The sequence below is a fragment of the Rhododendron vialii genome, chromosome 13a (assembly GCF_030253575.1).
Source record: "Rhododendron vialii isolate Sample 1 chromosome 13a, ASM3025357v1".
NCBI classification, from domain to species: Eukaryota; Viridiplantae; Streptophyta; class Magnoliopsida; order Ericales; family Ericaceae; genus Rhododendron; species Rhododendron vialii.
The window spans coordinates 1175968-1246880 of NC_080569.1; the positions used below are offsets into that span (position 1 = coordinate 1175968).

The 70913-nt window shown below is 37.7% G+C and overlaps 6 protein-coding genes across 8 annotated transcripts; 1 reads left to right on the top strand and 5 right to left on the bottom strand.

Annotated features, from left to right (window-relative positions):
• Window positions 1-17648: 17648 nt before the first annotated feature.
• Window positions 17649-23636, bottom strand: LOC131315076 (E3 ubiquitin-protein ligase RFI2-like). The gene is made up of 6 exons (XM_058344135.1): window positions 23169-23636; window positions 20565-20731; window positions 19550-19608; window positions 19195-19220; window positions 18734-19112; window positions 17649-18249 (listed from the first exon to the last, which is right to left on the bottom strand). Exons 1-6 carry the CDS (start codon window positions 23299-23301, stop codon window positions 17871-17873), a joined length of 1143 nt encoding a protein of 380 aa, XP_058200118.1. The 5' UTR covers window positions 23302-23636; the 3' UTR covers window positions 17649-17870.
• Window positions 23637-24868: 1232 nt separating this feature from the next.
• Window positions 24869-28028, bottom strand: LOC131315078 (universal stress protein PHOS34-like). Its single transcript, XM_058344136.1, has 4 exons — window positions 27579-28028; window positions 27214-27308; window positions 25403-25524; window positions 24869-25243 (listed from the first exon to the last, which is right to left on the bottom strand). The coding sequence occupies exons 1-4, from the start codon at window positions 27757-27759 to the stop codon at window positions 25156-25158; spliced, it is 486 nt and encodes a 161-aa protein (XP_058200119.1). The 5' UTR covers window positions 27760-28028; the 3' UTR covers window positions 24869-25155.
• A 2956-nt stretch (window positions 28029-30984) lies between these two features.
• Window positions 30985-36226, bottom strand: LOC131315079 (protein TIC 20-I, chloroplastic-like). 3 transcript variants are annotated; one of them, XR_009196596.1, is made up of 4 exons: window positions 35920-36161; window positions 33266-33446; window positions 31538-32343; window positions 30985-31344 (listed from the first exon to the last, which is right to left on the bottom strand). XR_009196596.1 is itself a non-coding variant. In XM_058344137.1 (3 exons), exons 2-3 carry the CDS (start codon window positions 33441-33443, stop codon window positions 31691-31693), a joined length of 831 nt encoding a protein of 276 aa, XP_058200120.1. In that variant the 5' UTR covers window positions 33444-33446; window positions 35920-36226; the 3' UTR covers window positions 31389-31690. The 3 variants fall into 3 exon arrangements, 2 of the variants coding, with proteins under 2 accessions (XP_058200120.1, XP_058200121.1); XM_058344137.1 differs by lacking the exon at window positions 30985-31344 and having other exon boundaries at window positions 31389-32343; window positions 35920-36226; XM_058344138.1 differs by lacking the exon at window positions 30985-31344 and having other exon boundaries at window positions 31389-32343; window positions 33266-33443; window positions 35920-36183.
• Window positions 36227-42286: 6060 nt separating this feature from the next.
• On the top strand, window positions 42287-47162 carry LOC131315081 (probable E3 ubiquitin-protein ligase BAH1-like 1). The gene is made up of 6 exons (XM_058344141.1): window positions 42287-42804; window positions 43762-44006; window positions 44316-44570; window positions 45930-46067; window positions 46682-46740; window positions 46826-47162. Exons 1-6 carry the CDS (start codon window positions 42606-42608, stop codon window positions 46929-46931), a joined length of 1002 nt encoding a protein of 333 aa, XP_058200124.1. The 5' UTR covers window positions 42287-42605; the 3' UTR covers window positions 46932-47162.
• Window positions 47163-47585: 423 nt separating this feature from the next.
• LOC131315082 (uncharacterized) lies at window positions 47586-50125 on the bottom strand. Its single transcript, XM_058344142.1, has 3 exons — window positions 49595-50125; window positions 48107-48228; window positions 47586-48021 (listed from the first exon to the last, which is right to left on the bottom strand). Exons 1-3 carry the CDS (start codon window positions 49926-49928, stop codon window positions 47905-47907), a joined length of 573 nt encoding a protein of 190 aa, XP_058200125.1. The 5' UTR covers window positions 49929-50125; the 3' UTR covers window positions 47586-47904.
• A 981-nt stretch (window positions 50126-51106) lies between these two features.
• On the bottom strand, window positions 51107-60661 carry LOC131315080 (ABC transporter C family member 14). The gene is made up of 12 exons (XM_058344140.1): window positions 60395-60661; window positions 57227-59401; window positions 56436-56756; window positions 55869-55955; window positions 55144-55773; window positions 54876-55040; window positions 54242-54536; window positions 53250-53464; window positions 52560-52865; window positions 52333-52396; window positions 51861-52100; window positions 51107-51487 (listed from the first exon to the last, which is right to left on the bottom strand). Exons 2-12 carry the CDS (start codon window positions 59327-59329, stop codon window positions 51387-51389), a joined length of 4527 nt encoding a protein of 1508 aa, XP_058200123.1. The 5' UTR covers window positions 59330-59401; window positions 60395-60661; the 3' UTR covers window positions 51107-51386.
• Window positions 60662-70913: the final 10252 nt, after the last annotated feature.

Sequence of the window (70913 nt, forward strand, 5' to 3'; positions counted from 1 at the left end):
CTTTTCAATGGTTCAAATCATGTGCAAATCGAAGCTCGAGAGTGTCCGTGGCAAGACTCCAAAGTTAGCTTAATTTTTGAAATCTCAAGATGCGCCTAGGCGCAATATGAGGCACGCATTCACCAGCGCCTGAGGCGCATTCAAATTGTCAAAATTCGCGGGTTAGCCTCGGGCGTTCCGGAACTCCGTTTTTCTCAAGATTTGTACCGTTAAAAAGCTTGTTGAGTCTAGATTTTAACCCAAGTAGTTTGGATCAAATATTATTTTTGCATCAAAAGATATGATGGATTTACCCTCATTGTGCCAAAGAATAATTAATTCAGTAAAACGCACGCATCTCTTTCATTTTAAATCTAATAAAGACGTATTATATATGGACAAAAAGTATTTTCAAAGATCTAAAAGGTTGTTTAATCACACCTTATATGTAGTAGTAATGTTTAGTTAATGAAAAGCCGGTAGTAAGAAGCTCCGTTTCGAGATCGAGAATTTTACACCTAGAATTTGAAGTGAATCATTCAAGGGTTTCTTTCGTAAACTTTAATCAGTAACATCTCCTATAATTGGTTGTAATGGTCAAGGGCTATTCATGGGGTATGGAAAAAAAAATTTGGTTTTGTAAATGTTGAATGCCTTGTCTTGGGCAAAAGTTTTGGGTGAATCCCGATCATTAAGCAGTTTTTTTGTGCTTTGATGAATTGCGAAAAGCCCAATGAACTCACTAGAACTCTTAAAAATTAATTAAATACCTTAAAACTAGGAATGGAAGTAACTTATGGAAATTAGGATGAGTTGGACGGCAGGAAAACGGTTTTTTAGCCTTAGTGGCTCCGACGATCCTTGAATTGGTCTAATTTTGACCAACTTTTCCTAAACCAAAATATATTAATTTTATGATTCGATCCCACTATCTTTTAGGACTTTGAATACCATTTATATCGATATACGATAGGTTTGGATCCGGTTTAAATTTTCCCGTAATAATTTGTTTTTCGACCTGTTGAGGGTAAATTTGTCATATTTTTTGATGCATAAAAAGTTTGGATCGAAACTAAATTAGTTAGAAAGTATGCTACACGAGCTTTTCAACGGTTCAAACCATGTGCAAATCGGAGCTCGAGAGTGTCCGTGGCAAGACCCCAAAGTTCGCTAAATTTTTGAAACCTCAAGATGCGCCTAGGCGCAATGTTGTGCGCCAGGGGCGCATTCACCTGCGCCTGGGCCGCATTCAATTTGTCAAAATTCGCTGGTTTGCCTCGGGCGCTCCGGAACTCCATTTTTTGCTAGATTTGTACCGTTAAAATGCTTGTTGAGTCTAGATTCTAACCCAAGTAGTTTGGATCAAATATTATTTTTGCATCAAAAGATATGACGAATTTACCATCAATGTGCAAAAAAATAATTAATTCGGTAAAACGCTCGCATCTCATTCATTTTAAATCTAATAAAGACCTTTTATACATGGACAAAAAGGATTTTCAAAGATCAAAAAGGTTGTGTAATAACACCTGATATATAGTAGTAATGTTTAGTTAATGAAAAGCGGGTAGTAAGAAGCTCCGTTTTGAGATCGAGAATTTACACCTAGAATTTGAAGTGAATCATTTCAGAGTTTCTTTCGTAAACCTTGATCAGTAACATGTCCTATAATTGGTTGTCATGGTCAAGGGCTATTCATGGGGTATGGAAACAAAAATTTCACTTTGTAAATGTTGAATGCCTTGTCTTGGGCATACGTTTTGGGTGAATACCGATCATTAAGCAATTTTTTTGTGCTTTGTGAATTGCGAAAAGCCCACTGAACTCACTAGAACTCTCAAAAAATAAACGAATACCATAGAACTAGGAATGGGAGTACCAAATGAAAATTCGGATGAGTGGGAGGGCGGGAAAATGGGTTTTTAGACTTGGTGGCTCCGACGATCCTCGAATTGGTCTACTTTCGACCAACTTTTCATAAACAAAAATATATAAATTTTATGTTTCGATCCCACTATCTTTTAGGACTTTGAATACCCTTTTTTTCGATATACAATAGGTTTTTATCCGGTTTCAATTTGGTGTAATATACAGATTTTCTCATAATAATTTGTTTTTCGTCATATTGATTGTAAATATGTAATTTTTTTTTATGTATAAAAAGTTTGGATGCAAACTAAATTGGTTAGAAAGTATGCTATATGAGCTTTTAAACGGTTCAAATCATATGCAAATCAGAGCTCGAGTGTGTCCGTGCCAAGACGCCAAAGTTTGCTCTATTTTTGAAATCTCAAGATGCGCCTGGGCGCAATGCAATGCGCCAGGGGTGCATTCACCTGCGCCTGGGCCGCATTCAATTTGTCAAAATTCGCGGGTTTGCCTCGGGCGCTCTGGAACTCTGTTTTTCCCAAGATTTGTTCCGTTAAAAAGCTTGTTGAGTCTAGATTCTAACCCAAGTAGTTTGGATCAAATATTATTTTTGCATCAAAAGATATGACGAATTTACCCTCAATGTGCAAAAAAATACTTAATTCGGTAAAACGCTCGCATCTCATTCATTTTAAATCTAATAAAGACCTTTTATACATGGACAAAAAGGATTTTCAAAGATCTAAAAGGTTGTGTAATCACACCTTATATATAGTAGTAATGTTTAGTTAATGAAAAGCGGGTAGTAAGATCCTCTGTTTTGAGATCGAGAATTTCACACCTATAATTTGAAGTGAATCATTTCAGAGTGTCTTTCGTAAACCTTAATCAGTAACATGTCCTATAATTGGGTTTCATGGTCAAGGGCTATTCATGGGGTATGGAAACAAAAATTTGGCTTTCTAAATGTTGAATGCCTTGTCTTGGGCATACGTTTTGGGTGAATCCCGATCATTAAGCAGTTTTTTTGTGCTTTGATGAAGTGCAAAAAGCCCAATTAACTCACTAGAACTCTTAAAAAATAAACGAATTCCTTAGAACTAGGAATGGGATTACCAAATGGAAATTCGGATGAGTGGGAGGGGGGGAAAACGGGTTTTTAGCCTTGGTGGCTCCGACGATCCTTGAATTGGTCTACTTTCGACCAACTTTTTATAAACCAAAATATATTAATTTTATGTTTCGATCCCACTATCTTTTAGGACTTTGAATACCCTTTTCTCGATATACGATAGGTTTTGATCCGGTTTCAATTTGGTGTAATCTACAGATTTTCCCGTAATAATTTGTTTTTCGACCTGTTGATGGTAAATTTGTCATTTTTTTTGATTTATAAAAAGTTTGGATCCGAACTAATTTGGTTAGAAAGTATGCTACATGATCTTTTCAACGGTTCAAACCATATGCAAATCGGAGCTCGAGAGTATCCGTGGCAAGACCCCAAAGTTTGCTCAATTTTTGAAATCTTAAGATGCGTCTGGGCACAATGTTATGCGCTAGGGGCGCATTCACCTGCGCCTGGGACGCATTCAATTTGTCAAAATTTGCGGGTTTGCCTCGGGCGCTCTGGAACTCCGTTTTTCGCAAGAATTTTTCTGTTAAAAAGCTTGTTGAGTCTAGATTCTAACCCAAGTAGTTTGGATCAAATATTATTTTTGCATCAAAAGATATGACGAATTTAACCTTAATGTGCAAAAAAATAATTAATTCGGTAAAACGCTCGCATCTCATTCATTTTAAATCTAATAAAGACCTATTATATATGGACAAAATGGATTTTCAAAGATCTAAAAGGTTTTGTAATCACACCTTACATATAGTAGTAATGTTTAGTTAATGAAAAGCGGGTAGTAAGAAGCTCCGTTTTGAGATCGAGATATTTACACCTTGAATTTAAAGTGAATCATTTCAGAGTGTCTTTCCTAAACCTTGATCAGTAACATGTCCTATCATTGGTTGTCATGGTCAAGGGCTATTCATGGCGTATGGAAACAAAAATTTGGCTTTGTAAATGTTGAATGCCTTGTCTTGGGCAAACATTTTGGGTGAATCCCGATCATTAAGCGGTTTTTTTGTGCTTTGATGAAGTGCGAAAAGCCCAATGAACTCACTAGAACTCTTAAAAAATAAAGAATACCTTAGAACTAGGAATGGGAGTACCAAATGGAAATTCAGAGTAGTGGGAGGGCGGGAAAACGGGTTTTTAGCCTTGGTGGCTCCGACGATCATTGAATTGGTCTACTTTCGACCAACTTTTCATAACCAAAATATATTAATTTTATGTTTTGATCCCACTAATTTTTAGGACTTTGAATACCCTTTTTGTCGATATACAATAGGTTTTGATCCGGTTTCAATTTGGTGTAATTTACATATTTTCCATAATAATTTGTTTTTCGACTTGTTGATGGTAATTTGTCATTTTTTTTTTAAGTATAAAAAGTTTGGATCCAAACTAAATTGGTTAGAAAGTATGCTACATGAGCTTTTCAACGATTCAAACCATGTGCAAATCGGAGCTCAAGAGTGTCCGAGACAAGACCCCAAAGTTTGCTCAATTTTTGAAATCTCAAGATTCCCCTGGGCACAATGTTTTGCGCCAGGGGAGCATTCACCTACGCCTGGGCCGCATTCAATTTTTCAAAATTCGCGGGCTCACCTCGGGCGCTCCGAAACTCCGTTTTTCGCATGATTTGTACCGTTAAAAAGCTTGTTGAGTCTAGATTCTAAACCAAGTAGTTTGGATCAAATATTATTTTTGCATCAAAAGATAAGACGAATTTACCCACAATGTGCAAAAAAATAATTAATTCAGTAAAACGCTCGCATTTCTTTCATTTTAAATCTGATAAAGACCTATTATATACGTAAAAAATGTCTTTTCAAAGAACAAATAGGTTGTGTAATCACCAATTATATATAGTAGTATGGTTTAGTTTATGAAAAGTGGGTAGTAAGAAGCTCCGTTTTGAGATCGAGAATTTTACACCTAGAATTTGAAGTGAATCATTTCAGAGTTTCTTTCGTAAACCTTGATCAGTAACCTTGATGGTAAATTTGTCATTTTTTTTGATGTATAAAAAGTTTGGATCCAAACAAAATTGGTTAGAAAGTATGCTACACTATCTTTTCAACGGTTCAAACCATGTGCAAATCGGAGCTCGAGAGTGTCCGCGGCAAGACCCCAAAGTTTGCTCAATTTTTGACATCTCAAGAAGCGCCAGGGGCGCATTCACCTACGCCTGGGCCGCATTCAATTTGTCAAAATTCGTGGGTTTGCCTCAGGCGCTCCGGAACTCCGTTTTTCGCAAGATTTGTTCCGTTAGAAAGCTTATTGAGTCTAGATTCTAACCCAAGAAGTTTGGATCAAATATTATTTTTGCATCGAAAGACATGACGAATTTAACCTTAATGTGCAAAAAAATAATTAATTCGGTAAAACGCTCGCATCTCATTCATTTTAAATCTAATAAAGACCTATTATATATGGACAAAAAGGATTTTCAAAGATCTAAAAGTTTGTGTAATCACACCATATATATAGTAGTAATGTTTAGTTAATGAAAAGAGGGTAGTAAGAAGCTCCGTTTTGAGATCGAGATTTTTAAACCTAGAATTTGAAGTGAATCATTTCAGAGTGTCTTTCGTAAACCTTGATTAGTAACATGTCCTATAATTGGTTGTCATGGTCAAGGGCTATTCATGGGGTATGGAAACAAAAATTTCGCTTTGTAAATGTTGAATGCCTTGTCTTGGGCATACGTTTTGGGAAAATCCCGATCATTAAGCAGTTTTTTTGTGCTTTGATGAAGTGCAAAAAGCCCAATGAACTCACTACAACTCTTAAAAAATAAACGAATACCTTAGAACTAGGAATGGAAGTACCAAATGGAAATTAGGATGAGTGGGAGGGCGGGAAAACGGGCTTTTAGCCTTGGTGGCTCTGACGATCCTTGAATTTGTCTAATTTCGACCAACTTTTCATAAACCAAAATATGTTCATTTTATGTTTCGATCCCACTATCGTTTAGGACTTTGAATACCCTTTTTCTCGATATACAATAGGTTTTGATCCGGTTTCAATTTGGTGTAATCTACAGATTTTCCCATAATAATTTGTTTTTCGACCTGTAGATGATAAATTTGTCATTTTTTTTATGTATAAAAAGTTTGGATCCAAACTAAATGGGTTTGAAAGTATGCTATACGATCTTTTCAACGGTTCAAACCATGTGCAAATCGGAGCTCGAGTGTGTCCATCGGAAGACCCCAAAGTTTGCTCAATTTTTGAAATCTCAAGATGTGCCTCGGGGCAATGTTATGCGCCAAGGGCGCATTCACCTGCGCCTGGCCCGCATTCAATTTGTAAAAATTCGCGAGTTTGCCTCGGGCGCTCCGGAACTCCTCTTTTCGCAAGATTTGTTCCGTTAAAAAGCTTGTTGAGTCTAGATTCTAACCCAAGTAGTTTTGATCAAATATTATTTTTGCATCAAAAGATATGACGAATTTAACCTTAATGTTCAAAAAAATAATTAATTCGGTAAAACGCTCGCATCTCATTCATTTTAAATCAAATAAAGACCTATTATATATGGACAAAAAGGATTTTCAAAGATCTAAAAGTTTGTGTAATCACACCTTATATCTAGTAGTAATGTTTAGTTAATGAAAAGCGGGTAGTAAGAAGCTCCGTTTTGAGATCGAGATTTTTAAACCTAGAATTTGAAGTGAATCATTTCAGAGTGTCTTTCGTAAACCTTGATTAGTAACATGTCCTATAATTAGTTGTCATGGTCAAGGGCTATTCATGGGGTATGGAAACAAAAATTTCACTTTGTAAATGTTGAATGCCTTGTCTTGGGCATACGTTTTGGGAAAATCCCGATCATTAAGCAGTTTTTTTGTGCTTTGATGAAGTGCAAAAAGCCCAATGAACTCACTACAACTCTTAAAAAATAAACGAATACCTTAGAACTAGGAATGGAAGTACCAAATGGAAATTAGGATGAGTGGGAGGGCGGGAAAACGGGCTTTTAGCCTCGGTGGCTCTGACGATCCTTGAATTTGTCTAATTTCGACCAACTTTTCATAAACCAAAATATGTTCATTTTATGTTTCGATCCCACTATCTTTTAGGACTTTGAATACCCTTTTTCTCGATATACAATAGGTTTTGATCCGGTTTCAATTTGGTGTAATCTACAGATTTTCCCATAATAATTTGTTTTTCGACCTGTAGATGATAAATTTGTCATATTTTTTTATGTATAAAAAGTTTGGATCCAAACTAAATGGGTTAGAAAGTATGCTAAACGATCTTTTCAACTGTTCAAACCATGTGCAAATAGGAGCTCGAGTGTGTCCGTGGGAAGACCCCAATGTTTGCTCAATTTTTGAAATCTCAAGATGCCCCTCGGGGCAATGTTATGCGCCAGGGGCGCATTCACCTGCGCCTGGCCCGCATTCAATTTGTAAAAATTCGCGAGTTTGCCTCGGGCGCTCCGGAACTCCTTTTTTCGCAAGATTTGTTCCGTTAAAAAGCTTGTTGAGTCTAGATTCTAACCCAAGTAGTTTCGATCAAATGTTATTTTTGCATCAAAAGATATGACGAATTTAACCTTAATGTGCAAAAAAATAATTAATTCGGTAAAACGCTCGCATCTCATTCATTTTAAATCAAATAAAGACCTATTATATATGGACAAAAAGGATTTTCAAAGATCTAAAAGTTTGTGTAATCACACCTTATATATAGTAGTAATGTTTAGTTAATGAAAAGCGGGTAGTAAGAAGCTCCGTTTTGAGATCGAGATTTTTAAACCTAGAATTTGAAGTGAATCATTTCAGAGTGTCTTTCGTAAACCTTGATTAGTAACATGTCCTATAATTGGTTGTCATGGTCAAGGGCTATTCATGGGGTATGGAAACAAAAATTTCACTTTGTAAATGTTGAATGCCTTGTCTTGGGCATACGTTTTGGGAAAATCCCGATCATTAAGCAGTTTTTTTGTGCTTTGATGAAGTGCAAAAAGCCCAATGAACTCACTACAACTCTTAAAAAATAAACGAATACCTTAGAACTAGGAATGGAAGTACCAAATGGAAATTAGGATGAGTGGGAGGGCAGGAAAACGGGCTTTTAGCCTTGGTGGCTCTGACGATCCTTGAATTTGTCTAATTTCGACCAACTTTTCATAAACCAAAATATGTTCATTTTATGTTTCGATCCCACTATCTTTTAAGACTTTGAATACCCTTTTTCTCGATATACAATAGGTTTTGATCCGGTTTCAATTTGGTGTAATCTACAGATTTTCCCATAATAATTTGTTTTTCGACCTGTAGATGATAAATTTGTCATATTTTTTTATGTATAAAAAGTTTGGATCCAAACTAAATGGGTTAGAAAGTATGCTAAACGATCTTTTCAACGGTTCAAACCATGTGCAAATCGGAGCTCGAGTGTGTCCATCGGAAGACCCCAAAGTTTGCTCAATTTTTGAAATCTCAAGATGCGCCTCGGGGCAATGTTATGCGCCAGGGGCGCATTCACCTGCGCCTGGCCCGCATTCAATTTGTAAAAATTCGCGAGTTTGCCTCGGGCGCTCCGGAACTCCTTTTTTCGCAAGATTTGTTCCGTTAAAAAGCTTGTTGAGTCTAGATTCTAACCCAAGTAGTTTGGATCAAATATTATTTTTGCATCAAAAGATATGACGAATTTAACCTTAATGTGCAAAAAAATAATTAATTCGGTAAAACGCTCGCATCTCATTCATTTTAAATCAAATAAAGACCTATTATATATGGACAAAAAGGATTTTCAAAGATCTAAAAGGTTGTGTAATCACACCTTATATATAGTAGTAATGTTTAGTTAATGAAAAGCGGTAGTAAGAAGCTCCGTTTTGAGATCGAGATTTTTATTTTTTACACCTTGAATTTGAAGTGAATCATTTCAGAGTGTCTTTCGTAAACCTTGATCAGTAAAATGTCCTATAATTGGTTGTCATGGTCAAGGGCTATTCATGGCGTATGGCAACAAAAATTTGGCTTTGTAATTGTTGAATGCCTTGTCTTGGGAATACGTTTTCGGTGAATCCCGATCATTAAGAAGTTTTTTTGTTTTTTGATGAAGTACAAAAAGCCCAATTAACTCACTAGAACTCTTAAAAAATAAATGAATACCTTAGAACTAGGAATGGGAGTACCAAATGGAAATTCGGATGAGTGGGATGGCGGGAAAACGGGTTTTTAGCCTTGGTGGCTCCGACGATCATTGAATTGGTCTACTTTCGACCAACTTTTCATAACCAAAATATATTAAATTTATGTTTTGATCCCACTATCTTTTAGGACTTTGAATACCTTTTTTATCGATATACAATAGGTTTTGATCCGGTTTCAATTTGGTGTAATTTACATATTTTCCATAATAATTTGTTTTTCGACCTGTTGATGGTAAATTTGTCATTTTTTTTTAAGTAAAAAAAGTTTGGATCCAAACTAAATTAATTAAAAAGTATGCTACATGAGCTTTTCAACGATTCAAACCATGTGCAAATCGGAGCTTGAGAGTGTCCGTGGCAAGACCCCAAAGTTTGCTCAATTTTTGAAATCTCAAGATTCCCCTGGGCACAATGTTATGCGCCAGGGGCGCATTCACCTGCGCCTGGGCCGCATTCAATTTGTCAAAATTCGCGGGTTTGCCTCGGGCGCTCCGGAACTCCATTTTTCGCATGATTTGTACCGTTAAAAAGCTTGTTGAGTCTAGATTCTAAACCAAGTTGTTTGTATCAAATATTATTTTTGCATCAAAAGATAAGACGAATTTACCCACAATGTGCAAAAAAATAATTAATTCAGTAAAACGCTCGCATCTCTTTCATTTTAAATCTGATAAAGACCTATATATACGTAAAAAATGGCTTTTCAAAGAACTAAAAGGTTGTGTAATCACACCTTATATATAGTAGTACGGTTTAGTTTATGAAAAGTGGGTAGTAAGAAGCTCCGTTTTGAGATCAAGAATTTTACACCTAGAATTTGAAGTGAATCATTTCAGAGTTTCTTTCGTAAACCTTGATCAGTAACATGTCCTATAATTGGTTGTCATGGTCAAGGGCTATTGATGGGGTATGGAAACAAAAATTTGGCCTTGTAAATGTAGAATGCCTTGTCTTGGGCATACGTTTTAGGTGAATCCCAATCAATAAGCAGTTTTTTTGTGCTTTGTTGAAGTGCAAAAAGCCCAATGAACTCACTAGAACTCTTAAAAAATAAACGAATACCGTAGAACTAGGAATGAGAGTACCAAATTGAAATTCGGATGAGTGGGAGGGCAAGAAAACAGGTTTTTAGCCATAGTGGCTCCGACGATCCTTGAATTGTTCTACTTTCGATCAACTTTTCATAAACCAAAATATATTAATTTTATGTCTCGATCCCACTATCTTTGAGGACTTTGAATGCCCTTTTTCTCGATATACAATAGGTATTTGATCCGGTTTAAATTTGGTGTAACTTACAGATTTTCCCATAATAATTTTTTTTTCCGACCTGTTGAGGTTTAATTTGTCATTTTTTTGATGTATAAAAGTTTGGATCCTAACTAAATTGGTTAGAAAGTATGCTGCACGAGCTTTTCAACGGTTCATGCCATGTGCAAATCGGAGCTCGAGAGTGTCCGTGGCAAGACTCCAAAGTTTGCTCAATTTTTGAAATCTCAAGATGCGCCTGGGCGAAATGTTATGCGCCTGGGGTGCATTCAAATTGTCAAACTTCGCGGGTTTGCCTCGGGCGCTCCAGAACTCCGTTTTTCGCAAGAGTTGTTCCGTTAAGAAGCTTGTTGAGTCTAGATTCTTACCCAAGTAGTTTGGATCAAATGTTATTTTTGCGTAAAAAGATAGGACAAATTTACCCTCAAATTGCAAAAAAATAATTAATTCGGTAAAACGCTAGCATGTCTTTCATTTTAAATCTGATAAAGACCTATTATATATTGACAAAATGGATTTTCAAAGAACTAAAAGGTTGTGTAATCACACCTTATATATAGTAGTAAGGTTTAGTTTATGAAAAGCGGGTATAAAGAAGCTCCGTTTTGAGATCGAGAATTTTACACCTAGAATTTGAAGTGAATCATTTCAGAGTTTCTATCGTAAACCTTGATCAGTAACATATCCTATAATTGGTTGTCATGGTCAAGGGCTATTGATGGGGTATGGAAACCAAAATTTGGCTTTGTAAATGAAGACAGCCTTGTCTTGGGCCTACATTTTAGGTGAATCCCGATCATTAAGCAATTTTTTTGTGCTTTGATAAAGTGCGAAAAGCCCAATGAACTCGCTAGAACTCTTAAAAATTAAACAAATACCTTAGAACTAGGAATGGTAGTACAAAATGGAAATTAGGATGAGTGGGAGGGCGGGAAAACGGCTTTTTAGCCTTAGTGGCTCCGACGATCCTTGAATTAGTCCATTTTCGACCAACTTTTCATTAACCGAAATATATTAATTTCATTTTTCGATCCCACCATCTTTTAGGACTTTGAATACCCTTTTTCTCGATATAAAATAAGTTTCCATCCGGTTTATATTTGGTGTAATTTACAGATTTTTCCATAATAATTTGTTTTTCAACATGTTGAGGGTAAATTGGTCATATTTTTTGATGTATAATAAGTTTGGATTCAAACTAAATTCATTAGAAAGTATGCTACACGACCTTTTCAATGGTTCAAACCATGTGCAAATCGGAGTTCGAGTTTGTCCGTGGCAAGACCCCAAAGTTTGCTCAATTTTTGAATGTTAAGATGCGCCTGGGCGCAATGTTATGCGCCTGGGGCGTATACACCTGCTCCTGGGGCGCATTCAATTTGTCAAACTTCGCGGGTTTGCCTCGGGCGCTCCGGAACTCCGTTTTTCGCAAGATTTGTACCGTTAAAAAGCTTGTTGAGTCTAGATTCTAACCCAAGTAGTTTGGATCAAATATTATTTTTGCATCAAATGTATGATTTACCCTCAATGTGTAAAAAAATAATTAATTCGGTAAAACACTCGCATTTTCTTCATTTTAAATCTTATAAAGACCTATTATATTCGGATAAAAAAAGATTTTCAAAGATCTAATAGGTTGTGTAGTCACACCTTATATATAGTAGAAAGGTTAAGTTTATGAAAAGCAGGTAGTAAGAAGCTCCGTGAGATCGAGAACTTTACACCTAGAATTTGAAGATAATCATTTCAGAGTTTCTTTCGTAAACCTTGATCAGTAACATGTCCTATAATTGGTTGTCATGGTCAAGGGCTATTAATGGGGTATGGAAACAAAAATTTGGCTTTGTAAATGTAGAAGAGAATAAATTCTTTACACCGCCGGTGTAAATATTTATTTCCTCCAAATCAATTGCATTGCGTCACTTTGCCATGTTTTATTAATTGGGACAACTGTTTTGACACGTGTCGCGATGCAATTGATTTGGAGGAAACAAATGTTTACATCGGCGGTGTAAAAAATTTATTCTCAATGTAGAATGCCTTGTCTTGGGCATACATTTTAGGTGAATCCCAATTATTAAGTAGTTTTTTTGTGCTTTGATGAAGTGCGAAAAGCCCAATGAACTCACTAGAACTCTTAAAAAATAAACGAATACCTTAGAACTAGGAATGGGAGTACCAAATGAAAATTAGGATGAGTGGGAGGGCGTGAAAACGGGTTTTTAGCGTTAGTGGCTCTGACGATCCTTGAATTGGTCTACTTTCGACCAATTTTTCATAAATCAAAATATATTATTTTTATGCTTCGATCCAACAATCGTTTAGGACTTTGAATTCCTTCTTTCTCAATATACAATAGATTTCGATCCGGTTTAAAGTTGGTGGGATCACAGATTTTCCCATAATAATTTGTTTTTCGACCTGTTGAGGGTAAAATCGTCATATCTTTTGATGTATAAATAAGTTTTGAGCCAAACTAAATTTGTTAGAAAGTATGCAAGACAAGTTTTTCAACTGTTCAAACCACGTGCAAATCGGAGTTCGAGAGTGTCTGTGGCAAGACCCCAAAATTTGATCAATTTTTGAAATTCTGAAGATGCGCCTGGGACTCATTCACATGCACCTGTGGCGCATTCAAACTGTTCAAATATTCAAACTTCACGGCTTTGTCTCTGGCGTACCCAAACTCCGTTTCTCGCAAGGTTTGTACCGTTAAAAAGTTTGTTGAGTCTAGATTCTAACCCAAGTAGTTTGGATCAAATATTATTTTTGCATCAAAAGATATGATGAAGTTACCCTCGATGTGTAAAAAAATAAATAAATTTGGTAAAACGCTCACATCTCTTTTATTTTAAATCTGATAAAGACCTATTATATACGGATAACAAGGATTTTCAAAGAACTAAAAGATTGTGTAATCACACCTTATAAAGTTTAGTTTATGAAAAGCGGGTAGTAAGAAGCTCCGTTTTGAGATCAAGAATTTTACACCTAGAATTTGAATTGAATCATTTCAGAGTTTCTTTCCTTAACCTTGATCAGTAACATGTCCTATAATTGGTTGTCGTGGTCAAGGGCTATTGTTGGGGTATGGAAACGAAAAATTTGGCTTTGTAAATGTAAAAGCCTTGTCTTGGGCATACATTTTAGGTGAATCTCGATCATTAAGCAGTTTTTGTGTGCTTTGATGAAGTGCGAAAAGCCCAATGAACTCACTAGAACTCTTAAGAAAAAAGCGAAAACCTTAGAACTAGGAATGAGAGTATCAAATAGAAATTAGAATGAGTGGGAGGGCGCGATAATGTGTTTTAGCCTTAGTGGCTCTGACGATCCTTGAATTGGTCTACTTTCGACCAACTTTTCATAAACCAAAAAATATTATTTTTATGTTTCGATCCCACCATCTTTTAGGACTTTGAATACCCTCTTTCTCGATATACAATAGGTTTCGATCCGGTTTAAAGTTTGTTTAATTTACAAATTTTCTCATAGTAATTTGTTTTTTTGACCTGTTGAGAGTAAAATTGTCATATCTTTTTATGTATAAATAAGTTTGGAGCCAATTATTGCTTCTGGCCGCAACTTATTGATCCTGGCCGCGGACTCTTGTCTATATAGAAGCGCGCCTACCCTGATGGCTTCTCCCTTTTTTTGTCACGCCTCCCTTCTCGCGCTTTCATCGTCGCCTTTATTGAAAACGTGTACTCAATCCAGGTTTATTCACAACGGGGTTGTTTTGTTCAGCAGAGGAGGAAATCGGTGATCTTCCCATGTTTTACCCTTGTCATCCTTGCTGTTATAGGTAACCACTTCAATTAGGCTTTTTCTTATCGAGATCTTGTTCAAAAAAATGTTCCTGACCCCTGCTGAACCATGCATGTGAGTTTTGATTTAGCATTCTTCATGAATTTAGTTTGTCGTATAACAAGAGTTGCTAATGATCACTAGCAAAAACAGTTTGCAAATGACGTGCTTTTGTTTTTGTGGATAATCCCCTGAATTTTGATTCTGAGAATTGATTCTGGCCTCACATTTCAAGTATGCAAAAGCTCACTTTTTATCCGAATTGTACGTGATTCAAATTAGGCTATCGATTTCATCATTTCGTGTTACCTGATTTTAAATTGTTTTTTCATGCGAAAGCAAGAAAACGGACAATGACCTTGTCAAGTCAAATGACAACCTAATGATATCTCCCCTTCTCTCTGCTATTGATACGGCTTTCTTAAGCAGGAATCCAAGCACATGTTACATTGATGCACATTGACTTCCCTCTAATTCTTGAAGATGAATATGGTGGATGGCTCAGTAGACAAATTGTGTATGATTCTCAACTTCCGCCACCTTTAACTTCACTCACTTCTAGAGCTTAGGGTACCCTGATTGAAGTAGAAAATGTACGATGTATAAGTAACGAAGCTCACCAGTTATGTGGCAATGCAGGGAAAGACTTCACAGCATATGCCTATGTGTGCTTTAGAGAATTTGGTGATAGGGTGTTGCATTGGACCACCTTTAATGAGGCCAATGTATTTACCATAAGTGGTCACGATATATGAGAAACACCACCTCAGCGATGCTCTTCCCCATTTGGGGTAGGCAATTGTTCTAAGGGTGACTCCTCAACTGAGCCATACGTTGTTGGTCATCATATCTTGCTTGCACACGCATCGGCTGCAAAACTGTATAGGAAAACATACCAGGTATCAAGTATGGTTTTTCTCGAAGGATTACTAAGTCGGTGTTTGATGTGGGCCGTGGCTTTTCTGCCACAGCTTATAACTTAAGCTAAAAGCTTTCTTTACAATTGAAAAAAAAAAAAAAAAAAACCTTTAGAAGGCTTTAAAAGCTTTTTTTTAATTTTTCAGAAGCTATATTTCAATATTTTTTAACTTCTGCCTTTGAATAGAGCTTTTAGCTTAAGTTCAGTTGCAAGAAGATTTCTGCTATCTTCAGTCTCTTTGAAATTTCCATATGATTTCTGCTTCAATTCTTACTTTGCCACATGCCCACATCCATAAGCTTCAAAGAAATTTGAAAGTTTCATGTGTACCTGTTTCATTCAATCAATTAACTACGAACATAATCAACGAAATATCAGAGAAAATGTTTATGTTAACACGGGAAGCAACATTGATTCGTGGGAATAAATGTCTTTTCTTATTGACTTGTCCCTTGTACAAATGTAACAAAAGATGTGATTGCAATATAGAGCCACTGATTTTATTCTTGGTTGGTGAGTCTCACACGTTCATAAAGATGAGTATAAACTTATCATTTCATTGGTTCAGATTGGAAGCATTTCGCGCATGTGTGCATGTGACAACCATCCTTGTGTTACTATTTTGTCTAAGTTTCTATTGCAGGTTTGTGGAGCCCCTGGTATTTGGAGACTATCCTGACATAACGAAGAAGAATGCAGGCAAAAGGCTTCTAGCTTTCACCAAACTTGAATCGGAGCTAGTGTAATTGATTTCATAGGACTGAACCACTACAACACATTTTCTAACATGGCAGTGAAGAATGCAGCTTGAAAATGAATCATAGGGATTTCAATGCTGACATGGCAGTGGAGTTGATTGGTGTGCGACTATTTATACGAACTTGACAAAGACTGCTATTTTTTTTTTTCCTTCTGCTTTGATGAGCCAAGCATGATGTTTTATTGAGTCAACTGAACTATTTCCCAACTTCTATAAGAGTTTGGTGGATCTGATATAGCTCATTGGGTTTTTGGGTGGTTGTAGATGATCAAGGTGGTGGTACACCGCTAACACCAACAATGTAGGTGAGGACTTTAAACAAATGATAAGAAGTTGGTTTAACTTTGGATAGACTTAATTTCTTTCAACTAATCAGTTTGTTTGATTCTGTTTCCTGTTGCACCATCGGGTTTGGTGCAACAAGTGGAATATTTCAAGCAATTTTATGGAAACCCTCCCATTTATATTCCTGAAAATGCTCTCTCTCTCTCTCTCTCTCTCTCTCTCTCTCTCTCTCTCTCTCTCTCTCTCTCTCTCTCTCTCTCTCTCTGTGTGGGTGGGTGGGTGGGTGGGTGGGTGGGTGTTCAATAGCTACAGATGCACCTCCTCTGAAATTTGCATTTTGCCTCCTTTCAAGGGTATCTGATATAGTAATTTTGGTTCTTTCTTTACTGTTTTCAACTTGACAATGTGGAAGGTAAGGATCGAATGCAAGAGGGTTTTTCTACTGGTCTTTCATGGATTTGTTCGAGTTATTGGATGCTATGAAACTTCGTGTGGCCTGTATGCTGTTGATTTGAACAATTTGAGAAGATACCCCAAGCTCTCTGCACATTGGTACTCAAATTTCTTAAAAGCAAAGGCATGAGTCCGGATGGTGCCATTGAAGTTGAGAAGTCAATTTCCTGTCTTTCTCAATCTCATTTTTCTGAGTAGGTTTTGCTTTGCCAAATTGTGGGATGTCTGTAATGTGTATTGGCACGCTAAATTGTATGATGTGTATAATGTGTATTGGCATTTGGCACGCACCATTAACATTAATAATGGTGTACCTAATAAATTGGTGATACATGAAGTGGCTAAAAAAGTCTTAATTTATTTGCAGAGAAAAATCTTATCTTGGTTTTCTTTTTGATCTGTTTGGTCAACTTAGAGATGTCTAATGTACTATTAGTAAACACGTACAAGATTGCATACTTTGACTTTGAAAACCTCAACGAATCGGGGACCCTGTAGTGAACATTGCACTACAGGATCTTCATGTCCCACTTTAACTAGGAAATTCAGTGCTATAAATCACTAAGTCTCATATGACACCTTACATGACCCGATCAAGGAAAATACTATACCCGACGTATTTTGTGCAACTGCAATAATCTTGTCCTTTTGCAAGAAGTGGAAAGAGATGGAGGGCGAACAACGACGATAGCGGCAAGTCAGATGTATTGAATGAAATACATAATACCACATAGAAATATATGCTCAAAAACCTTGTTAGCGGAGGGCTACACCAAAACCTAACAACTAAGCTTACAAATTAATCATCTTCCAACAGAGTTGAACTTTACCGCAAGACCATTGAGTTCTAATATCCTATGTTTTATCAGTTTGACATTTCGATAATCTTCTCTATTAGGTCGAAAAACACATTGAACACAACATAGAAGAATCTTTATTCAAGCTCAGCTGAGCCCCTCTTTGTATCTCCCAAAAATGAAGCAAAGCTTATCGGAACTACACGGATCAGATTACCCATTTCAAATTCTCCCCAAAAAATAGTATATTCAAAAAAAGCCCAGTTGTCAACAGGCCACGTGATTGCAAGAACAGTTTTTCAGTTTCTCAGGCCATATGCCGGGACAAACCAAATGTACAGAAACAAATTTCCCGGTTCCAGTTTGTAAATATTCAGACAGCTTATATGCAATCTTCAGAGACCAGGATTAATAGGCTGACATAAAACCTTCAAGCATAAACATGTCTTTTAAGACCGGTGTCTACCCCAAAAGTTACCAGACCTGTTGGTGGAAGAGCCTCCATGAGCATGATGAAACGGACCCCAAACAGAGTCCCAGTCAAATGAGACAACTGGTTGAGGCAAATGGTTTCTCTCACGCGGATGGATATGGTTCACGAATGAATTTTCTGTTTCATGTGGGTTTCGGCTTGATGGGCCTGGAGGAGGGAAGTTGAAGAAGCCTCCACTTTGATCAGGTTGAGATGTTGCTATGCCCCTTGGACCGTTGGATCTCCTGACAAGGGGAATGATAGGTGGCAGCATGCCAGGTGGATTGCTCAGTTGTCGCTGGTGATGAATTCCGTTGGCATGAGAAGCTGATGTTCTTTCATGAGAACGACTGTTGCTGCAAAGATGAACGATTGATCAGAAGAACGAGCTAGCAACTCCAGAGACAGGCCTAAGAAAAGAACATGGGCCTCCCTATTTAGCAACAGATTTGACAAATATCACGACAGGAATTCACATAGAGCCAAGTTTTCAGCCTGTCATCATTCTTATGCTTCAATTACAAGGTACCTTGAACACCTTAGTGTGTTCTCATAAAACACCAAAAAGCAATTTTGAGGGGGGAAGAGACTGTATTCAATGAAGTGAAGAAAGAAAATATAACCAACTCCCATCTCTAACTCAATCTTTAAACTCGTCCCAAAAGTCAAAACAATTCAAGTTGGCGTCTATTTTAAATCCACCATGATTTAAGTCATAGGAGGAGGAGGGGTTGTAGCATCATCACATGAGAAAGCACAGTAGGCGCCACAAGACATAATGCAATGAAGAAACCAACTGATAACGTTGCCCTCCTTTGGTATTTACAAAAAGCAACTTACCCACGACCATGAAAAGATGCATGCACAACAGATCCAAATCTTGTCAAATCGTCATATTCAACCCCGGTAGGTCTCACAGTGGCAGGAGCAACTGAAGCATGATCAGTCCTGTCAATGTGACCACTGTTTGAGAAAGGATGGGAATGATGACCCCAACTTTGATATTGGACATCAATGACTGGAAAACCATGGGCAGTAAAGATCTCATTTTGCCCAGTTATGCCATTCCAGTGATGGTTGAAGTTGGGATCTTCGACACTCTCATTGGCGTTTGAGGAAGCCGGGGGAATGGGTCCCAAGTATGCAACATATGAATGAGCCATAGATGATGCAGACGTATGTTCAGCAAATATGGCCTGGTGTCTCTGTAAATTATGATCTGCACCGAGAACATCATTCTATTACATTTGGTTCAAGGGATCACTGCAAAGTTGATCCAGAATCAAAACAAATGCACTTACATGTTGTCGATGCCGATTCCACTTCCCTGAAAACAATGCAAAAATGGTAACTTGTAAAAGACAGCAATGGAAGATGGCACTTTGGCAAAGACTATTTTATGTGATTGAGCAAATCCTGTCTTGAAATGTTAAGATACGGAACTTAAAGCAACACCTCGTTTGGATTATTTACTGAGAAAAGTCTTTGTACTCTGTAATGTAGAGTCCCTTGCTACTTGCTAGTCAATTAATCAATGTGAAATTCAGCTATACCAACAACTTTCGAGAACATAACTACATAAGCACTTCACCCAATGCATCACTGACCACCCAAGGAAAAAGGGAACTCAAAAATGAACAAGGAAAGTTTTCTTACTCAAAAGATGAGTGAACCTGAGCTAATCCACCGAATGGACACCAATGAACTCCGAGCGGCTGCCAATATAAAACAAAGAAAAAATAAAGTTTTTTTTCTTCTTAAAAGGCGGTTGAAAACATAACCAGGACACTTCTCATGAACACATTTGCAATGGAGTATTCAATATCTGCAACTTGCTACTATGACACAACATGCTGCAGTTTTAAGATACAAGGTCGGAAATGGAAATATTGCATAGTGGTAAAAATGAGACAATAATGAGGAAAAAGGACAGAAGTACCTTCCTTCTCAAGGTCAACTACTGACCCCCACTAACTTTTCTGATGTTCGACATGAAACTAGAAACCATTGTTTATGGTTGAGCAAGGACAGAAGTATGTATGTTCCTACAAATGTACATCACTCAGCGTGTACTAATCGTTTGAAATTTTCGTAGCGTTGCTCTAGCGACATCCCACCTTAAAAGAGCACACTTCCAAGGTTTTGAACATCAAGACACTTCTGAACCAATATAACTGAATAACAACAAAAATACTGCTCCTCGCAGACATTCATATTTGGGTAGGGACCGTCTATTGAAAAGGATCAGTCCCCAAATTAATTGGTTAAATTGCATGACTCGGTTTGGAATTAAATGGTTTTCTCTTGCCACAGTCCTCCTTAATAGCTCTTTTCGAGGTTTCACTAAACCAGACATATTTCTTGCCAAAATAGGAAACTAAATACTCCTCCCATCCCATATTTTCCTTTTCTCGATGTCCAAGAACATTGTCTATTCTGCAAAATCAAAGCAAAAAGTGTATAATTTCCCGAAGTTATCTGTTTTATATAGCAACAAACATATTCAACAGCAAAAAATGTAGGGCCAAATCAGGAAACGCTGCCATTGAATTTCAATTCAAACTTTCCATGTCCTCCTATGTTTAAATCCCTGTAAAGGACCACGAACCAGGAATATTGAACGGAGGGTGCACAAACAAAATGGGGAGGTAAACATAGGCATTGTGCTTACCATTTCAGTGTAGTTCAACGCATAATCATCAGGAGTCCAGTCATCCATGACAAACTCAGGAAATGAATTTGTAGAGCCACTTGCAAATAACCATTGACCACTCTCGACCTTACGGCAATTTGGGCATTGCATTGCTCCCTTAACGTTGAATGCCGAACCAATACAATCTGTGTAGAATAACAGCAACATAGACTAGAAAATTACAGATTCATCCTCAGAAAAACATGATTAAACTAATATCAATGATTTTCCAAATTCACGTGGTAGTAACACATGTAAATGCAGACCTAGGTGGAAAAGTTAAAGATGCAATAAGCCTAAAATCTTAGGAAAGTGAATGGGACATGAAAAATAGAAACCAGGACAGAAATCATGCTTAATATAGAAGATTTTACCATACAATCTGACAATATAAATGCAAAGCAGCAAAAGGCAATCTAAATTTAACCGTTGTTGAATGGATGGCATGTACATTATCCATCTGAAGGAGTTCACTGTTCTAACTTAAAATCTTGTGGGTCGCAACAAGGATGTAAAGACACAGTCAAGTACAAGTTACTAAAATAGGAAAAACAATGTCTCTCATTGCTGGGAGTCTTGTCGACCCGAATTGAAGGTTAACCAGCCACATCAAATCTAGATTCCTAGGAAAAAGTTTCTCTACCTCAGCTAAGAATCTTTGATGGCAATTATCAATCTGAAAATAACATCTCCTCCTAATGGCAAACAGGAAGGCACAAGATTCAATTCCAAATAGGGACATTGGTGCATGTCTTTCAGAAAAAATAGCCTTTTAGAAAAACTCACTGGTGCAAGGATTCAAACATGGCTTAGGTGTGTGTAACGAACCCCCAATTCAATCTTGTCCGCTTCGCCAGTTTCTCATGAGTTTCCCCAAGAAAATGCATTGTACAATGGGAGGGTTCTTGGCCATATATATAGCACATAACTCACAATCTCCTCCACCTATATTTGGACATCCACTTGGACCACATGTACTCATCCAGGGCCGACACCAGACATCTGTCCCACGTTTGGGATAGAGGATTCCCTTTTTAATGTCAGAGTTATGTCATATATCCATTTATGATTATACAAAGGACAATTTGTCATCCACGAGTAACCAATAATCGTACAACCCCGCTAAGTGTAACTAAGTGCTGGTAGGCCACATAGTTTATAAACAAGTACGGTGATTTAGAATGAGCATGAGGAAGGACCAAGAATTCAAGAGCCAAGAACTACAAGGAGAAGCTTCTAAATAGATGTTCTCTAAATCCATCTGAAGGTACAAAATTCTCATTGTATAATCTGGTATCCAACTTCTCACTGGGAATTACTAGGTGGATGGAGAGATGAAGGAAGATAGACGATTCCCCTCTAATGTCCCAGTTACGTCATATATCCGTCTATGATTATACAAAGGACAATTTGTCGTCCACAAGTAACAAATAATCTTACAACCCTACTTAAGTGTAACTAAGTGCTGGTAGGCCACATAGTTTATAAACAAGTAAGATGATTTAGATTGAGTACGAGGTTGACCAGGCCAAGGACTTAAGAGTTCAAGAGCCCTATTATTATTATTATTATTATAACTCGGTGTCCGGCCGAGAATGCGTCAAGCGGTACAAAGTTCCATACCATTCGTGATCTGTCTGTGTTGTCCGTCATAGTTAATATATGCACATTAACACCGCATATTCTCTGTTTTATTTCTAACCAGATAATTAATAAAACCATGAATAGTAGCCACTGAACAAATCTCATGAAAATAAGAGTAAAGTTACAGGAGTGCCAGCATCTAAGGTAGACTCGATGAAGGTGACACGTTGTTAGTGCCTGTTTTACTAGATTCTTGTAATAAATCAGCTCAAATGGTTAAGTTGCCTCACGGCTCGACCCAGGGTGTCCTAACCATCCAACCACTACTCCATCCCCACTATCTATTGAACCCTACCTATTGAGATTGCTGACCCTACACTAAACCAGATAGCTTCACATGAAATGCAGTCAGAAGTAAGTAATGCTTTGTATCAATGACTACTTACGGTTTAGTCGTAACGCACTTTGTCTATAAAATGAGAAAGTTCTAAGCTATGTTTGCATTTTTAAGGTAACCTAGCCTAATCATTAGCCAAATTCATTGCTTACAAATTCAGAATACGTACTTTAGATTAAGGAACACCGTCTCTAAGACACAAAATCTCTAAGAGAACTCTTAGTTTTGAAGTAATCAATTATTTGTTCTTATCAGGAATTTTTGACGCCAAACCTGGAAGGTTTATAATATGTTGCATGCGACTAGAAAATATCATTCCCGTCAGAAACCTTTTAAACCCTAGCTCTGATAGCATAGCAAGTAAATTAATTCAGTGGGAATAAGTAATAGATGGAGAGAGAGAATTTAAGAACACATGTGAGATGAGATCCATTTTCATCACAACGGACATGTTTAAATCCGACATGGACGCATACAATTATTGTGGCAACATACCATTGGAACAAGTCGCATTATGCAAAAACATACAAGCAAATCATAATTTCAGCTGAACAAGTTTATCGAGAAAATGACGATGAAGAGACAAAAGAAGGTTAGATCACCGAGATGGAACTGGTGGCCGCATTGAAGCTTGGCTATCGACCTGTCCCCGTTATCCGTAACCAAATCGAGGCAAATCGAGCAAGGAACGGACGACGACGACGTCGTGTTCTCATCGCCGTTGGAATCATCCATAGCACCTTTAACAATGTTGTGTTTTTTTTCTTTTCCCTTTTGGAATCAAGAGTTGAAACTGGAATTTGAAATTCAGAGAGAAATCTAATCAATGGCGAGAAATTTTAGAACGGGGAGGGGGAGATGTGAATCTCTCTCCTCACCTCTCTCTCTCTCTCTCTCTCTCTCTAGCTGTGTCTTCTGTGTATGCGTGTTGTACTCTCTCTATCCAACCTGTCAGGTTCCGCGGTTCGGAGACTTCGGACCGTTCATTGTCGCTTCGTATATTATCACGTGCTGATGGAGTCCAGATGGGCGGCCGACGGCCGGTGAGCCCTTTCTATCTATTACGGAGTATTTCTATTAGACTTTTTAGTAGTGTATATAATTTTGTTTTTAATATTGAAAGTAGTTACATTTTCGCATAATAGCACAATTTTTTTTGTTTTTCAATATATGTCTATTAGTAACTTCTTGTTTTAGATAGAGGGTAATAATTTTTACACTTCCTTTTTTGATAAATGCATTTTTTTCTAAGTGAGAAAAAACACACATAAAAGATTCACTACAGGACAAAAAATGGAGTGAATTTGTCAAAAATGGAAGCAGAAAAGCTACGTGCACAGCATGCTGTGCACAGATCCCGTTTTCTCCCGCTTCGGGTCGCACAAAGATGATCGGAGCCGCTCATTTTGTTCAAAATATGTTGTTTAAGGTCTCTGTAAAAAATGAGCTTCGTTCGATATCGTTAGAGGCGTTAACAAAACACCCAAAATCACTTCAAAATTTGCTGTACACAGCTTGCTGTGCACGTAGCACAGCTCAAATGGAAGTGTGAAAATCATTTCCCTTCGATAAAAATGGATTTGTAAAATGGAAACCAAAAGTTAACTCAAGTGGTAAGGGAAACGGAGGTAAATACTTTACAATTTCAAATTTTGTGCTTCAACTATAAAATGATTATGTCGATGGTGCAGTCATACAATCTTATTTACGTGAAGTTGCCGTTGGTGGAATTAGTTTCAAATTACCAAAAATAAAACTAGTAGGATGGGAAGATAACAAAAATCTTATCTATGTGATCAATGCAGATTGAAATAAATGAAGGAATTTATGCTACCATGTATGAGTCAACCGATTTTTAATAAAAACGAAAGATCCCCTTTGGTCTTTTGGAAGGAATTGGGCAGGCTGTTGAGCTATTTGCGAGTTTTCTTTTGGGGGCACATTTTGATAATCGAATTCGTTCATTTTCAAGATAGCTCTATTTTGTCCCACGCACACACACATAAAAAAGAAGGAAGAAGGGGGAAATTTTGGCTTCGCGTTTGGCCAAAATGGCATGTCCCTGTATAAGGCTTTGTCAACCCCTGTAGTTTTCTGAAATGCCGATGACACAACCGCGAAACTAAAAACTGCAAAATTCCCATCTCTTACATGTTCCGGATAATGGTACTAATGAAAGGCCAATACAATTTGCAATTCAGAAAAAACGTGAACTGTTGGTATATCATGGACAATCCTGGAAATAATTGCATGATATCAGCAGGTAGTCTATGGAAACATTGTATTGGCAACAAACCACAAGTTGGAAAAGCCATATTATAAAAGCCAATAAATTGGTAAACATTGTGCAAAATAACCGAGATGCGATGTTAAACATACATGCATACCTCACACAAGGTAGCAGAAATCCAACATAGAAGCTAAATGTTGAGCTTTTAGCTGCTCAAATTTGCAAATACAACTGGACAGTTTTATACAGCATTCCAACAATACAAAGCACTAAATCAAATACAATTAATAGAGTAACATGTAGTTGTCGTGGAACCATTATGCTTTTTTGGCACTTAATCAGAGCTAATCAGGAGCATATCAGTGTTTGATCTTAGGCTTCTTTACAATCATCACAGTGCAGTGAGCATGATGAGCACAATAGTCGCTTACGCTCCCCAAAACAGCCCTGCAAGATAAAAAAAATGATTTAGCTTCAATATTTCAATGGGATGAAAAAAGAAAATTACGGCCATGAAATGAGCGCATGAGATCAATGAACTGTGCTGAAACTCTACAATATCTAAATTTCACAGGGGGAAATAAGCTGGATCCCCGATTCACAAACCTTTTTATAGCTCCATAACCATGATTACCCACAACCAACATGGAGGCATGGTGTTTCTCTACAGCTTCACAGAGAACATTCCTAGGATCGCCTTCCACAGCTTCCAAAATCACCTCATTCACCTGCATAGAAAATGAATGCTCATAAAGAACGTTGGGCAACGGAAATTCACACAAGTGACCACACTTCAGCCCTGAGGGCTTGTATAGAATGTCCAAAATGTCAGTAACAAGAACTATCCAAATAAATATGGAAGTAAGCAAATTGAGCAAAAAGCAGTACTGGATTGCAAGATTAAAGATAGTGGTTATCAGGAAACTGGGAATTCGATACGTCATAGGGGAATGTTTTCCCGAATACAAAAGCATTCTGCAACGAGTAGCCTCATTGAAAGATCTAAATTGCATTGCCAACTCCCCTAGCTATTGTTGTGTTGGAAATCAATTACACAAGCAGTATAGATGCGTTGATATGCATTTGCAGCAATAATCACTGAGCATACGAATATTGCCAAGGACTGTAGACTTGGATGGCCAATTCATCTTCAGCAAAGTCAGTCAACTTAGAGCTCGTAATAACCTTTCTCAACTGAGTCAAAATGTGATAAATCAGCATATAAAATGTCACGATTGAGTGTCCCTCAGAGTCTTCGTACTTTCATTTTTTGAATAAATCATTAATCAACCAAAGGCTCAACCTTTAGCAACGAACTCCAGTTTCCCCTATATTACAATTTAAACAGGAATTGGTATGTTCACATATACAAATCTGAACGGGCATACATGTTTGTGATTATGTTTTCCTGAACAACTAAAACATTTAATTGACAGGTTTAGACTTGCAACCAGTGCTGCATGTTACTTACCAAAATCTAAAAGCTACAAAAGGCTTTCAAAACCATCGAATTCTGTCTGTGGACTTCATCCATTTCTTTGTTCAAACTAGTTTTCCCTCCAAATTCTCAACAATCACACAAGAAAGACCACAAGAGTGTCGAACCTAGTGAAGTGCAGGAACTCTTGGACAATGAGATGAGATAACCCTGTTGGTTCAACTTCAACTCATAGCCATTCAAAGCACCTAAGAAATATTTCACTTGAATTAGTTTGGAAGAGGCAAAAAGTTCTCTAATGATGAAAATTACAGCTAAGAATTCTAGCGAACCCACATTATTTGTCCATATCCCTTTCAATTACAGTAGCAGTAAAAGGGACGCACCAATGAATGCTTATCACTCCCCAGAACTTCAACATTTCAAATCTTCAGGTATTTATTGATGTACTTTCAATCTGTACAAAGGAAACCTTTGCACTAATTTCCGATCCAATAAGTTTAGTCCCTCTAAATTAAATTGACTCAATAAGTTAGTGCAATAGTCTATTTTGTGATGGTTCATTCCCGGTCAAGAATAGTTTTCCTCCCAACACTAACTGAAACCATTTGACATAATAAACAATTGACTCATCCTTCCCCGTCACACAATCCACCTTCCAATGTATTGTTTTAATACTGAAGTTATTGTAATTTATCAGCTTAGATAACTCAGGGTGTCCGGGTCAACTTACGCGCACCTCAACTTTGCACCTCAACGTTTAAGTAACACTTGATATATCTATGCATACCTAATGCAAAAGCATCCACAATATCTGATTAATTCATAACAACGAAGTTGATAATATTAGTATATAAGAGAAACAAATTCAGCAGGGTCTAATTCTTCACATAAGGCAAAAATATCTTCATAGTTATAGAACGAGGGAGTCAAACGGGAAAACAGATATAGATGAGAGTAAATCCGAGTTGAGTATTACCGACTTACTGAGACAGATCTCCTTAGCTTTTCCTAAAGCCCTGGAAGCAATCTTCTTAAGATCAGCTTCAACGTACGGAAGGACATCGGCAGCCCCTGCATAGAGTTCATACGAAAAAACCAAAAAACTAGTATAATTTATCTCCTGTGGATGTCCATAGCGAATTTCTATGGACTTTCAACTAGATGGGTGAGGTGCATGTATTAGCTCTAGAATTACCACGGTTATCCAAACAAACTACTATAACTGATTCAATGATCATTCGCCTGTGGTAGTATTCGTATGCATATACATATGTGTATAAAATGATCGGGATTGGATTTTATTTTTTTTTGGTAAATGACCGGGATTGGATTTGCAGATACCTGGGCCAGCAAGTCCGATTGCAGAAGTAGCAGAAGGTTTGGCGTGAAGGACGACGACATTGAAGGGGAAATTTGGAGCCAAAGGAGTGAAGAAATGAGTGAGTGCCCACTCCAGTGCGTAGATGCTGTGCTCGCTGTCGTCGATTCCGACCACCATGACCGGTTTCTCCGCCGTCGCCATTTTTTTGTCGTGGAAGTTTCTCGGACGCAGGCGCGCGAGCAAGAGTACAGAACTTAACTATCTGGAGAGACCAATGTTGTTGACTTGAGATAGAGAGAGAGAGAGAGAGAGAGAGAGATGACAAAGTGACAACGAGGCGCACTACTGGATGGGTTTGTCGTGCGGAATACCAACGCTACACTAGCCAAAGTAGGTGTTGTATGGGTTTTTGGCTTTCTAACAGTAGTACTACTTTGCCACAACATCACTATCACACGGAAGTGCATTTAACTCGTGGGTTACTTGCGTATGGTCGCGGAGCATTCATTGATTCGGTGGTCCTGGATTAATGCCCCAAGGCCATATCCAATAATCTATACTATTCCTTTTAAAAGTACGAACATATTTTCTATTTTTTGCTTTTCATAAATATCCTCATGAGTTTCTATGAATTCAAACTCTATTCCATGTCCTTTACCCACCCCTTCCAACCAGCATGTGTCTTTTACCAAATTGAAACATTACTACATATTTGCCTAGCCATTGCCTGAACCAATGGCATCTCTTCGGTAAAAGAAAAAAAAAACGGCCAAAGCAAAAGAATAGGAAGGGCCAAGTGTTTCCTACACTTTTCCTTCCCCAAGTACCCCTTCAAAGTTCCATAGGACGCTTCCCTCCTGCACAGTTCCCAGTCTGATGCGGTGCGCATAGAGGAGGAATACCATTAACCATATCAAGTGGCATAATCGTAAATAAGTGGCAGCGCAACAGTGGAATTAGGAGTCGGGCCTACCTAGGTTCAAACCGAAACGGCCCAACGGTCAAGGCCATCTTGTGTGTTTTTTTAGCCGTTTTCAGCCGTTTAGGGCTCCGAAATGCCAAATTTACCGCTTTAGGAAATAATCTTTTTGCTTATAACTTTTGGTAGTAAAGTCGCATAAAGTCCGTTCTTGTTGGAGAAGTCTTGTTTTTTCTTATATTTTCAGAATATGTAATAATTTCGGAACTTTCCGAAATTGGTATTTTTTTCCTTTTCCTAGTGGAGTTTAAAATGTGTCATCAGCTATATAACACAGAGTGTAAAAAGTGAGGCCCAATTACGTGAATTTAAGTTGTTGTTAGTCTCCGTTCTATTAAATAAGCCAAGTGGTTTATTTTTTTGTCCTTATTCAAAAAAAATTCGTATTTGTTAGTTTTTCATCAATATTTTGGGAATTATTGCATTGTCATGACAAGAGAAATCTAAAAGGTAAAAAATTACGATCGAAACTTAATTTTTTGGAATAAAGACAAAAAATAAGCCAATAAGGCAATTTTTTCATATTTATTCAAAAAAATTGGATTTCGATCATAATTTTTTACTTTTTAAATTCCTCTCGTCATGACGATGCAACAATCCCCAAAAAATTGACGAAAAACTAACAAATACGAAAAAAAAATTGAATAAGGACAAAAAAAAAAAAATCGCTTGGCTTATTTAGATGGGGCTGATTTATATGTTTGTGTTAGAATAGTATATCTAGCATTAAGTAAAATTAAATGTAAACTCAACCAAAAGTAGGTCCTATGATTATACTTTTAAATTTTTCTCTCCTTTGGTATCTTTTCATCTCCAGCCAGAAAGGAAGAGAGATAGAGGGAGGAAGAATAGAGAGAACCGGATTACTTTCCACATGGTGTCACATTCAGATAATGGGACCCACTTAGTTGAAATTCCTACAACTTTCACACTTATGTTTTGGCTTAAATTTTTTGAACTTCACGTATTGTTTGGTTTGTATTTTAAAATTTTTTTTGAAAAATAATAAAGATAATAAGTGAAAAGAAATAGAGAGAGAAATGTTGAACGTAGAGAAATCTATGGGATATTTTTGAAAAATTATTTTTAAAAATAGAAGAGAACAAGGCAGCACTTTAACAACAAAGTAATTACTCCATTTGAAGATGTTTTGTTAGGTAGAAAGAAAAAAGTACATTTTAAGATGTTTTGTTAGGATTTGATAAAGTAAAGAAAAAAAAAAAATATATATATATATATATATATATATATATTAAGTGGGACCCACCTAAATTTTATACCGAATTCCAACAATCCAAAGCACTCAGTTAAATACAATTTATACAGTAACATGGAGTCGTCGTGGATAGGGGTGTTATTCGGTCGGGGTCGGTCGGTTCGGTCCAAAAATGTTGGAGACCGAATCGGTTCGGGGATGAAAATGCCAGGACCGATCCCGACCGTTCTTAAGTTCGGTCCAATTCGGTTCGGGGTGAATTCGGTCCGGTCGGGGAATTCGGGGAATTCGGTCTGACCGAATTGGGCCTAGTTGGGCCAAACATAAAAATTTGAAAATGGGCCAAACATAAAAATTTGAAAGTAGGCCAATTAAAAAAAACTTGATAGTGGGCCAGGAGAGTTTTCGGTCCAATACACTTGTTTTTTTTTTATCAAACACCGATTCAAAATTTTGACAGTGGGCCACCTGTTGAGGATTTTTTATTTTTTTTAGTGAAAACCTGTTGAGGATTTGATTCTCTCCATTTCTCTAACATATACAAAGCTCAATTCAAAAAAAAAAAGATATACATCACTACCAAATTTTCACTATCAATTCTCTACCAAATTTTCACCGATCCAATACATATATACACCTGTTGAGGAATTTTTCACTACCAAATTTTTCACTATCAATTCTCTCCATTTCAATTGAAAACCTGCATTCCAGTAAGTGATAGCATCCAAAAAAAAAAGCAAGTGATAGCATAAAAAAAAAGTAGTTCAAGACTAGCAGTTCAAGCCTCCAACAGCTTCGGTCCGTTTGCGGTTAAGATTTATGCAAATTATATAATTATATAAATTATTTATACTCGGTTCGGTTCGGTCCATTTCGGTTCGGTCCGTTTCGGTTCGGTTCGGTTCGGTTCGGTCTTGTTCGGTTCGGTTCGGTCCAATCGGTCTACAATTTCAGAAAACCGAGACCGAACCGAACCAAGTTCGGTTCGGTTCGGTCCACCCCGAACGGAAAAATCCCGCCAGCACCCCGACCGAAAACCGAACCGAATGATCGGTTTTTTCGGTTTTTTTCGGTCCGGTCGGTTTTGTATCAGCCCTAGTCGTGGAACCACTATGCGCTTTTAGCAATTAATCAGGAGCATCTCAGTGTTTGATCTTAGAATTCTTTACAATCATCAGTATACACACACACACATAAACATTCAAGGAGTGTGAACACGGACACAGATACGGACACGAATACAAATACTTGGAACGATTATTATTGTAAATTCATGGGGCGGACAAAAGTATAAAATACATGTGTGAATATTTCTTAAAAAGTGTTTACTGGTACAATACTTCATCCACAGGTACTTAAAACTAATAAAAATTAAAACTAAATTAATATAAAATTAAAACTGCCATTACTTCCATATAATGTAACATCTTGGACAGGATTTCTGAAATATCTTTGAATGACCAATATCTCATGGTTTTAGGAATAGGGACTATATAATACTACCCGACATCCTAAGGGTTTAATTGAACTGGCATTTCCACGGGGGATTTATGAACAAAGGCTATTTCTAGCTCCAGCTAAGTTCGCAGACCTGTTGAGCGGGACAATGAAATTTCACAAGCTTTAAGCAACAACTTATACAGAAATGAGAAGATATGCATATGCACAATACTTTGTCTCCTCGATCACCAGAAACAGAGAGCGAAATTTTGTTGGAACTTAGACTATTCTCAGTTCTCCAACAACATACAACATTCTTGCCATATAGAGAGATGAAAACATACCTAAAAGTCGTACCCACTGACACCAACTTGATATTTTGAACTTCATAAAGTTTAACTTTCAGTGCTAACTGAAAAACGTCATTTGTAATAACCTATTAACCTCCCCAAGAAAGAAAATGCAAAGCCTGACCAAAAGAGCCCTATCCTTGTATCCTACATCTTTGTATGGATAAAGGCCGCCTCGCTCACTCCCGGAACTTCAACATACATCCCAAGTATGGAGGACCCCATGCATACCAACACCGTCAAGACATAGATAACTCCAAGACCAATCCAAAAGTGCTGATAACCTGTCCTACCCCCAAAAATTGCAAACGGAAGGAAAGTGCTCGCCGTCTCCGCAATCTGAATGGCATTCTCCAATAGCATGGACAACACCGTATTGAACCTCAAGAAGTGGGGAAGCTCCTTTCTCCTGACCACACCAAGATATGCCACGGTAAAATATACCATGACAAACCATCTTGGCAATCTGTCAAAAGCCTGGTAAAATCTGGATGTCAAGAACTCGAATTGCTCCAAGGATGGGTAGAGACGATACGCTGCTTCCCAATACTTCCATGTATCGCGGAGGGATATGATATATGGGAGACATGCTAGAGTTCTCCACCACCACTTTACCTTCTCCCCTTTGGAAGCAGGGTAACGAATACTCCAAGGCATCTCGATGGAAGATCTTGGTGGGGCCAGAAAAGGTCGCAGCTTCCGCCTACCAACTGTGGGTGTCGTACTACATAAAAAGCTACAATCATTACCACTAAAGAGTGGTGTTAATGCAGCGGCACGATGCTGGAGAGGAGTATTCCCTGCGATATGAATTGGAAATATTCCACATAAGCATTCCCAGGAAAAAAGATAATTGACTTTAGAAAAGAAGGAAAAAAAGAAGCATATCCATATCCCTGTTTCGATCTCTTTTTGCATTTAGCTTCAGGGGGAGAATCATCCGGGTTGGTTGTTATTGTAACTATAAGTATATAAACACATTACGGTTCTATTCTTCCAATGAAAGAAGGTTCCAGAAGAGACCCTTTCTGACGATCATAAGCCTCCTTGATATATGCAGTAGTACAATATTATATATATATAGGAGCCCGTGCCAAGATAATGCAATGCTCTAAATGGCAGCCTCAGAGCCATGATTTCACCCTCGGCGGCTCGTTCGGCGGATATGGAGATTTGGCGAAGCTTGGCGGCTAAGGGAGATTTGGTGGAGCTAGGCGGCCATCTTGGCGGAGCTTGATTGCCTTAAAAATATTTTTTACCCGAGATTCATATTGATCAATTGATCTCCGCAGTTGGGAAGTGTCTCTGTCCTTTTCACTTCTTCCGGAACCCTCCCAAAAGAAAGAGATTCCGTTGCTTGGCAGCGCCTAGGCTTGGCGGCTGGTCACCGCCCGACTAGCGCCGAGCACCATTTAGAACACTGAGATAATGTATTGCTAGATAATGTAGTCTGAAAGAAGCCCCTGCCAAGATAATTCTAAAAGCCTTGCTCGACTAAGATTTTGAAGCATAATGACCACATCGAAAAAGCATCACTTAGTGGGGGCCAAAGCCGTATATTCCTTCATCTAACATCATATAATCTGGGTACAAGAAACTAAGCTTTTTTACCGCAAAAATACTCCAATTACATAAATATAGGATTTAATTTCAAAACATGCAACCTAAATGACACAAATGACTGAATGAGAGAGCATCAACTTGACAACCATGTCTACATACTGTTGGAAGACTGCAATGTCAGCCCTTGAAAGGGTTTCCATGAACTCCTAATGCTTCGATATGAAACACAGGAAGGCAGAGGAGGAATGCCACCATATGAACCCGAGAAACAAGACCTTGAGGTGAATACCTTCGGAGAAATACTCGGAGTGACCAAGGAGCTTCCATTCAAAATCATCTTCTGGCAATCAAAACAGCATTTATGTATATATGTGTGTATACCATCACATGATACAGAATATTTGCCAACAAGAGTATGAAGAAATATAAATTAAAGAAGAAAATTTCCAGCTCCCGATCAAATACCAGCAGAATATGAATCCAATATTTGTGAGACCCACAACCTAAAAAAGTATTTCTGCCACCTTTTTGAAATCACTCATTAGTATACGACCCCATACGGAAAAGAAACTTGAGCTCTTACGATGTGTTTGGATCTTGAATTTTTCATGGAATTGAATGTGAATGCCAACTAAATGAGCCTTGCCTACAATATTTTTCTTCTCCAGTAATCACGCAGAAAATGGAGATTTTTTTTATAACAACTCTTTATTCTCATCTCTCTCCAAACGCAACAACAAAATGTTAGCTTCTTTGAAATCATGTTATTCTCTTATCTCCTTAAAATCATCTCAGTCATACCAAGCAATACAATTATTCACAAAAACAGACAAACACAATAGTTTTACAACTTCGACACAAATTCTTTAAAATCACTCAGCAAGACAATGATGAAAGCAACATATTCCAAAGCATTTTATACTAAGTCGTAGCCTTATAGGTTCACAGGTAGTTCAGTAATGATCGATTTTAAGCTAGTTCCTCCGATTGTACATTGCATGTAGTGACTTTTATCAAAAAACAATCAAACATAAATCATGAGAAGGAAAACATAGAGAAAATTATATAGAGGATTCACTGATACTTATCTAGAGCATTGGAAAATCAAACCCCCTCCAACAAGCCTTTTGCAAGTACGTCACTATCGACAACGAACCCATTCTCTGACCAGTGAACATACAACGACACTACCTCCCCTTCACCCTCCCTGTGTTAAAAACCATCCAACACACCCTAAAGCACGCCAGCCTTACCTCCAAAATTAAAGTCACCATCCGTTCAACGCTGATATCTACTTCTCCCCCAATTCAAACTCCTCACATCCACCAGAGAGTTACGACCCCATCGACCTGAGACTACTGCAATCGAAAATCATCCAGGTTCATCGCTCCAACGACTCCCCCCTACCATCAACATTTACCCCTTCCTCTCCCTCCAGAGAAACACTAATTTTTCTTTTGAATTTTTCGCTGACGGAGGGGAGAATTGTAAGCCGATTTGTGATCGAGAGAATGGGCATATGAACTTGTTTCAATATGCTTGTTTGGGCTTTGAAGAAGGCGGAGTATCCAGAAATGGGGTGGGGGGATTGGGTCACCAACAGATAGGGATGAATGCGAATTTCAAGAATGCAAAGAGGTTTAGCCGGGGCATGATTCGGCATGTCTTGAATGGGAAATGGGACTCCAGCTAGAAAGGGGGAGATTGAGGTTTATCTGTTAGACTTGAGCATGGCCCCAGTTCAAGAGACATTGGGGGACATTTGAGTTTGATGGGAAGCCAAAGTATGAGTTAAATTAAAGGCTTTGGATGAGAACAAGAGGCTGGTCCCAGTACAAGGAGTCCAATAGATGTCCAGGAGATGGTGTGTTTTGAACACATGTGAGAAGGATTCAGAAGACTTGACAACAAGCATTGACTTTGCTAGTAGCTTTTCTGATTGCACTGCTTTGGTCTATGGCTATTCCTGCAACCATTTAAAGTTGGCAAGGAAATGCATATTAGCTGTACTACGAGTTAAAAGGCCAGAACATGTAGAACTGTGATTTCTATGGTTTGGCTAGGGTGACCGACAAGGATCCGTCTGATGGCAAGTGATTTCTCTGGATTTTCTTGTAGTTCTCGAGGTATGTATAGTAGTTTTGCTAGTTGTATCCTAGTTTAGGGATGGGATGCGTTGTCCTTGAAATTTTTGTTCATCTTTTTTATTGCACTCTTAGTGCGCGATTATGCTTCGAAATCTGTGCCTTATGAGATTCTCATCACAACATGCAAAAACTTCGGCCTCGTGGTCCTCAACTCTTTTTTTTTTTTTTTTTTTTGGGGGGGGTGGGTGGGTAGGGAAGCAACAGTTTTATTCCAAACAAACCAACACAGGAAACATCAGGACATTCCCTGTCAACAGAAACTATCAAATAGATCATCCCAGAGCATACTTCAGGAATCCACACATAAACAATCGCTACATACAAAGTATAATCCCCCTGTCCTAACATTTAGCACTTTATAGTAGGAAGGAATGTTCTACGCTAGTCGCAAAGACCAATTCCTGTAGCTATTTTCCACCTTCTTCCACGTACAATTAACACCTAAGGTTGAGTTTGAGTTTTGCTATGATATTGCTAGTACGATTCTGAGCATCAAGAATTACGGAGGAAGAAGACAAAAACAAGATAGAAATCTCTGAAATTGGAGCTTTTAATACAAGTATACACCTATTTCAGTCTATCAAGTCACAACAAATCTACATAATCGTCTAATATATGTCCCTAGAGTAGAGGCATAAGAATAAAGTGCTCAGAAGCGTTTCGTACCTTAGAGTTTGGAGTCTAGCAAAGGATTGGTGGGTTAGGCAAGGATTGAAAGGATGGCCCTCGTCTTCGACGGCCACGAACGAAGAAGACACAGGTCCTTTAACGGAGGTTCTCTATCGGCCACTTCGAGGCCTCACGAAATGGGAAAAGGAAAAGAGAGAGAAAGAGACAATCAATCCTCAATACACCGCCTCATTCCCCTTCCCTGTCCAGCCACTAATCCTTTCTCTCTCACTCTCTCTCTCTCTCTCTCTCACATCCACCAAGAGTCCAAGACCCCCCAAAAAAAAAAAAAAGTTTAAAAAAAGTTGGAACAGCGGATGTGCAGTGTTTTAAAAGGAAAATTCAAGGGAAAATGACGGCCAAAGACGTGTTTGATAATTAATACCTTCTAAGGACATTTTCAGCATTAACAAATGTTCTCAAATGTTCTCAGCATATCCTTGGCGGGTATTAATTATCAAAACACGTCCTGGGCCGTTATTTTCCCATATTCAATCAGCGCAATGGGCTGACGATAGTAGGTGTGTGAATGTGTATTAAAAGATGTAAAAAGAGCACAGAAATACGTATTTTTCTTGTCTTTTAGTGTGTTTATTGTCAGCCCAGTGGGCTGACAATAGCAAGACCGGTTTTAAAATTCCAGCCCTGCATTGTTCACATAATTTTAAGCCCAACCCCAGGGGGGAAAAAAACCAATGGATTTGTATTTATCATTGGGCTGAAAAGCCCAGACACAAATGGGCTTTTTTCATAAATCTTTGAGCTCGATCGGGGTACAACTAGCAAAACTAAACAGTAATTTGAATGAATCCAAATAATGCTGCTTCCATTCTTTGAGCTCGATCGGGGTCGTTAATTAATTAACTAAACAGGTGTGAAACAGTAACACTGCGTTTGCGCATGATTTTAATTAGTCAGAGGGTACAAATCTCGAATAAGCTCATGATCACCTAAGGTTAAAAAAATCAGTAGAAGGATTTTTATTAACCCATGTCTCTTGATCCTATGTGCTGGGAGCCTGGCTGGCTGGCTGGCTGAACAACTTCATCTAGCCTAGTGGTACGATTTATAAAATAGAATCGTATCCAAAAAAAGGCTCCCGTTTTGAGTTTTCTTCATTTAAAAGGGTAAGGGAGTTACCTAGTACTGTACCATAGAATTAATTTGAAGCCAAATAAGCTGCAAAATTAAGGGAAAACAAACAAGTGAGATAAAGTAGTAATTCATTTTATTCCCTAGTATTGCTTTTGGATCCGGATATCGGGTGTGCTTCCAATTTTGGATGCCTCACTGTTCATGCATGTGTATATATTGTATACTACAAATTTTCAGTTCTCAAAAACTACTTCAATTGGTATAAAAACCTCACTTATTAGGTAAAAGGCCTCTTTAAAAAAAATCTTTTGTTACGATTTGATCATACCATAAATATTTCTTCAGTAACAACTTTACATCTAAACAAAAAATAATTTATAATTTCCAAATAAAAATAAAAAATAGATATTAAGTTAAAGAATTTAACATTAGTGAGGTTTAATTTGGACCTCACTATCAGATGTCGCCTTAAGCTCCAATGAGGTTGGGCTGCCGCCTCTGTCTCTATCTATCAGGTATGACAATGTATAGTGGCCGTTCCACTACTAACGGCTTGTATTAAGAGTTAAGCCTTTTTCCAAAAGCAGGGTGTATATTTGGTCTAGCAATGATGATGAACCCGAAGCAATTTCATTGCCAACTTCGAATGAGCCTCCACAGCCAACCATCCGAACAAGAAAATGCCAAGAAAGAAAGATATAAAGGGTCGTTTTCTTTCAATATAAATATACTCCACTAGGCACTAGTATATTTTACATATGTACTTTTTCGCTTTTTTTCATTTGGTGGATCATAAAGAACGTAAAATGCATTTTTTTGATAAATAATTTCTGCGCAGACCCAAAAAAGATTTGATAAAATTAACGAAAGGTGAGTAGATGAATACAATATGATGTTTTTATGTGGTACAATTGATTGAAAAATAGTAGTAGTAAATAACATGAGTTTTCTTTACCAATAATTACCATCATGACATGCAAGCTACAGCATAATTAAGCTTTGCTTGCCTATATGGTTTTGATTGTGTAATACTACGTTAAAGGCTAAAGCTGAGGTTAATTTTTTCTAACATCATAAATTCAATCGAGAAACCATATATACGGAATGTGATGAAGAAAGAGGAGATTACATCATATGCTTGCTTAGGATTAAAGCAGAGGTTAATTGATCGATCATGATCTTCTCATTCCGAAGTGATATGCCAAAAAAATTACTAATAAAAGTGAAAGAAAGGAGGATATTACACGTGATGGATTGATATATCTTTCACCAAAAATTAATGATTTTTTCCCGTTTAAATAAATCTTCACTAAGTGGCCGGGTGGATAGGATACTGTTTAACCAACTTTTATCATTTTACTTATGTCTAGCTGTGTCCATTACCATCGGTTCATCGATCGAGTATAAAGTTGCTTTGTCGGAGTGGGGATTGTTTCTTCTTGGTATGAGTCGTTTGGAAGATGATTAGATTCGTTTCCTTTTCCGAAAAATTTTCAGTACTGTAGCTGGTGGGCACCAAAACTATTCAAGTCCTTTTTCGAAAAATTTTCAGTGATGCGTGGGTACAACTTGGTGCCCGCTCGGCACATTCGAGCTGTACATTGCGATTTTGGACGGCTCAGATTTGGAGAGAGATAAAGTATTTGGATAAAAAGGGAGAGAGAATTTCAATCCGAGTCATCCAAAAGTGTATTGGATGCACGAATTTGCCAAGCGAATACCACGTGGGATATACCCACCGACGCTAAAAAATTTCTCTTTTCTTCAATATGCAATACATGGTTTCAAACGGCTAATTTGACGGCATCCACTCTTTTTTTTTTTTGTTTTGAGAGCATCCTTGGTGAGAGCTTCATACAGTACATAATTACTCATCAAAAAGTCTATCCAATTTCCATACTATCAAATGTTGCCAATTAATCGGGTTAAAAAAGATACGGCCAATTAATAGTGTACCCAGCTTCCTAAATTTCTGTCAAATGATTCATAGGAATGTGTGGGACGCGCAAATGAAATAACAACAATGAGAATTTAAAATTGACGAAGATAAGAGAAGTACTAGGCAAGCAATGAGAGTCAACGGGTCAATGACCTTATGGTTTTCCAAAAAGTCAAAAGTGGTTAAGATTGCGAAAGCCCTCAAAATGGCAAAATCTTGTTCTTGTCAGTTAACGTAGCAAAATTTTATGTTGGGAGCTGAAATGGAAAAGAAATTTCTATCCTATCCCAATTCCAAAAGAAGGAAGATAGTACCGTGGGTTGGGTTAAGTTACGTAGACGACAAGCAAACACTAGTTAGTGGCCAACAGACAAACACGCCCTTTTTCTTAGTGGAAATTACCCTGTTAATTAATCTCCCCTTCAAATTTGTCATCAATCACCTTTCTACACGTCACGACACGGCGCGATTATTAAATGAATCAAATTAACTACCTTCTTATCTCTATTAAAAACTGATCAATTTATAAATATGACAAATTAAATTAATTATTTTGAGACTCTGCATGCCCGTCGGTACCCACCGTATGGGTTTGGTCGGTTCCCTAAACATTATACGCTGACATAATAGGCATGCAAACAAAGTATAAAGCATTTGTTTGAACTAACTTGATTTTTGTTTTTAAGTTCACACATTTTAGATTTATTTTTGATATAGCGGAAAATTATGGAAATTAATTTTGACACTTCAGTTTTAGCTACTGGCACTCCATTTTATGTCTTGATCAAGTGAACCCGCTCGCGCGAAAAACAGGAGAGAGAGTGGCGGGGTGAGGGGAGAGAGAGGGAATAAATCTGGACCGTCCAAAACATGTTTGGACGGTTTGGATCACCAGCGGTATTCTGCCATGTTGAACCCTCTCGGCACCCAAAAATTTCTCCTTCAATGGGTATAATCTGAGGAATAATAACTTTCTGATGGGTTGAGACTGCATGTAGCGGTATTCGAAAAGCACCGCACGGTCTCCTAACAAATGAATCTATGCAAAATATGAACGTTTCTATAAAGTGAGACTCAAAATGAGCACCTCTTCATGAAGGTGAACAGAATCAGGCAAACAAAATTGCCCTCCCCAAACCCTCGAAAAAGTGAACAATCTCTTTGACATTAAAGGGAGGCAGATACGCATTAAAAGTTGCTCTTCCTTATCTTGCCAGCTTTGATTGAGAGTTTGGAAATTTTGGTTAATGTTCACATGATGCTTCCAATATTTTCCACTTTAATTACGCTACTGTAATAAAGTAGTATAAACAGATTTCACATGATCCTCACCAGCACTACAACTACAAGCTTCTTTTCTTTTGCTACAGGTCTGGAATGTACAATTATACATTTTAATAACGAGAAGTTGAGTTTTTAATATTAGCCTATTAGGTCATTACGAGGCAAAATGTTTCAATATAAAAAAAAAAATTGACAGTTAAAAAAACCCACCACATCTTTCTTATCCTTCTTTTTTTGCATCCATAGTTCTCTGAATTAATATACTAACCCTGTTTCGCTAAAATTCTTATTTTTTAAAGTAATTATTTTTCATTTTACGAGACGGGTCATTTTCTCACAATATATCACATTTAATTTAAAAAATAAGTACTTATTTTAGTTTGTGGAGTACAAGTTGTTTGTATATACGAAAAAATAGGGTGTCTGGATCGAGTACCTACGCACGTCGGATGCCGTTAATTCCCAAATGGGCCCACTCAATTTTTTTTTTTTGAATTTTTGGACGGCTCGGATCGGCCATCCGGTGGCTGGAGACGGCCCGGCGCGGCCATCGATGCCAGTAGCAGGACTCGTTAATTATTGCCATAGATAGATTCACGCTTTTTCTTCCATCTTATAAAATAGGCATCGTACATCCACCCAATAAGTAACTAATTAATTATCTCCTTTCAGATATTCCATGTAGTAGTACTATTTTGTAATAACCCTTACTAAATGAACAAGGTGCGAAACAAAAGTAATTGACTTTCCTCGTTTATCCATGAGCTAAAAACATTCAACAAGCTTGGAAATTCACCACTCCGATTCTCTCGAAAATCTGATGACTTCAGCAATATTCAAAAGACCAATCAGACAGAAACTTCTTCACAGCTACATTTATATTTCATTTTCTATGTTTCGTATCGTTGATTTTGCATTAAAAGATGCTTTTATATTTTTTTTTCTCTTCCTTCCTTAAATCTAAAATAGGAAATAGTTACTCCTTATTTAATCTATTCAACGTGACTAGGAATTCTCTAGCTATATATTTTACCATGCACCGATTATGAACTACATGTATGTTAGTCATTCTAGCACGTACGCAACCTAATATTGGAGTATTATTTTTTCTCAACAAAAGTTAGCAGTTTTAGTTGTAGTTAGTGAGATTTAAACTGACCCAACATCTTGAACATGTAGGATGAGAAACAAATATTTGATAGAGATATTCAATACGTAAAATATTTTCGTTTCCTTTAACTTAAATTATCCCTAGCGAAATCCAAAAATCGAACATGGGCATAATCAAGCTATTACCTGCACTTTTTGGGGTCAAAACAAATCAATTAACAACCTTTGTGGGAATGCTTATTTGGTGCTTAGCAATGCTATGGTAATCATGTCTAGTAGTTTAGTATTTCCACATTTTAAGTACCATACGAATCATATGATGTGTGCATCACTGTCATGTAGTGGAGCACATACAACTATATTACATTGATAGCGCCTCAAATGATATTCAAGGATAGAGTCTGAGAGGGGCTGTCGCCACCATACAATTTAAAAAAAAAAAAAGCCTACTTTTACTTTGAAAAAAAAATTATCATAAAAAATTTTTGATTGTGTACATTCGCCTCCCCTACGCAATTTTTTTGGTGTGTAGTACTCAGATATGGTTAAAGTATTAATGTTTGGAAATAATAGTTACATCATCAGATTATTGCCATCTCCTACTTTGTGAGTAGTATTTTTTTTTTTTTTGTGTGTGGTGGGACTTCTTTTTTCAATAAGTCTAGGTCACTACATCCATCCATTATACTATCTATTACAGAAAAATGTCCATAAATTTTAAAATAATATTTTATGAGGCTCAGTAAAAAATTAGCTCTAACGGATATCGGTAAGTATTTTTAGTTTCGTTCCTACAAATTATAATCTGATCTGTTGGTGTTGATTTTTTATAGAGTTCCATAAAATATTATTTTAAAATTTATGAATATTTTTTATATTTTTTGATACCCAAATAAATTCTAAAAAAATATAGTGGATGAATGTAGAGTACCTAGGATCTCTCTTGTTTCTTTACTCCGATAATGGACAAGTAATCCTCAGAATGTGGCAAGCGGGGTCACGAATAGTTGACTTTTTCTCCTCTAAATAGAGACCGCCGGCTTCTGATCCGTTATTTACGTCACGTTTAACCAAAAACGGAGAGAGGGAGGGAGGGAGAGAGAGAGAGAGAGGGAGGCTCAATCATCATTCTCGCAAAACAGAAGGAATTGTCATCAAAGTTTGGTGTTGGTGTCTAATCTAGCTATTCACTCGTCAAATGCTATTGCTTGCATAGGTATAGCCGTCGGTTTTGAGAGAGAGAGAGAGAGAGACGATGAAGTTTTGCAAGAAATACGAGGAGTACATGCAAGAACAGAATCAGAAAGAATTACCATTACCAGGGGTTGGGTTCAAGAAGCTCAAAAAGATCTTGAAGAAGTGCAGGCGAGACCTTCATTCCCACGATGATCATGAAATGCTTAACCTTCATGATCCCCATCAAATCTCCGCCAATTGCCCCCACCTTTGCCCCGGTACGTACCCTAACCTACCCCCAATTTACACCTCTCTCTCTCTCTACGTATATATGATTACTCATGCATATGAACGTATGCATTTGTATTTGATTGTGCTACGGATACAGATATGAACACCCGGACACATATCTGAACACACAGATGCAGCAGTCCTATGAGGTGAAGACCCGCAGTCATATGCGGTGAAGACCCGGATGTGGGCCCGCACGCATCAAACTGATTTGGACGCATCGGTGTCCGGATACGTGTCCGGAATATGTCTCTAATTCCTTCTTGTCATGGATTTGGAATTGTGGGTTCATAAATTATAAGAATTCCATGTTCTCCTATTTCTTGTTTTCATCTATCAACTTTTCAATTCGTTGGAGCATCACTTAGCTCTTACCCAGATATTTGAACTCAAATTTATACAATAAAAAAAAACTGAACAATAGCTTCATTTGATATGGGATATTAAATCATTAAAATCTAAGCATAATGTTGAGCAAATGGGTTTTGTTAATGGCATGATTAAGGTGAGTCAAGGACTGGAGTTGAGTTTGGGTATGTTTTCTTGATTTTGATCATGATCAGTCAATGCCTTGAGATGCTCCTCTCTATTATACTCCAAAAAAAAGTGTAACCCCATGCGATGCACGGAATATGAAATATATGTGGATACTTTAAGAAATCATTGGATGATTAAAATAGTTTATTGGCCCATAAATAACGGACTTATAGAGAAGTGGGAAGTTAAAGGAAGAAAGGAGTGAGAAATGGTGGAGGAAGAAGAGGGAGTGAGGTAGAGAAGTAAGATTTGTGTACGGTATCACTAGATTTTGTTCAACTACAAAACTTAATAAAAAATTTGACGCAATTATATAGATGGCCAAAGAAATTTTCTGTTTTAAGCTACGAAAGAAGAAGATCGATTAGAAGTTGTAACCCAATTTTAATTGAACTCTGTTTTTTCAGTTTGCGATGGAACCTTTTTCCCGTCCTTGCTGAATGAAATGTCTGCAGTAGTTGGTTCCTTCAATGAGAGAGCACAGAAATTGCTTGAGCTACATCTGGCTTCAGGATTCCGCAAGTGCTTCATGTGGTTCACAGACAAGCTCCATGGTAACCATGTTGCCTTAATTCAGGAATGCAAGGACCTTGTTATGTATGCAATTTTCAATGCTGTTGCAATGCGCAAAATACTGAAGAAGTATGACAAGGTATGTTAACCCCCTACTTTTTGCACAATCAAGATGGATCATAACTGGATACTCTTGTGTTGAGGAATTCAAATATAGGCCGTTACATATCGTATAGGATGTTAAGTAATGGATTTAAACGTTTACTTATCAAAAAAAATAGAGTAATGGATTCGGATTTTGGCCCTTTGATATCGGCTGATATATGACCACATCGCCGATGTCGTTATGTATCCCAATGCCACGATTTGATTATGTATTTATTGAGATTATTGATTTCGACTTCAGATTCATTAATGTATTTATTGAGATTATTGATTTCGACTTCAGATTCATTACTCCAAACAAGGACAAGCATTCAAATCGCAAGCCCAAAGTATGCACCTTGAGATCCTTCAGTCACCATGGCTATGTGAGCTTATGGCTTTCCACATAAACATGAGGGAAACAAAGCCACAGCAAAGGAAGGCCTCCGCATTGTTTGATGGATGCTCCCTTGTAATCAACGAGGGCAAACCATCGCTCCATTGCGAGCTCTTTGATTCTATCAAGCTTGATATTGACTTGACTTGTTCTGTATGCTTGGTAAGTCTTCAATTTTCATTTTAATTCTTGTGCATTCAAAGAACTTGGGGAGAACCCACAAGTATATGGAATTTCCGACCCAAGGTCAAGATTTATAAAGATTCCTTTCGAATGCTGCAAAAAATATTATATTGACATGCCAGGTTGTCGAATTATGGTGCTTCTGCGGATGCAGCTTGTGCTCTAATTCCTAACGTTGCTCTGATACATTGCGAGTCAACTTCCATTTTTAACCTCCTTCCGACGTGTTTGGTCGGTCCTGTATCCAGTGGCTTTTCAAGATATTGAGATCTGAATTATATTCCCTCCTAGGTTTTCTACTCTTTCTAGGGAGTAGGGACTACTACTTCTTGCATTCTAGCTATGAACTTCTCACACTTTCGCCAGTGTACATCAATGTTCTTATGTTCTCAGTAGCTATGTAGCACCGACACTCCAAAAGGGCGCCGTGTCCACGTATTGGACATGGGGACACGGCGGGGACACACATTGGACACGCCACGTGGCGTGTCCAATAATTTTTATTATTTTTTGATAGGGGACACGGCGGGGACACGGCTAGGGGTCAAAATGTAATATTTATAAAAAATTTGGGGGTTAATATGAAATTATTCAAAACATTTGGGTTAAACTGTAATTTTTCCTTTGAAAAAATTTTATACAATTTGTGAAATTATTCATATACAATGGTTCATAATTTTTTTTATATATATGTACATATATTTATTTATTATTTATTTATACACGTGGCGTGTCCCCCGCCGTGTCCGTATCCCCATTTTTTTAGAATTGCCATGTCCCATGTCCATATTCGTGTCCGTGCTACATAGCTCAGTAGTTAACAAACACTAAAAAGGGTTGACAATACTTCCTAATTCTATATTGCTAACAAGAAAGTGACTTTAAAAGTTTAGAGGATGTCAAACATGAAGCTCTGTAAGTGATTGTACCCACCTAAGCAATTAGAAATGAAAGGTTTAGTCAACACTTGCCAAATTAGGAAGAGCTACAAAATGACAAGAAAAATCTGCCGAATTCTAGCATCATCGTAAAGATTTATTCATTGCAATTTCTTGTAAAGTTTGTTTTTGTGATGTTACTTCTTCAAGTTTGATGGTTTTAAACAATATCGCATTAAGTAGGCCTGATTGCGACTGGAATCTCTTACTCAAGGCGTACTATTATTTGCCCGACACTTCCTCCTTTCTTTCTTGTTTTTTCTTTAATTCTTGGTTGCTTCCAGTTTAGCATCATCTGCAACCATTGACTTACCATTCGATAGGAATATTATACTGCTAACCATTTCGTTTCAGATAAGATCCACAATTGAATATTGCATTTGACTTATTCCTGAGACAGGACACAGTATTTGATCCAGTCGCTCTGACCTGCGGTCATATCTACTGCTATATGTGTGCTTGCAAGGCTGCATCAGTGACCATTGTGGATGGATTAAAGGCTGCCAATCGCAAGGAGAAATGCCCTCTCTGCCGAAATGTAAGTTAATTGTGCCGAAATATTGAGCATGTTATTCCTTTTGCTCAGAAATTATTGAGCATATTCTTAGATCTCCTCCAATCAATCTGTGCACTAGAATTTTGGGAATTGATTTTTGTGCTCCCTGTTTTACCATCTGCACCACTTCTTCTTTTTTTGTTATTAATCGTTTGCATTTAATGCACCCCCGTTTGATGTGTGAAATTGTGAACTTATAGAAGGGTAAATGGTAAATTCAGATGAATAGAAACAAAAAAGATTGCGGATCTAAGTAAAGGAGTGTAATAATCACTACAGAAAAATTAAATGGTACATATTATGCAAGATGATTTGATTATGTTTGTTTAATTAGAACAATAAAATTATCGCTAGTTATATTTGTAAAAGGACTCCATCAAAAGATTCTATACGATCCTAATTGAAAGCAATAGAATGTGACATACCAATTGTGAAGTTTTTGTTTTTGTTTTTTTTGTTTTTGTTTTTTTTGTTTTTGCATCTAATGAGGATGTCCATTTCACCCTGACTGTGTCCGGATGCATGCATTCCTCTCTCCTTTCCATCTAATAATGGAAATTGCCTTCTACTTTGCAATTTCTTTCTGTTGTTTTCAGGCTGGACTGTATGAAGGTGCTGTGCACTTGGACGAACTTAATATATTACTAAGTCGAAGGTACGTATGTTCTGTTTGTATGTACACTTGACATACGGGTTGGTGGGATAGACTTTCTGATGGCTTACCATGTGTTTCAATACAGGTGTCCTGAATATTGGGAGGAGCGGCTCCAGGTCGAAAGAGTGGAGAGAATTCAGCAGGCAAAGGAGCACTGGGAGTCCCAGTGCAGGGCATTTATGGGTGTCTGAAGTCGCCATTCTTCTTTCCCGTGGCTGATATTAGCTACTTAGCGTGAATTGTTTCTGATGTTTTTCTGTGTCTACACCTTGTTTCCCTGCGACTGCAAGGTTGTGTATGTGCTTTAGAGCTGTAACTTGTAAAGAATACTTGTGCTTGTGATTATGTTTTGGAGTTTTCAACAAGGCTTGTTTATGCCATGGTTTTGCCAAGATGATAATAGCATTTGCCATGTAAACCAATCCCATTGCGCCCCCTTTTCCTCGTTGAGTAAAAAAACGCGAAGAAAATGAAAAGATGTTCGAAAAATCTTTCATTTTTTTGGCTACTTGTAAGAAATGGTTTATGCACTTGCTTCCTATTCCATACTTTTTCTCCTTGATAAATATATTCCTTGTTGGGTGGAAATTGCACAGAAAGCCAACATACTAATTCTTTCTGGTACAAGCAGAAGGAACTTATAAACCAAGATCTTCTAGTTTGAGCAAGTTCACCATTCTCCAACTGGTACCTCTGATTCATCATTTTCAGAACTTTGACGAGTTGGTTATGATCAAAGAAGCAGGCAGAAATCATTCTTATATTGAACGATGATACCATGTTTCAACGATGGTATGACCGATACATTGACACAAAAGAAACTGTGAATAACCTACACGCACACAAAAGGAAAAAGAAAGAAGATTATGCCATTCCTATCTTTAAAGTTGCAACAGATCAGATGATGATACTTTCTCAAAAATTTCACTGTTTGACTTTGTACTGAATTTTAGAAAGAAAAAACTACTAATACATGAGGAGGAGATTTAATATCTAAAATACAGAATACATTGGAATCCTCTGGAGGATCATAACTACTGTCACTGTCCTGGAAACTCTTGAAGGACTTGCAATCATAACACAGACAAAATCACCCCTGATATCTGGAAATCACCCTTGTAGTAGGCCTAAAGAGAAAGTGCCCATCCTGAAAAATGATCTTGCTCAACAGCCCACGATCAAGGGATTTTTATCCTTGTAGATGCGATACCTTTTGCATAGTTTCTCCAATGTGCAAACAGAATGCTGCATCTTATTAAGTTTTGAGTCCATGAACATGCTCTGCAAAAGAAGCTGCTAATGAGGAAGAGAGATGACAAATCCAAATAATTCGCATACGTAATCAAGTAAAAGTCTCTTCTTTTACCTGATAATCATCTCCGTATTTTTCAACGAGTTTGCGAATGTGAAGGCGTTGTATGCTCGTTAGTGGTTGCAAAGGTGCACTCTTCCCATCTCTTCGCTTCTTCCCAAGCGCTGATTTTAAGTCTGCGTAAAGCCCATAGAGCCAAAAGATTATTTCGTTGGTAAAGAACAAGGACCATGTGCATGCTCGCACACCTATAAGCTATACAATCAAGATAGACTCTATGTATTGTATCAGGTAAGCCAACCATTCAAATTTTCCCAGCAGTGCAACATGAGCCTTGTCCATTCACACAAGAAAAGAGTAGGAACCCTCAAACAGATCACCTCCCAATGTAGTTGAAACCAAATGAAGACCAAAAAGCTCCAAATGCATGTAAGACCAAAAAAAAAAACTCCAAACGCTTATAATCAGAACAATTACAAAAGCCAGACAATTGTCAACACAATCGATATCTCCTCTTCAGTGAAATATGGCAGGGTATCTAGATTCTGCCCTCAATGTTACAGCAGAATTTATGCAATATATACAAATGGGTTTGCATGACGGTCAATAGGCTGAATAAAGACCAGAGCAAACATAAACATCAACATAGGGGACAGTTGCTGAAATCTTGGAAGAAAAGAGTCAAAACACTATGAAGCAGACATTGACAGTCTTAATCTTCCGGAAACTACAATTTGACAAACCAAAATCTGTGACAAGGCATTGGTTATCGGCATTCACTATACTACACAGAATAGTCAAGCACACTCTCACTTCTGCCACATCTGGTTATGATAGCGAATGACAAAACCGGTTCAACCTCCAATGTCCTAAGCCCAATCATTACACCATCTATGCATGATTTATGCGTGTTCCGTTGATCCAGAGGCCAAAATAGCGCAAAGCATAAGATACACTCATTCTTCTTTGCTTCTTTCCAATTTTAGGTGATTCCTTTGCATACCAAAACCCAATTAGTTCTTCTATGCTAAGTGAGTCTCGAACTAGAAAATCATTAATTTGAATCCTGCATTGAAAAATCCAATACCAATACCAATACTCATAATATGCATCATTTCGTAAAGAAACTATTACTCCACCAACATATTATCAACTACACTCAATGCATAAGTATATAAGAGCATCTCTTTTCTGAGTCGAACTCCTCTAAAATTGAGTTACTCAATTATTTCACCAAATGAATAGAGATTTTAACTCAAATTCTAGAGCCTCGTTTTGCTCTTCACAATTTACAACTATGCCATTAATGAAGCTTTTACTCGAATTTGTGCTTACACATTGGATTGGGTTTGATGGTTGGAGATGTGTCTACCCAAAATGGGTTTTTACCCAAAATTTGACTCAAATTTGAGAAAAAATATGGGTGAAGACTGGAGATGCTCTAAGCATTTAATAAAACAGAAACCGAATTCGGATTCAAATGCGATGCCAATACAACAGATGAGAGAGAGAGAGAGAGAGAGAGAGAGAGAGAGAACAAACCGTCCTCTTCGAGATCGCTGCCGGAATCCAACGGTTCGAACTCCGACAAGGTGGAGTCGGGCGGAGGCTGAGGAGGGGGGACCTGAAGAGAGTCGCTTTCGACGATGTGAGAAGTGCGAGACCGAACGCCGAGGAAGTTAGGGTTCGAAACAACGCCGAAGGACTTGTAGTTTTGAATGACGCTGCCTTTGTCGTCCCACTTGATATCGGCGGCGATGGAACGAAGCTTCGGAGGGAGAGAGAAGTTGGGTTTGAATACGCGAGGGTGCTTCTTTGGCAGTCCCACTTGGACTTTGGGCCTCGATTTCTTGTACTTCCTTCGCGACCTCCCCATCCCTCTCTCTCTCTCTCTCTCTCTCTCTAGGGTTAGAGCAGAGTGAAAGCGGGCGTGGATTGGGGGTTTAGGGTTTAAGCCTTATGAGAAGACCGAGTACAACAATGGAAAATGGCATTTTTACCCCCCATAGAGAAGTTCATATAAATTTTGGTTCATGTTGTTTTAATTTGGACAATACGAGCCCTAGATTCGAAGTCGTACTCTTCATGTAACTGATGTATGTTAAAAAATTGTGAGTTTAAACCTTACTCACATAATCCTTCAAAGTGTCATGTACTCCCGCTTTCAATCTCCACACTGCGCTCACTCTCTTAATTTTCGCTTTTACGAATTTTAGTAGTATGACACACTTGCATGAATTACTATATGACTTGGGTTTTTAACATCCAAACCAAACAAGGACCAAAAGGAACTACTATCCAAGAGCAGCTTATGAGAGCAAAAGGAACTAGTTCAAGAGTCATAAAACCAAGAGGCAGTCCAAGGAAAGTATTTTATTTTATTTTCTGATCTGCCAAGGAAAGTACTTGTCATACCATTTTGGTGTAACTCTCTCCGTCGCTCTTCAAGTTTGAAGAGTGAGAATTTGTTCTTCAATTTCTCTTCTCATTCTTTGTCAAAATGAGTTTCTTAAAGTCAGAGAAGTACTCAAAATATAACATTTATAGAGTCAATTGAAGTGCACTAGTCCATTGAAAGCACACCTGAATCATAGCCTTCATTGGTCTAACTACAGAGTCATTTTCTCTGTCGTCGGTTTGGCATGTACAATCCCATTTAAAACCTAACCGTAAGAAATATTCTCATGAAGCCTAATATCGAGACACATTCGTAGAGTGCATGCCTTGGTACTTTTTCTCCGATAACAAGGTGTTCATATCAGTTTGTGCGTAGTTCAAACATTATTGACTCATTGTTATTAGCAAAGGCTGGTGTCGTCCACGATACCCTCCATCATGGATGTAGGGACATTAGTCTTCTGTTATAATGTAAGTTTGGTAAATTGTATCTTTTTTGACAATCAGTAGGAGAGACTTTGGGAGCCTAAATTGCCATGTTAAAAAATAAATGCGACGTAACGCCTGAGAAAGCACCTTTCTGTAGAAATCACATAACTAAGGATCTAATCACATAAGATAAACTTAACAAACTCTTTTTTTTCGGCAAAAGAGAAAAAAAGAAATAAAGGAGAGACTGAGATTAATTATTTATCAGTGACAGTGCATCCAACTTGGTTCACTGGAATAGAACAATGCTAATTACTGATCTTGAACATACGTCGAACCATCAAATTTTACAAGGGGGATACAGCGAATGACAATAACATCTAGGAGGAATACTACCTTCTATACCTATGTCTATAGAGTTTGCTACAACCAATCTGATACCTTGTCCAGGACCTCCAACGTTAGCTGCAGAAAAATCAAAAGTCTGGGAAAAACCATTCTGGTTATCTCATAGTCCAGATGAGCGGTTTGCGTACTCCTGAACCAATGCCCCAAATAGTGAGCGCCTCTCTAGCAAGCGAGATGGTTTGTCAAACTCTTTTGCCCATCCTGTCAAAAGAGAGCGAAAGGAACATCAGCTGTGAAATCGTAAGAAAGCTGAAAGGTTTTTATGTGATCAGCCAGGTTTCTTTTGCCTTCAGAAGGTTTCTTTAAGAAAAAAGTCTTAATATTTGACTAACCTAAAACTCAACTAATGGGTAACCTCGTGATTACTAAATAGCAGTTCCGAAAGCACAAACTTTCTAACTCAAAAATAACATATCTATAAAGAAGTTGGGAAGAGGTATCCAATCTTGGCTCTTTAATGAGAAAAAGTTTGTTCTTCGTACTTGGCAAATCTTGCCCATAATTAAGGAAGTGCTATAATGAATATGAAGTGTTTTCATCTGTTGGTATGGAAGGAAAGATAAGGAACACTCACCTGCATCTATAACTAACACCCTCTCACAGTCCATGACCGTTGGTATTCTGTGGGCAATGCTGATGATTGTGCAGGCGGCAAAATCCACTCTGATGATTTTTTGAATTACCGCATCTGTTTGCGAATCAACAGAAGCCGTTGCCTCATCCATAAACAAAATCCTGCTCCGCTTTAGCATTACTCTTCCCAAACAGAGAAGTTGCCTCTGACCCACGCTCCAATTGTCTCCATCATCAACAACTGAGAAGGTGCAAAAAGAAAAAAACGAAACGAATATTGACCTTCACCCACTAAAAAGAACACTTAAAGGCCCGCTTGTATGTCCTATGTGGTATATTTAATCTCATCGCTATGAGATTAAATATACCACATTCACAAGGCATTAACTATCCAATGGTCAAGGCCCGGCAGACAAACAGGCTCTATGAAGCAAGTTTAGGTGTAGTTATGTGATATTAGAATGAATATTTACCTGTAGAATCAAGTTTGCCAGGTTTTGCAGCCACCGCATCTTTTAGTTGGCAACGCTCGAGACTCTGCAAAAGAATAAAGCATTAGACATCTGCTCCTAATCAAAGCTCAAAAATTCCATGTGTGTTTCAATGCATGCACATTTAAAGCTCAGATCACTAAGCCTTTTTCCTTGTCATTGCTGAATCCAAACTGGTTTGGTGGGTGGAATAAGAATAGCCCATATACCTTCCATATCTCTTCATCGGAATACAGCCCAGTTGGATCAATGTTGCTTCTCACAGTTCCTTCAAAAAGGACAGGTTCCTGGGGAATGATCCCAAAGCGAGACCTAAGATCATGAAGCCCTATCGTGGAAATGTCAATGCCATCAATGACTATCCTCCCTCCCGAAGGCTCCACAAGCCTAAAGAAAACCTGGATCAGAGTTGACTTTCCGCCCCCTGTTCGACCAACTACACCAATCTTCTCTCCCCCTAGAATGTTGAGTGTAATGCCTTTAAGAACCAGAGGAGTGTTTGGGCGGTATCTGACCTGTTCAGTGTGCGCCAGAGAAGTATCTTGATTAGAAAATGTTTCGCCTGATGCTAGAAGACAATAATGAAGCATGCAAATAAAGATACCAAGCTATTGACAGAACAATTGACCAAAGAAAAGATATTTTTTCTCACCATCCTAAAGGGCTGTAAATTTTGGAAAACACAAACCAATGCATCAAGGCAGGCATAGTGTTTTACATACATTTCAGAAATTCAGATCATATCAAGTAAATACCCAAACACCCGGTAATCTTGTGAGAATTAGTTCCTTTGCTTCACACCAATAGTTTAGCCACGGAATCTTTGTTTACCATTAACAAGAAAATTCATCGGAAAATAAATACAAAAGTGAGTCAAAAAATGAAGCAAGGCAAGTTACCTGCAAATCCTCGAGCTCAACATTTCCATGCGTAGGCCAATTTGGAGAGGGAAGACAATCCTTTTTCTCCCATTCAGCTTCTGATTGAATATTTGCGAACTGTTTTATCCTTTCAACAGAAACCATTCTATTTTCCACAAAGCAGCTCATATATATGGCCCAGAATAGTGTGCCATTGAGGGACAAGCCATACGAGAGAGTTAATCCAACATTCTCTGTTCGATACAGTACAAGTTAGTTTACCACATTCAATTATCGTCTAACCTTGTAAGAAAGATAAAATGTCAAAGAAGCCAACTCACTAACATCAAATGCGATCCAATTACCAGCTCTGCATGCCTCAATTATTTTAACAACTTACCTAAGTAAAGACCTTATGCTGACACAGAACTCATTTGTTACTTGCTAAAGCATCCAACTCAATACCAATTGGCAATGAGGGGAGAGGCCGCTCAGGCTCATACACTAGTTTTCAAGGTGATAACTAACCGATGTGGGACAAATTCGACATTACTTTTACCTCAAATCCATCCTAATTGTGCTCACATCAATCACATGATGTATGCCACTTGCCATTTCATGAATCAAACGCCATTGCTAAACTTAAATGTTAAAATTAATACCAACAAGAACAAAGCACTAATTGTCACTCATGATCTAGTACGTTGTCAAGAGTTCTATTACTGTTCAGCACTCAAAATAATATCAGCAGAAAACAAGCAAAATCATTTTTAGTTACTGATTATGAAAGTATTTGGACAAAACCTCTTTCTTATGCTATATTCAGATCCTAGATTTGTCCACGGGAAGGAAATGAGAGAAAAATATGGTGGATGCATAAACTAGTTTCGTTCACTTCGTTTTCCCTGTCCTTTTTCATTGACCACCACCAATTCAAGATCCTAAACATAGATACTGCATCTAGTAGACAGACCTACGGATCAAATGACTATATGCCAACAAACCACAAACCGTTTGAGTAGATAGTCTACCTGGCCTTATGATGCTGCTGGGCAACAAGATCAAGAACATTGCAGAAATGCAGAGAAAAGAACTTCCAATGAGTTCCAAACGGAAGCCCAACCATTCATTGCATCCATTGTTGTGGAAATCCATACGCACATTTGCATTCACTCTGTTGACATTCTCCTGGGAAAACATTCCCTGCTTCCTAAAACACCGGATCGTCATAACACCAGAAATACTTTCTGAGAAGTGATGAATAACAGGCGCTTTGGTAATGGAATCAAGCCGAGTTAATTCGCGAGATGTTGCGAGATAGTATCCCTGAAAGCGGAAGAAAGCATTTATTGAGTAACAACCAGGTAACACGATTATTATGGTTGTGTGAGTTATCTATCAGACCCATTGGAAGTCCCAGCATGCCAAAGTTCAGTTTCAAATTTTTTTGATATTCAAGACATCACCAAGAGCTTTCACAAGTGTTCCCACCTCAGGAGTCTGGACAAATTTCTTTATCTGTAGTAGAAATCGTCAATTATTCCAAATTTCCAATATAGTAGGTGAAATAGATGTCTATTACACGTCAAACGGCAGTAGAGTATACAGTTGTCAAAGGAAGAATGTATTCCCCACAAAATAACAATGTTAAATGAATGCCCATACCCGGTACCAGAAATTCAGCCAACCCAGGGGTACTAAAAGGAATATCGTTGGCCAAGCATACTGACATGTGATGATGATGATGCTGACCACTGTGATGTACATGGAAATGGTCATACTCAAAAAGAAAGGAAGGAAGATATCAATGTTCGTCTGGTCAGTTGATGCCTGCATTAAGAGATACAATATCATTTATACCGCATAAGGGAAACATATAAAAATATCAAGATGCATACTTTTGAGTATCATATTTGATGTTCAAATTTTTTACCCGACTAAGTATTCTTCCAGATGGTGTAGTGTCAAAGAATGACATAGGAGCATGCAAAATGCTGCGAAGAATTTGTCTGAAAAATATTTGGGCAGTCTTAAGCCCAAGGGCTGTCACAGAAAAGGCTCTGATGGTTACTAGCACTACTGAAACTGCTGCAATAATTCCATAGATACTAATGAATTGAGAAGGGTTGAACACCATAGCACGCTCCTCTGAAGTCTCATACGCCAACCAATAATCACTCGTCATTAGCGAACCTTGCCAAAGCAACGATATCAGCAAAACCATCACTACACCCCACCAGCCGAAAGCCTCAGTGCAATATTGTTTGTAAACATGTAACCCAACTCTACCAGTTTCTCGCTCCTCTTCTTTAATGAGCTTTGAAGTTCCCCTGTTCGAATTGGTTCGTTCTAACGTGTTGTCTTCACCATTTGCTACCCCATGGTTAGAAAGTCCTCTGGCAAGTTTTTGTGGTTTAGGGGAATTTTCACTGGGCATGCTATTTTCCACTTCTACAAGCTCCATGGATGTTTCATGAGCAGAAACCAGTGCTTTGAAATCCACGCCGGATTCCAGAATTTCATTGTACCTTCCCGATTGCACAACCATCCCATCTCGCATGACCTGATTGTCGGATTATTTTTTAAGGTAAGCTTAATACTTTCAGGCAGAAACTAAAAGAACTGAATCATAATGCATTATAACGAAAACTGTCTTACTAAGATAAGATCAACATTGTGCAAGAAATCAACTTGATGAGTCACAAGTAGAATGGTCTTCTCTTTGAGAGCACCCCTTACACATTCCTGCCAAACAAGCATGAACACAACTTTAAACTATCATTCTATTTCTACCATTAAAAATGAACTCCTTTGACAGTGTTCTGAATCCATATCAATAACTTTACAATCGACCTATTGATAACTTCATATAACAAGCACTGCCTTTCAAATCTCATAATTTAAAGAAAAGAGATAGGGTCTAATAACTGAAAACCTGACCGACCTAGTTTTTATGACAGCTACGGGAGAAGTACAAAAATTAAGCAGCATATGTGCATATAAAGCAAGGCAGATTAAAGCATGGTAAGCGATGGGCATGTAACACGCGTCTCAAAATGCCAAAATGTTACCAACAGCAAGGGAATTTACATTAGATTTCACTCTTTTCAAATATTTTGCAAATCTTTTCAAAATGTGACGTTGCTAAAGACAAGGAGCACACAACTGTATACGTAAGCTATGAAGAAAATATATCTCATAAACTGTTGTAAACATTATTGTCACCTTGAAGATTTCAGAACCAGTGTGAGCATCAACCGCACTGAAAACGTCATCAAGAAGATAGATATCACAATCCTGATAAACAGCTCTAGCAAGTTGTATCCGCTGCTTCTGGCCACCGCTGAGGTTAATGCCACGCTCTCCGATTTCAGTCTGATCTCCAAACTCCATCATTTCCAAGTCTTTCCCCAAGCAGCACACCTTAATGACTTCCCTGTACCTCTCTCCATCCATTGGTGAACCAAACAGGATGTTTTCTTGAATTGTTCCATTCTGAATCCATGATGTTTGTGCAACATAGGCAGTGGTTCCACAAACCTTGACCTGTTAGAGTGAAAGTGCCTAGATTGTTAAGTCATGAAACTATAGAATAATGTAACAATCGCAAGTCCAATAAATTTTTGAAATTTGGACTTTTGATTGAAAGATTTCACTGAAAGGAATAGAAAAATAGAAGCAATTGGGACACATATCAAAGCCATCACAATCATATAGTCATACACCCTCCATCCCTCATTGTTTGCCCATTTCGACATAGGAAAAAACGCCCATCTTTCTTACTCTATTCTTGTTTAGATGGTTTAGAAATCTTCATCCACAAAAAAGAGATCTATAATTGGTGGGGAAAAATTTGACAAATCATTCGCGGTACATATTGCATCTTCATCTGAATAAATGCCCCGACTACCAAAAATGGACAAACAAAATGTGATGGAGGAAATAGAAAGCATTGAGAATTCACACCTAAAACAATGAAAGGAAAACTAAAAAGAGTTCAACACAAATATTCAGACCTTCCCTGACATTTTGTGCATCTCGCCAAGAATTGCGGACAGGAGTGAAGATTTCCCTGATCCAACAGTACCGACAATAGCTGCAAGCTTTCCTTTTTTTATCTCAAAATTCAAGTTCTTTACCACCTTTTCCCCACCTTCATCATCCCAGCTAAAAGCACCATCTTTCACCTCCACTGCAATCTCACCACCACAACCTTCTACTCTCTCCACCGACTTCTCAACCAACTCCTTACTTGTCATATACTTGTCCAACCTTGCGAGTGAGATCATTGCTTGTGAAATTGAGATCATAGACTGGGGGAAGGACCTTATTGGTTCCTGGAGAATCCGAAAGATAGTTGTAGTGGTGAAAACAGTCCCTGCATCAAGGGGAACGCCCAACAAGATTGCAGTACCAAAGGTAAATGCAGATATAAGCACAGGTGTACTCCACATGACAATGATATTGCCAGATAACGAATACATGAACTTGCTTAGCCACCCAAATTCTGATTCGCGGAAAGATTGAATCCTCCTGTTGAAGTGTTCTTCCCATGCCTGGAACTTGATTACACGCATGTAATTCAGCATCTCGTTTGTCGCCTTCATTCTTGAATCCCGATTCTTCATAATGTTGTGTTGGAATTTGTTGTTCCTTTTAGCTCCCAGCAAAACAAACAACATGACAGCAATAACCCCAACTAGAGCTGTAATAGTCGAGGCACCGAGATATTGAGCAAGAAGTATTAATGCCACAGTGACTTGGAGGGGCATAAGCCATATGGAATGTAACTGCAGCATCATATCAGAGAGCTGCTGAGCATCTACAGCCATGTAATTCACGATTTGTCCAACCCCATGAGCTTGTCTAGCTGAACACGACAACCTTAGCCCCTTCTTGTACAAAGAAGTGATGAGGGCGGATCGTATGAGCATCCCATTCTTTTGAGAATTGAAGTTAAATTGGTGGGAGGTCAAAACTTCAACAAATTTGGCGACGAGAAGAATAGATACAAGGTAGTATCCTTCGTAGGGGGAGCTCCTCTTCCCAGACGTGAAATCGACGAATCTCTGGATGAGAACAGGCCCCACATACACGACGCAAAGCCGCACAATCGCAAGGAAGGCTGTGAAGGCTATTTCCTTCCAGAAGCATCGAAGCAATGTGGTTCGGACTGGATGCTTTGATTTTTCAAGAGGCTTCGGCCAATTCCGTTCAAAGAGTTCAGACATTCTTTCAGCTTTATGTTCTGGGGAAACGTAAGGGATATCATCGGCCTTAAGAGGAGTTTTATAGCCTTCACGCAGTAGGGGATTCACCCAAAGAAAAAATGCTTTCGTGATGATAGAAGCATTAGCAAAACCAGTTACATTGGATTTGTCCAATAGGGGTTCGTACATTTTGGTTTCTGCATCCATTACGGAATCCAATTCACTTCTCAAAGAAACTATACCAGTTGATCCTCTTATGGCAATGATGAGAAGTACAATCGATAATGGAAAATTAACAAACAAAATTACATCATTAAGGCGCATATCAGGATCAGGTTCGCCAAGAGAGACTACACGAATGGTCCCGGAAATGGAAAACAATGTAATGGCAATGAAGTTTGCAACCCAGTAAATTCGAAGTGACAAAGGATGCGTGACAGCTTGGAATTTCTTCTCATGGACAATCAATAGAGCGATCACCACGTGAGTTAGTGCTTGAACTAGCCAAAATAGTCCATCCACAAGCTCCTGTGGCAACTCGGAATTTCTACTGAAGGCCAGAATGCATAAAACTGCATCGGAAAGTGCTAATAGAACCGTTATAATCAAAGACAACTTAAACCACAAAGTAGTCCGAATAACGGCTCTATTGTTTCCAATGAGAGGCATATTGACTTCGGATTCAAGGTTCTTATGGGAAGCATGTCTAGAATAGAGCTTTTGAAGTGCAAACACAAGGATGGCTAGCAGAAAGAGTATATCAACTGAAGACAGGAGAGCTCTTTGGGGACACGGTGCAAGGAAGATGAATCTGAGCCATTGAAGAATGGGTGAAAGAGATGTTTCCTCAGAAGATTGTATCACAGAGGTTGAGCACGAAAACGATGTGATCCAAGAAGTAGAAGACATTTTGTCTAACTTATGCCAAATCACACATACTCAATACACCTTCTATGCTTCACTTCTATCAATCTCCATAACCTGCGGAAAATCAAAAGAAATATGTAAACATCATCCTATGAAGTCTCCAAATTTGCAACAACAGGGTTACAGAAAGCTTGTACAAGTAGAGTTTAATGACCTTTTTATTCATAGTTTAAACAAAATACACAAATCTTCCTCAAATGTATAAAAGAACCATCTGGGATTAACAAAACCCAGAATCAAAATTGGCAGAAATTTCGACAGTTTGGCATAAAAATTAGCAAGATAAATATAAATGACCTTAAAAGACACATAAAAAGGGAAAATACAGAAACTCTCCTCACATCAGGGAATTGATATCAATATGAAACAATAAGGTATTCATAGTTGAGTTCACTTTTTCCTTATTTAATGGGTAAACAGTTACAGCCCTTTTGGAAATGGTGAGAATGGGTGATAAAGGGAAAAGCCCATCAAAAAATTCTACTTTTTACTTTCCTCTCCAGGAACCACGACCTTTTTTTCATTTCTTATGAAAACCCTGGATCAAAGGGGCTCATAAAGTACAACTAGAACATCACCATCTAGCATGAACATAACCATGACCCCAGTATGCAGAAATTAAAAGTGACCAAGATGACTCTGAAAGGCATTTATTAAAGTGAAACAGAGAGAGAAAAAGGGAAACAAAAAGGTTGAAAAGGACAAAAAAAAAATCACCCATTGTTATTGGAGATTAGAAATCCAACACTGGACTTTAAAGATGGAAAACATCAAAAGGGGAAAGAGAATCCCAGCAAACGAAAAAGGGAGAAGGAAAAGCTACAAAAACAGAGCTACTTGCTGGCTACAGCTTCATACTCTGCAACACAGGTACATATTTCTTACTTGATTCATATGGCCTTTCATCAGGAAGACAAAAGTTTCTGATTCACACTCCTCGGAAGTTGAAATTCAAAACAAAAAAATAATAGCAGAAGCCCAAGAAGTTGAACTCGATTAGTGATATTGTAAAATCCACATGCAAGAGGAAAAGAACCTAAGTTTCACCTGAGCAGAGTGAAGGCACAGAAAGACAACCGGACTTCGGAGCTTCAAATGGTAAACGACGGATGAATATTCGTTTTGGAAATTATTCCGGGCTCCAACAGGCCAGTGAACGAATCAACTAGCTCTGTGAAGGGGGGAGAGAGAGAGAGAGAGAGCAATGGTGTGTGTATGGATGCAAATTATTACAGCTAAGAAACAAATGTGGTGGTAGTTGGTTTTTATTACTGCAGTATTGAGTAAGAGAATTCAAGTGTTTGTTTGACAGAGAATTCAATGAAAACCTGCGGCATGCGGAATATTAATAAAGAAAGACGTGGATACAATACAAGCCAAGGTAATCGTAATCGTCACAGAAAGACAGATAAACACTAGTCAGCGAGGGAAACTTCTACGTGGCTGTGATATTATTTTGCTTATCCTGGAGTAGTAATTTAATTCACCCACTTGACCAAAACACAGCAAATTTTTAGTTTTATCAAATGGCATGATATTACTATAGTCTATATATCAATTGAAACTAAACTCATGGATGCATAAAACTATCTATATAATATGAAGCAGCGGTTTTCAAATTTTCTATATTTTGGACCATCGAATTTGTACAACGTGAACGAATATGAAAACCAATTTTGACAGGTAAAAATTAATCGTTACCGGTCAAATTAAATTGAAAAGAGCATTGCTTGCCGAAATGAACGGCCGAAATTGTGTGGAGCCGTAAATAACTCATATAGGTAATATATCAAAGCATTGCAGATGTTTATGTAGAGACTTAGCAAATGAAATATTGATTACCTTTCTTTACAATTTCGAAGCCAATTACAGGTTATAATAAGTTCTAATAAATAGTAAGAGATTATTTAAGTAAAAAAAATGCGTGAGAATTATGTTTAATTACCTCGGTAGTTAAGCAAAACATGCGTATGCTAACCAAAAGAATTAGGTGGATCTAGAGATCACTAACGTTATATTTAATAATCATTTTATACCAAAGCAGTATGGGACTATATTTCCGTAACATTAATTTCAGTATCATTAGTGGAAAAGCTTTTGTCCTCGAGACTTGTTAAAAAAGCTTTTGTCCTCGAGACTCAAGAGTCGAGAATATTATATATATGATTCTGAATGGTACATTATTATTTGTTAATTGCTGCTCCAACTTTGGCGCCCAGGTCGTTGTGGGAAGAGTTTGTCTTTTTGCTAAACCAATTGAACGAGATCGTGTAAGTAACTTATACGAGTATATAATACTCCTATCATCATGTGTTGAATTCCACATTTCTGTAATTAGGAGGCTAAAGTTCCATGGAGCTCTGTGCTCATCCAATGATTCAACATTTTCATCTTTATCATTTGTATATGGAAAATTCTAAAATCAGCCCAATGGGCTGACGATAGTAGGTGTGTAAATGTGTATTAAAGGATGTAAAAAGTGCACAGAAATACGTATTTTTCTTGTTTTTTAGTGTGTTTATCGTCAGCCCAGTGGGCTGACAATAGCAAGACCGTTTATATATATCTAACCACTTCATAACTTTTTTTTGTTAACGTGGTTCGGGCTCAATACTTGTATTTATGGGAGAATGAGATTCCACTGTGATGAAAATAAAATACTACTGTAAGGACAAAATGAGATGGCCGAAGTACGCAAAACTATTGCCACTGCTCAAGCCCCCAGTCAAGAGTAGTTGAGCCATCGCTCAACCCCGGTGCGCACCTACACTGTTTTTTTTTTTTTTTTCTACATTTTTTTTCTGTAAAATTCTAAATCGGACATATATTAGCTCCGGACTCCACAATTCTATGTACATTTAAATCATAGTACATAAACCGGATGTGATTCCTCATTAATTCCTCCAATTTTAATGCAACCAAAATTACCACATCAATGGATCTCAAAAATAAAAAACCAACACAAAAATTGCATATATTCAACTCTCGCATTGGAGATAACATTACCAAGTGATGAATCTAGTGAAGGATCGAGGCAGGGACATTCAGCCCTTTAAATCTTTTTCACAAAATCAAAGATACTTTAAAATTCGCCACTCTTAGATATTTTAAACGTACACATCTTATCAAAGTCGGAATATTGAATTCGTCCGACGTGCAATCAACTTTTATGAAACTAGTCCATTCAATACATACGTCTTTTTTTCACGATTGCAAAACATCTTCCAACTTTTCTTCTCGTCTCTCTTTCTTATTCCTTCTCACACACACACACAGAGAATAGTCTCAAAGACGAAAACAACAATTAACAAAATTCAAAAAGGTGTGAGCACAAGATCGTCACGTAAGTAAGCCCCATTCAATTAACTTAGCTAGGTAGTACTTGTATTTTTATTCGACTCCATCATTATCAAGCGTCGTCTTGCGTTTGAAGTCATTAAGGTCCGTATATTCTACCAAATCAGACAAAAATTGTGAAAAATAATTCCAGGTACTCCCAATTTTCCATCTTTCCATGATTGTGTCCATCTTTCCATCTTTCCATAATTGTGTTTTGTTTAATTTCATCCGTCGACTATGTCAAAAATGAATTACTGAAGTTATTTTTTTGTAATTGTAGATAAACAAAAAAAGAAAGAGGGTACAGTATTTCTTACAGTAATTTGCTGCAATATTTAAAAGTCAAAAAATAGTCATCGTACTACACTGCGTCGGATGAAACACAAACTCAAATCCAGATCGTTCGATTAAACTCGATACCAAGAGAGAAATGACAAATGTCGTCTTTGGTTGCAATTTTTTGGAATCAATAATAACAATGGGTGAATATAGTTTTTTTCAAAAACATATACAGTACTCCCTCCGTTTGAAAATGAATGACCTTTTTGAAAAAGCGTGTCATTTTCAATTGCTTATATCTTTCAACTTGGATGTTAAAAAATATGCAATATGAATTTTGTTTGATAGATTTTAATTAGTTTTATTAAACAAAGTTTTCAAAATCACATAAAACTTCATAAATCGAAAGGTATAAGCATTTTAAAATGATACGGAGTTTCAAAAAAGTCACTCATTTTAGAATGGAGGGAGTATATGCTTAATTATTGGGTTAATATATAGCAATATGTACAAATGGCTATGGATGCACATTCAAAAGAAAGACGACAGTGAATAAAATGAATACTATAACATTTTTCATTTTGTTTCTCATTTTTGTCATCCCTTGGTTTCAAATCTGTCAAGATAGGCGAGAGAGAATTTATAGATAAGAAAAATTATTAGGTGATCCTGGGACATAGTCACATGGTATCACAAGAAAAATGAAAAATGAAAGAAAAGGAAGTTGATATTTTTTGGCCTAAAAGGAAGTTGATATTTTTTGACGACAGTGTTTTGGCCTAATCATCTTCTTCTTCTATTTTTTTTTGTCTTTAGTCAAAATACTTTTTTTGTTCTCTTTGCGGATTCCAAGAAAAATGAAAGAAAAGAAAGTTGATATTTTCTTTCTTATGTGGTGAGAAGAGAAAGAACAGTAAAAGAATCTACGCATATATTACTATGAAATTCCTCAACTGGCTAGGCCATGTCGATGCTACTCTTCACTTGCTCTTGTCGATTTTCTTGTTCCCGATCTTCTTTCTATAGGTGTAAAATTCCTCGAGAAAATAGTTGTATGACCCATCTATTGGCTATATATTGATCGGTCGGCAGAACAATTGGCCGAGCCCCAAAAGACTTGGCTGAACAATTGTTCAGTTGGGCGACCCCCAAAAGAATTGGCCAAGACATTGGATTAGTTTTTCTGTGCTAGCTGTCTTCACCAGTTCACCTAACCCGATTATAATTAGAAAAAAAAAATGAAAAATACCTGACCTCTCATAACTCTAAAGTATCTATGACACGCTCTGGGACTTCTATGGAGTATATTCTAATGACAAGAAGTAAGGGCAAAGACCACGTTAGTCAATCAGACAACCCTAAAGATATAAAGGAGTAATTAATTAACAATCAAACAAAAGAGCTAGCCAGTTGGCAGTTGCCTCAGCAATAATTTTCAAACACAACTTTTGCGTTTTGAAGTCAAACAAAAAGGGCAAAACGAAAAAGGTTATTATTAGGCAAAGCGGTTTTAATAAGTTGCAAAAACAAACACACCAACGTGTTTACATTGTTTAAAGAGAAGAACAAAGTAAAAACAAGCTTATATTTGTAGAGCTTAGATAGAGAAAGCTTAATTTATAAAGACGGCTAATTTTGTCACTCATTTTTTTTTATTAACGTCACTCCCTTGCAAGTGCATTTTTGATGCAAAAATACATTTGCAAGGGAGAAACGTTAACAAAAATGAGAGTGACAAAATCATTTCTCTTTATATAAAGGAGAAAGTACCCTTGTTTGTTCTCCTATACCACAGGGGTTAGAGATCCTTGGATGAACACCACGACTAGTGTAATTGGTTCGTTACTCTTACTTCTAAAAGAGAGATTCTAAGAGCATCTCCAATCCATTTCTAAAATTTCAAAATGGAGAATAGATGCAACATATTGAAGAAATATTTTATAATTTATTCTCATTTTTTGCACTTTCAAGAGAAATTAGAAGAGATCCATCATACTTTTTAAAGATTTATAAAGATTTTGTCTCCAAAATGGGAGTAAGGTCTCCATATTTGGAGAACCAAAGGCAATTTGGAGACTCAAATATCTAAAAAGTACAATGGGCCCTTCATAGATTCTCTCGTAAAGTGCAAAAAATAGGAATAAATTACAAAATTTTCCTCCAATATGTCATATCCATTTTCTATTTTGGAGTTTTAAAGATGAGTTAAAGATGCTCTAAATTTGAGTTCTCATAAATGAGGTGTTCAACTCCGCTTGTAATTACTAACCCCTTGTCCTAACAACCTTTTGTTTGGCGGGGCAAAAAAAACACCTCGGGTACCCACGTTTCCTTATCAATTTGGGGATGGTGTCGTGCAGTGGTGTGCGCAGCACTTTGTTGTGCACCTTCGAGCCATAGAATCATACATTCGATTGCTTGAATCTCATCTCGGCAATGAACGACTCTCGATCGTTGGTTGCCGAGATGAGATCCGAGCCATCGGATGCACGACCCGACCGTTCAGAGGTGTGCAGCACGATGTTGTATACCTCACTGCACAATACTAACCCGAAGTCCATCAATCACATGCAACTGTATCAATAATATATTGTCAGAGTGACAAAATAAGGGGCACCCGCGTTTCCTTATCAATCACATGCAACTCCCGCGTTTCCTTATCAATCACATGCAACTGTATCAATAATTGTCAAAGTGACAAAATAAGGGACAACAAAGTAGAAATTTTCAGAAAGGGAAAGGGAAAGAAAAGTATTATAGATCCAAATATTTTAGGGAGAGGCCGAGAGGGTCTTGTTAGGCCTTTTTAGGTGGTCTAGTTCGATGATTAAAGTTTTTTTTTTTTTAATTTGTTATTCACACTTTTTTTTTATTTTTTAGTAAAAAAAATACATACACTTTTAACACTAAAAAAAAAAGTGTGGATAACAAAAAATAGAGTGTGAATATCAATTCATTTTTTTTCTTTTTTGCCAATAATGTATAATTAGCGGGGGTAGTGGGATGCTAGTCAACGGAGGCTCAAAGGCAATCCATAGTCCTAAAACCCCAAACCTCGCCTCTCGTGAAACTCGAACCTAGGCCACCATAGAGGGGGACATGAACTTTATGAACTATGCTAGCTTGGCAATTCTGATGATTAAAGTTGTTCGTTACGTAAATTTTGAATACATTGAGGGAATTGATTTCCACACTCCCCTTTTAGAAATCCACACTCATTTTTTTTTGTCTTTATCCACTTGAATTTACTATATTGTCCTTTATTCAATACACTTCTTCACACATGCAAGGATAATATTGTAAGTTCATGTGGATAAAAAAAAAAAGAGAATGTAGATGGCCAAAAGAAAAGTGTGGAAATCATTTTCCTACATTAATCATTAAATATTTAAGTTTGTCGTATATAAACCAACTACGGAACCTTTTTATAGCTTTAAAACAATAATTTGGCACATGCACTTGTTCGGAATTCATTGTTGGTAAGGGAAAATGTATTCCCCAGATGTGTCGAATGATATTAAATTAACATGACAAATTTTGAAAATCAATGTTTCTGATTGAAAAATTAAGCCTGAGAAAGAGGCCACCTAAGAGTCTGAACAAAACTTAATTACCTCCAAAGTGGGATATAGAGCAAACAATAATTCTAAAACCTATTAACACATACACAAGCACTTACATACATTCACTCACAGGATCAGTCTATCCCACACATACAACAAATACGTCTACATCATATCGGTCGTCTCGACAAGAGGAACAAGAAAAGTATAAAATATATAGATCAAAATGGAATAAAGTTTACTGAAGACGAGCAAAAAGACACTAAAGAAAATTGTGCCCGAACAGAGACCACCAAGAGGCCTAACAAACATTACCCCAAATATAAAAAATTATTCTTTGTAGTTCTTAGAGTACCGCCACGTAGTGCCCAACACTCTTATTCAGCACACATTTTTATGGCCCAGAGTCAATATTAAGCATATTGATTCCACACAAATTGTGTGGTAGAGAATGGTGTTGGGGCACAATCGAGTGCAATTTTGTTCTCTCCCACTTTTTCATCCGTTATTCCTAACAATTGGACCCTATTGTTCTTTTAAGTAGGGTCACCTTTTCATTGGTTATTCACAAGATAGTGTGTTTGCCGTGATAATTAATTACTCTCTCCGTCCTGATTTATTTGTCTCATTTTTTCTTGTACGTGTTCCAAATTAACTGTTCAATTTCAAAATTAATGGATCAGATTATGTAAATTTTCAAATCAATTGATCAAATTTGGTTTCCTTAAGAAATTAAAAACTCAAAATTAAACAAACAAATCAGAATAGAGAGAGTACTATCCGCAAGTTTATAATTAGCGCTTATGCGTCAAATCTTACCGAGAATCCGTGTACGCAATTACTCCACACATCCGTGTGTTAACAATGAGTCGTGTCTGTCAAATCAACGCACCACATCGACACACCCCTTGTCCACAAACACCAACCGAACAGAACAACCCAAAACCACAGCCAATCGTCACGCACTGCGTCACCTGATATTGAGTCGAATCCAGGCCCACAAAAGCAACAGTACTTAAACGTTCCGTATTCGAATAAATAGCTATTACATGCAAAAATCCAAACCGATGTTTGCAAACAGGTTAGTATTTGTTTGTTGGTCGTCTCTTCTTTGTGACCGATAGGTACATTTATGGAGGCCAAGCCTCGTTGGGGGTTGGTCGTCTCTTCTGTGTGACCGAGAGGTACATTTATGGAGGCCAAGCCTCGTTCGTTGGGGGTTGGTCGTCTCTTCTGTGTGACCGAGAGGTACATTTATGGAGGCCAAGCCTCGTTGGGGGTTTTAGCCTCTTGCACATGAAAACAAAATAAAGTAGTACTCCGTATATTGCACAAAATTCCAACGCAGTCCACACTGATCGAGGTTCTGGCCGGAACCACTTGTTTTTAACTGATTTTGGATCAGAGGAGGAAATGGGTGGCTGAAGATGTGTTTGGAAGATATACAGATCCGTGCATAGTTTCGCAATGAATCTTGGTTTTTAACGAATATGCTGTGGCCGGAAACAGACAGGAGCCACTAACGGGTGTGCGGGGCTCACTTCGGGTCCCGCATGGATAATTCGAGCCGTTCAATAATATTTTAAAATAAGAAATCGAGTGGGCTTGTAAAAAATCAGCTCAATCCAATATGTGTAGGTTTTTGAACAATCTTCCATTTTTTTTCAAGATTCCATAATCAAAATGAAAAAATGAAAGATTGAATCGAACATCTACAAAATAGGATACGTAGTAACGCATACATCAGATACCATAAAAAAAAAAAAAAAGAGATACGGGATACCATATAGATAGAGTTGTAGAAAGATCTACAATCGATCTCCTTGAGAAAAGAACAAAAACGGGGGAAAGTAATTTAACACATACGGTTTGACAAGTGGGCATCAGAAAGAGACTAAACTTGTCTCCGATTGGTCGTAAGTTTGAATCCCATAAAGACCGAACGATCCAATTCCAAATCTTGCGGTAACTGGAGGTTTGTCAAGTCGTTAACTTCATATATAATTCTAAAATTGGTGAAGTCGTGCGCGAACTGATCAGGTAGCCGGTTATAAAATAAAGGGGAATGTTAGGTACAAAGAAAATTTACTCCGAAAGTATCTCGAAAACAGCAATCAATGGTTGATAATCACTTTGATGATTGTATCACACACATCAAAGTGAATCTCAACTACTAGTTGATCTTTTCGGGGTAGTTTCGGGATAAATTTTCTTTATTCGTAACATTTCTGTAAAATAAAAATAAAAATCCCTACAATCACGGCAACAGGAGAATATATGCCCGAGCTCAGATCCCAAGGCCTAACCGTCCTTGTTAATTCGTAGTATATGTATTATTGTGTATATTTAAATTTGATTTGCACTGAACAACACACATGTAATGCTGCTTTAAACAATTAGAGAAACGTGGTTGGTATATACAAAAATTAAAGTACGCCAAGTTGCCAACCCCTTGTGCAAGAAAATTGAACCACTAACTTCAATATTATTATACGGATAATGGTTTTGTTATGCCAAAAGTTATGGTGTCTTCAAAATGACCGGAGACACCGAAGTCATTCCCTTATTATACTGTTAACAAGGAGTGCTAAAGTCATCTAATCATTATGCGCGTATGTGAGCAGGAGTACGAGCGCTATCCGGTCTTTGAAATATATATATACACACACACACACACACACACACACAATTCGGATCCCATAAGGAATCCCTTACGGCTTTGCAATGCAGGACTCCCCTTTTCCGAGCCAATTTCGACGATCCGAGCCGCTCAAAGTGTGCATAACGTGATTTTAAGGGTATCCGCGAAAAATCAGCAAAAAAAAATAATCGGGAAGGGCTTGATCCGAATAGTTTTTTACCGAACCGAAATCACGTTCTGATCACTTTGAGCGGCTCAAATTATCGAAATTGGCTCGGGAAAGGGGAGTCCCGCACGGTAGCACCGTGCGGTATCCCTTATGGGATCCGAACTATCTATATGTGTGTGTGTGTGTTATACTAGTTATTGAAATCCGCGAGAATAATGATTGAGAAGGTAAATGCGCGCATTACGAGAACTGAGAGTGAGAGCACATGCTATTTTAAAAAATTGTATGACTAAGGGTAAGGGTGGGTGCTAAAGAATCCTTATTTTTTGTTGACGAATAGACTGTCGATCTCACTTGAGTCCGCCATGTTTGTCTCTTGCTAGGTTCTTAGATGGCGTATCAATAATTTTATGTGACGTTTGTCATTTACGTTTCATAAAAAAAAGTAAGTAAAATAAAACGAGACAAAATGTTGATCCTTACGCGAGAAACAAGGAAGTTTCTCAAGTCGATTACAGTAGTATGTTAGTACTTTGCATTTTGGAGGCCCAAATATACATACCGTGGGCCTTCTTGCTCGGCCAAGCCCAACTCGATGGCTTTCTTGTTTGGTACTGAATCCGAGAGACTTTTTTCTTTCTGTTGGTGTGGAAAATTAATGCCGTTAATTGATAAGATCAACGGTTGTATGTCGCCCTACACGGAGTTGCAGGACAACACCCCTGGATTAATGGGTATGCGCTCGGCATTCTTCATAAGAGATGGGAATTTACTTCGAATTAACTTGAGCTCGCCTTTTCTTAACTAATCTTTCTCCCACCATGGTCCAAATATTATTTTGGATACTTACATTCTAACTTCGAAATCATGTAATTCGTGTTTTTCATTTTATTCTCAAGCTGTAACCGAACCATATAAACCAATAGAAACCAGTGTTGTGAATCCCGTACCGTACCGGCCGGTACGTCCCGGATTTGTAAGATTCCGGTACCACCAACCCCCAATAATGTTCCGGTCTAAATACCGGGCCTTACCGGTCGGTACCGGGAATCTCGGAAAATACTGGACGAGATGTGGTTTCCGCTAGTTTCGGCCGAAATTTTGTAAGCTGTTTTCCGGGAGGAACCCAACGGTCAGGGGGAAAAAAAGAACCAAAAAATAAATAAATAAACCCAACTTCAGGGGAAAAAAAGGAAATTTTTTTTAGCAAACAAAACGTGGGCTTATTTATCTATAGTACGTGCGCGAGGCTCAAAATCCCAGATTTGCGTCCCTGCGCGCGAATAACCCGTGACGCGCACCCGGTTAATTGGTTTCCAAATTACATTCGGGGGCCATGGCCTATTTTCCCGAGCGCGAGACCTCTCGGGTTTTCATTCACAAGCTTACTAGTGTGCAAAGTCATTTAAGGTGGAAAAGGGTTTTGTAACTAAGCAATGTGGGACAAAAAGGCAAACACAATATTTTATGACTTCACACCAAAATCCCAACAACAACAATTTATTTATTATGATCGTGAATCAGTAACAACGTCTTATGACTTGTATTATTGTTAATAGAATTTTTTTGCGCGAT

Bases quoted from the DNA above. Each gene is read 5' to 3' on its own strand.
- LOC131315076 (XM_058344135.1), bottom strand. From the start codon at position 23,301: ATGGATGATTCCAACGGCGATGAGAACACGACGTCGTCGTCGTCCGTT. The intron at 19,113-19,194 runs GTAAGTGCATTT...TTCTCGGTGCAG, and splicing joins GGAATCGGCATCGACAACAT to ATCATAATTTACAGAGACAC. The intron at 18,250-18,733 runs GTAAGTTGCTTT...TCATCTTTGCAG, and splicing joins GCATCTTTTCATGGTCGTGG to CAACAGTCGTTCTCATGAAA.
- LOC131315079 (XM_058344137.1), bottom strand. From the start codon at position 33,443: ATGATTTTGAATGGAAGCTCCTTGGTCACTCCGAGTATTTCTCCGAAG. The intron at 32,344-33,265 runs GTATGTAGACAT...TTCATATCGCAG, and splicing joins GACATTGCAGTCTTCCAACA to GGAATACTCCTCTCCAGCAT.
- LOC131315081 (XM_058344141.1), top strand. From the start codon at position 42,606: ATGAAGTTTTGCAAGAAATACGAGGAGTACATGCAAGAACAGAATCAG. The intron at 42,805-43,761 runs GTACGTACCCTA...CTGTTTTTTCAG, and splicing joins TTGCCCCCACCTTTGCCCCG to TTTGCGATGGAACCTTTTTC. The intron at 46,068-46,681 runs GTAAGTTAATTG...TGTTGTTTTCAG, and splicing joins AATGCCCTCTCTGCCGAAAT to GCTGGACTGTATGAAGGTGC.
- LOC131315078 (XM_058344136.1), bottom strand. From the start codon at position 27,759: ATGGCGACGGCGGAGAAACCGGTCATGGTGGTCGGAATCGACGACAGC. The intron at 25,525-27,213 runs GTAATACTCAAC...TTTTCTATGCAG, and splicing joins AGATCTGTCTCAGTAAGTCG to GTGAATGAGGTGATTTTGGA. The intron at 25,244-25,402 runs GTTTGTGAATCG...TTTATCTTGCAG, and splicing joins GGTTATGGAGCTATAAAAAG to GGCTGTTTTGGGGAGCGTAA.
- LOC131315082 (XM_058344142.1), bottom strand. From the start codon at position 49,928: ATGGGGAGGTCGCGAAGGAAGTACAAGAAATCGAGGCCCAAAGTCCAA. The intron at 48,229-49,594 runs GTTTGTTCTCTC...GGCTTTACGCAG, and splicing joins CAGCGATCTCGAAGAGGACG to ACTTAAAATCAGCGCTTGGG. The intron at 48,022-48,106 runs GTAAAAGAAGAG...CTTCTTTTGCAG, and splicing joins AATACGGAGATGATTATCAG to AGCATGTTCATGGACTCAAA.
- LOC131315080 (XM_058344140.1), bottom strand. From the start codon at position 59,329: ATGTCTTCTACTTCTTGGATCACATCGTTTTCGTGCTCAACCTCTGTG. The intron at 54,537-54,875 runs GTATGGGCATTC...TTCCGCTTTCAG, and splicing joins GGCTGAATTTCTGGTACCGG to GGATACTATCTCGCAACATC. The intron at 51,488-51,860 runs GTGAGTGTTCCT...CTCTTTTGACAG, and splicing joins GGTGTTAGTTATAGATGCAG to GATGGGCAAAAGAGTTTGAC.